Below are 72,089 nucleotides of genomic sequence, written 5' to 3' on the forward strand. Positions count from 1 at the left end.
AGCTAACTGGAATAAAAGCGAAGATCCTTTCCTTTTAGAATAGAAAAATACCTAAGTATATAATTAAATAAAGTTACGTATAGGAACTGTAGTAAAATTATTTGAAAAGTCAAATTGTATTTAAAGTAAGTATAGTTTCATAAACCAGTAAAAGAACATGTGAGGTATTAGAAATAAATAGTTTTTAAGTTGTATAATGAATTTTCAAAGTTTTATATAGATAGGTATATATCAAATCAAAATCGATTTTATAAAAGTTTGAAAATTGGTTATAAATACAGTCAATTAAGAGAAAAACAGAATTACCATTTCTTTTAAAAAGGACTCGGAGTAAGGACATAAAAAGGCACACTGCATCAAGACATGTTCAAAGTCATGTCGAAAAATTACATGGATCAAGAAAAGAGTTCGAACAGAGAAAGACAGATACACCAAGAAATTCAAACCGGCATATGCAATTTAGGATCAAATAAGTATGCATATGAACAGAAAAATAGGATTGGAAATACCAAACTGCTTTCCAAAAGAAAAGGCAACAAGAACATCAAGATAGGTTAAGAAACAATAAGTCACATGACTCCAACAGAATCCAAAGCACACTACTAAGTAACCTCGAGAAACAGTTTCTAACGTTCCCAAAACCCACGAATTGTGTTACCTATTACTCGTATCTTGTCTATGATAACCCATTAGTACATTCATATACATAATCCACTCGTTTTAAGCCGGCCAAACATAACCCAAGGAATTATTAAATGCAAGTCTAACAGCATTAATCAATACACTGTCATGTGCAAAAGCTCTAATTCTCGTTATTCGAAAAAGACTATTACATGACAAACGCTCAGAGTATGCAATTGAAGCATAATCAGTCCATTCCTCAGGCTCTACAGGAAAGACTGCTCTGATACCACAAATGTAACACCCTCACTATCTGAATGTCACGCTTTCGGCTGCGCCACTCTGATAGTTTGGGCATTACAACAACTTTAAACATATATTTAATATTAAAATAGGAGCCTGTTTAAAACTTAAAACCGCATAACCTTCCAAAATCGCTTTTTCTTTGAAAACATAAACATACACGTACATACAAACCAGATACAATACCTCAAGATATATATATATATATATATATATATATATATATATATATATATATATATATATATATATATATATATATATATATATATATAACACTAGCTCACAAACATACATATCATAATTTCCTATCCCTCTTACAAACTTAATAAGGATAAGGTGAGGGAAAAATAATAGCTAAGATAATACAAGAATACCAAATAAACAGAAAATAAACATAACTCTTCTGAAACTCCGTCGTCCATTTCCTAAAAAGGAATAACTTGTTGAGGAGTGAGAACGTCGTCCTCGCTTGTTCTCACTATAGGATTACAGAAATTGCTATTACAAGATACGCAAAATAAAATTATTCTTAGAGTACATTGATCATTGCTCGTCTTATGAGTCTTTCCAAAAACCATGGGTTCACATTCGAAATCCAGAAAAATCCTTTTCGAAGACTTGGTAAATTTCTCAAATATGTTAAAACAAAACCTTTTTCCTTTCTTGTAAAATCTAAAAGGTTTTCCTAGACAGTATGAATGACCAACATGTCCCAAGGATAGGTTCAATTAAGTCTATGATGTAAGAGTTTGATTTTTCATACTTTTCTAGACCACAACCATGAAAGCAGTTACCTACGCGGTATAAATAATCATCCCATTTCAAACATAGGTTCATTAAGTCTATACTGAACCGATCATATACTTTATACAAAACTAGAACTCAACATACTAACCATGGCCTCAAGCCCATCCAATCCAACACGGCCCCCGGCCCAAACAACTCAATCATCAACCAAATCATCACAAACCAACCAATCAAACACTATCACAATTAATGTAGTTTAAATACAATTAATAACAATTACAACAATTATAGCAGTTAGCAGTTAACATAAGTATTCACATAGGCAAACCAATTATAATATGCACACCTAAACAATGTCACATAAATGCACATGATACATGCTTGTCCTACTGACCATGAGCTCACGCGTCGGTTATGTTGCCAAACCCGACTCGGATAAGCGGGATCCAACCACCGTCCTTACCCGTAGGTCCCACAGACAAGCGGGATTAAACCACCGTCCTTGTCCAGAACACGCAAGCGGGATCAAACCACCGTTCATGAGCACCGTAAGCGGGATCAAACCATCGTCCTTACACGGGCGCTGCACCCTCGACAAGCGGGATTAAACCACCGTCCTTGCCAGTTGCCAGTGACTTATCAACAATCTCATCTCAGCATAAGCGGGATGAACCCTGCCCATATGCCTACTGATGAGCGGATATTTTATACGCTTTTTGGGGGTAATTTCATGTATTTTTTAGTATGTTTTAGTTAGTTTTTAGTATATTTTTATTAGTTTTTAGGAAAAATTCATATTTCTGGACTTTACTATGAGTTTGTGTATTTTTCTGTGATTTCAGGTATTTTCTGAATGAAATTGAGGGAGCTGAGCAAAAATCTGATTTAGGCTGAAAAAGGACTACTGATGTTGTTGGATTCTGACCTCCCTGCACTCGGAATGGATTTTTTGGAGCTACAGAAGTCCAATTGGCACGCTCTCAATTGGGTTGGAAAGTAGACATCCAGGGATTTCCAGCAATATATAATAGTCCATACTTTGCTCAACGATAAACGACGTAAACTGGCATTTAACGCCAGCTCCATGTTGCATTCTGGCGTTGAACGCCAGAAACAGGTTGCAAGTTGGAGTTAAACGCCAGAAACAGGTTACAACCTAACGTTTAACTCCAGAAACAGCCCAGGCACGTGAGAAGCTCAAGTCTCAGCCCCAGCACACACCAAGTGGGCCCCATAAGTGGATTTTTGCACTATCTATCTTAGTTTACTCATTTTCTGTAAACCTAGGTTACTAGTTTAGTATTTAAACAACTTTTAGAGACTTATTGTGTACCTTATGACATTTTTAGATCTGAACCTTGTACTTTTTGACGGCATGAGTCTCTAAACTCCATTGTTGGGGTTGAGGAGCTCTGCAGCGTCTTGATGAATTAATGCAATTATTTTTGTTTTCTATTCAAACACGCTTGTTTCTCTTTAAGATATTCATTCGTACTTAACCATGATGAAGGTGATGATCCGTGACACTCATCACCATTCTCAATCTATGAACGCGTGCTTGACAACCACCTCCGTGCTACCTTCGATTGAATGAATATCTCTTGGATTCCTTGATCAGAATCTTCGTGGTATAAGCTAGAATCCATTGGCAGCATTCTTGAGAATCCAGAAAGTCTAAGCCTTGTCTGTGGTATTCCAAGTAGGATTCAGGGATTGAATAACTGTGACGAGCTTCAAACTCGCGAGTGTTGGGCGTAGTGACAGACGCAAAAGGATCAATGGATCCTATTCCGACATGATCGAGAACCGACAGATGATTAGTCGTGCAGTGACAATGCATTTGGACCATTTTCACTGAGAGGACGGATGGTAGCCATTGACAACGGTGATCCACCAACACACAACTTGCCATAGAAGGAACCTTGCGTGCGTGAAGAAGATGACAGTAGGAAAGCAAAGATTCAGAAGACAAAGCATCTCCAAAACTCCAACACATTCTCCATTATTGCGTAACAATTACTCTTTTCATGCTCTTTCACTTTTTACAATTGAAGCTAAAGAACCCTATTGGTATCCTGACTAAGAATAATAGGATAACTATAGCTTGCTTCAAACCAACAATCTCCGTGGGATCGACCCTTACTCACGTAAGGTATTACTTGGACGACCTAGTGCACTTGCTGGTTAGTTGTGCGGAATTACATGGTGTGAGTGTAATTTTCGTGCACCAAGTTTTTGGCGCCGTTGCCGGGGATTGTTTGAGTTTGAACAACTGACGGTAAATCTTGTTGCTTATATTAGGAAGATTTTGTCTTTTGGGTCAGAGTCTTTTATTTTCTTTTCAAAAATTTTTCAAAAATATTATTTTTCTTTATTAATTTTTAGTTTTTATGTGAGTTTAGTGTCATGTTTTAAGTTTGGTGTCAATTGCATGCTTTTCTTTGTCTTTCAATTTTTGAATTGCATGTTCTTTGTTCTTCCTTGATCTTCAAATTGTTCTTATCAATTTTTCTTGTTGATCTTTGGTTTGTCTTGTTTTGTGTCTTTTCTTGTTTTTCTTGTGCATTTTCAAATTTTTAGTTTTCAAAAAAATATTTTTAAATACCTTTTTAAAACACATTAAATTTATAGCTCAGTTGGCTAGAGCGTTGGCTTATGTTCTTGGCAATTGGGTATCTTCCTTTTAAAACTTTTTCAAAAATAATTTTTCTTTGATTAAATCTTGTGCCAAACTTTAAGTTTGGTGTTTTCTTGTTAATTTTCTTTAATTTTCGAAAATTTTATTTTGGTTTTCTAAAAATTTTAAGTTTGGTGTTCTTTCTTTTGTTCTTGTTGTTCTTGTGAGTCTTCAAGGTGTTCTTGAGTCTTCTTTGTGTTTTGATCTTAAAATTTTTAAGTTTGGTATGCCTTGGTGTTTTTCCTCCAAAATTTTTGAAAACAAGGAGCATTGGATTTAAAAATTTTAAGTCTTGTGTCTTTTGTGTGTTTTTCTCTTTCATAATAAAATTCAAAAATAAAAAATATCTTTTCTAACTATTTTTAAACAAATATTTCAAAAAATTTTCATAAAAATTCAGATTTCAATTTCAAAATTTTATCTTATCATATCTTAGTTGTTAAGATTTTAAAATCATATCCTTTTCAAAAATATCCTAACCACTTTCTCTCTCCTCACTTTTTCAAAATTCTTCATAAAATATTTTCAAATATTTTATTTTTTATTTTTATTTTAGTTTTTATTTTATTTTATTTTATTATTTTGAAAATTATTTTCTTATATAATAAAATAAATAAAATAAATCCACATCATCTCCCTTTCTCCATCATGGATCTAAGTGGAAATGAACAGTCCAGAAGGACTCTGGGGTCATATGTTAACCCTACTACTGCTTCATATGGGAGTAGTATCTGTATACCCTCTATCAGAGTTAGTAGTTTTGAGTTGAATCCTTAGCTCATTATTATGGTGCAGCAAAGTTGCCAATATTCTGGTCTTTCACAGGAAGAACCTACAGAGTTTCTGGCACAAATTTTACAAATTGTTGACACAGTACATGATAAGAAAGTAGATCAAGATGTCTACAGATTATTACTGTTTCCATTTGCTGTAAAAGACTAAGCTAAGAGGTGGCTAAATAACCAACCTAAGGCTAGCATAAGGACATGGAAACAGCTGTCAGAAAAATTCCTGAATCCATATTTTCCTCCAAAAAGGATGACACAGCTAAGGCTGAACATCCAAGGCTTTAAACAAGGAGATAATGAATCTCTTTATGATGCCTGGGAGAGATACAGAGAGATGCTAAGAAAATGCCCCTCTGAAATATTTTCAGAGTGGGTGTAGTTAGACATCTTCTATTATGGGCTTACAGAGAAAGCTCAGATTTATCTAGACCACTCAGCTGGTGGATCTATCCACATGAGAAAGATAATTGAAGAAGCTCAAGAGCTCATTGATACAGTTGCCAGAAATCAGCATCTGTACCTAAGTAGTGAACCTTCCAGAAAAGCTGAACTCAGTCCTGCAGAACAAGTTACTGAATTCAATCAACAATTAGATTTTCTAACAAAACAGCTAGCCAAATTCAAGGAGATACTACAAGACACAAGAATGGCCAATATGAATATGGAAGTACAGCTGAAGCAAACAGAACAGCAATTATTAAAACAAATAACAGAAGAGTGCCAAGCAGTTCAATTAAAAGGTGGAAAAATATTAAATACCTCACTTCACGGCAGCAGGAAGCCAAGAAATGAACAAACTGCTACCCAAAATCCCTCTGAGGATAGTAAAAGCCCAGAGAGGAATAATTCTAGTGCTCAAACGACAGAAAAGGGTGGAGAGCTGGCGTTGAACACCCAACCCATGCTCAGTTCTGGCGTTCAAACGCCAGAAACAGGCAAGAAGTTAGCGTTGAACGCCCAAAGGAAGCTCAGTTTTGGCATTCAGACGCCAGAAACAAGTAAGGAATTGGCGTCTAATGCCAATCCAGCTTCCAACCCTGGCATTCAAATGCCAGTGGGGATCAGACACATACAAGTGCTGATAGTAACCTCTCTAAGAAGGCTTTTCCAACCACCTCTGTAGGAAATAAACCTGCAGCAACTAAGGTTGAGGAATACAAAGCCAAGATGCCTTATCCTCAGAAGCTCCACCAAGCGGAACAGGATAAGCAATTTGCCCGCTTTGCAGACTATCTCAGGACTCTTAAAATAAAGATTCCGTTTGCAAAGGCACTTGAGCAAATACCCTCTTATGCTAAGTTCATGAAAGAGATCTTAAGTCATAAGAAGGATTGGAGAGAAACTGAAAAAGTTTACCTCACTGAAGAATGCAGTGCAGTCATTCTGAAAAGCTTACCAGAAAAGCTTAAAGATCCCGAAAGCTTTATGATACCATGCATATTAGAGGGTACTTGTACCAAGCAAGCTCTATGTGATCTTGGGGCAAGTATCAACCTAATACCTGCATCTACTATCAGAAAGCTTGGTTTGACTGAAGAAGTCAAACCAACCCGGATATGTCTCCAACTTGCTGATGGCTCCATTAAATACCCATCAGGCGTGATTGAAGACATGATTGTCAAGGTTGGACCATTTGCCTTTCCCACTGACTTTGGTGGTGCTGGAAATGGAGGAGCACAAGAGTGCAACTCTCATTCTAGGAAGACCTTTCCTAGCAACTGGACGAACCCTCATTGATGTTCAAAAAGGAGAATTAACCCTGAGAGTCAATGAGGACGAGTTTAAGTTGAATGTTGTCAAAGGTATGCAGCATTCAGACACCCCAAACGACTGCATGAGCATTAATATTATTGACTCTCTGGTGAAAGAGGTCAATATGACTGAGAGTCTTGAATTAGAGCTAGAGGATATCTTTAAAGATGCTCAGCCTGATCTGGAAGAACCAGAGAGAATAATAGAACCTCTGAAAATCCCTCAAGAAGAGGAGAAACCTCCTAAACCCGAGCTCAAACTATTACCACCATCCCTGAAATATGCATTTCTGGGAGAAGGTGACACTTTTCCTGTAATCATAAGCTCTACCTTAGAGCCACAGGAAGAGGAAGCACTAATTCAAGTGTTGAGGACACACAAGACAGCTCTTGGGTGGTCTATCAGTGATCTTAAGGGCATTAGCCCAGCCAGATGCATGCACAAGATCCTATTGGAGGATAATGCTAAGCCAGTGGTTCAACCACAAAGGCGGCTAAATCCGGCCATGAAAGAAGTGGTGCAGAAGGAGGTCACTAAATTACTAGAGGCTGGGATCATTTATCCTATTTCTGATAGCCCCTGGGTAAGCCCTGTTCATGTCGTCCCTAAGAAGGGTGGCATGACAGTAGTTCATAATGAAAAGAATGAACTGGTTCCTACAAGAACAGTTACAAGGTGGTGTATGTGTATTGATTACAGAAGGCTCAATACAGCTACCAGAAAGGATCATTTTCCTTTACCATTCATAGACCAAATGCTAGAAAGACTAGCATATCATGAATACTACTGCTTCCTGGATGGATATTCAGGTTATAATCAAATTGCAGTAGATCCCCAGGATCAAGAGAAAACAGCATTCACATGTCCATCCGGAGTATTTGCATACAGAAGGATGCCATTTGGTCTGTGTAATGCACCTGCAACCTTTCAAAGGTGCATGCTCTCTATTTTCTCTGATATGGTGGAAAATTTTCTGGAAGTCTTCATGGATGACTTTTCAGTATTTGGAGACTCATTCAGCTCCTGTCTTGACCATCTAGCACTTGTTCTAAAGAGGTGCCAAGAGACTAACCTGGTTTTAAACTGGGAGAAATGTCACTTTATGGTGACTGAAGGAATTGTCCTTGGGCACAAAATTTCGAACAAGGGAATAGAGGTGGATCAAGCTAAGGTAGAGGTAATTGAAAAATTACCACCACCTGCCAGTGTTAAGGCAATCAGAAGCTTTCTGGGGCATGCAGGATTCTATAGGAGGTTTATAAAAGATTTTTCAAAAATCGCCAAACCTCTGAGTAATCTGCTAGCTGCTGACACGCCATTTGTCTTTGATAAAGAGTGTATGCAGGTGTTTGAGACTCTGAAAGCTAAGCTGGTCACAGCACCAGTCATCTTTGCACCAGACTGGGCATTACCATTTGAACTAATGTGTGATGCCAGTGATCATGCCATTGGTGCAGTGTTGGGACAAAGGCATGACAAGCTTCTGCACGTCATTTATTATGCCAGTCGTATTTTAAATGACGCACAGAAGAACTACACAACCACAGAAAAAGAGTTACTTGCAGTGGTTTACGACATTGACAAGTTTAGATCTTATTTAGTAGGATCAAAAGTGATTATGTACACTGACCATGCTGCTCTTAAATATCTTCTCACAAAGCAGGATTCGAAACCCAAACTCATAAGATGGGTGTTGCTTCTGCAAGAGTTTGATATAGAAATAAGAGACAGAAAAGGGACAGAGAACCAAGTAGCAGATCACCTGTCCCGAATAGAACTAGTAGAAGGGGCGTCCCTCCCTCTTACTGAGATTTCTGAAAACTTTCCGGATGAGCAACTCTTTGCCATCCAGGAAGTACCATGGTTTGCAGACATTGCAAACTACAAGGCTGTGAGATTCATACCCAAAGAGTATAGTAGGCAGCAATCAAAGAAATTGATCACAGATGCAAAGTACTATCTTTGGGATGAACCATATCTCTTCAAGAGATGTGCAAACGGAGTAATCCGTAGATGTGTGCCTAAAGAAGAAGCACAGAAGATCTTATGGCATTGCCATGGATCACAATATGAATGACATTTTGGAAGTGAGTGAACAGCCACAAGAGTCCTCCAATGTGGCTTCTGTTGTTTTTGTTTTGTTGATAGTGATTAATTTAATTGTAGTAATTAACTTAATTCCGCTATCGATCTGTCCTGTTAGCCGTTCTGCTAATCAGATATCTTGTCCCTGGTCTTTGGTATTAATAGTTAGCCTTTTTAAGAATGAGAATTTCTTTACACAGTGCTGCCAATTTGAGATGGAAAGTCATAGAGAAGGAAGTTCTGATTTCTGCGTCTAATGGATTGATGGATGGAGCATGAACTCAACGGATGACGACGAAAGAAGTGTTACACGGTCACTAGAGACAGAGAAAGGGCAATCGGCAGCGGGAGATAGAGAAGATGGTTCAGTATTGTAGTAATATAAAATTATGACAAAAACAAACGACACTTAGGAACTTCCATAACCATAATTAATCTTAATTTTCAAAGTGCAAAAAATACGTTAAATTATTACCTTCTTTTAATTTTCGTTTTTCATCCATATTGGCCTCTCCAAATTACTATATGGTTTGTGTCCAAAGTCCAAAATTCATTCATTTATCTTTTTTTTTTTTGGAGACCAAACATGCTTTTAATTTAATTGGTGTTTGTCCATACAATTATAGGCTCACCTAGAATCACCTAGAATAAACGATATTTACTTATCTAAAAGCCAGTTACATAATGCAACATTGATTCACTACATCCACAGAACTCCTCTTGCCACTTGTCCTTAAATTATTGGTTGGTCAAATCTTGGGCATCTTTAGCCACTACTACCGGTGCTACCACATAACACACATATATATTAATTTTACATTTGAACTATAGAACAATTTCAAAGGAAGTTGTTCAACAATTCAATTAGAAATACTTGTTTTTGCCATATTCGCGTGTCAAAACATGTTTTGGATATAACATTCATCGACATTTGTCTGACACATATTTTCTGTGTCCAAACCATGCCTTGATAAAAAATAAAAAATTCTTTTCCAAACATATTTAAACACATTTAAATATCATCACGTGTCAACGTATCTAATCTTATTCTTAATATGTATTCTTAAAATAAGTTTAAAAATAATATATATTATTAATTATTAAAACAAAAAAAAACTAAATATTTATATAATTACAAAAAGATATTAAAAATTTAATTTATATTTTAATATTAATAAAATACTAAAATATTATTACAATTTATCTAAAAAATGGTTATATTTTATATATATGTCATGTTCCTATGTCTTATAAAAATTTTAAATTCACATGCCCGGTATCCTGTCCATGCATCATAGGTCAAAACACACGATGTAACATTAATAAAGAACAGGATTAGGTAACAAACGCCGTACTTGTTAGGGTGCTTAATGTCAAAACTTATTTATTGAAAGGAAAAAAAAATTAACGAGGACATTAGTTGACAAAATCCACAAAGAATTAACTGCAACACAAGAAAATATGCAGAGCCACAAGTCAATACACAATCAAACAAAAGCTCAAACGAAGTGGTAACAACATTTCTTTTTTCTTAGTGAACCCCAAAGCGCAAATTAATATGTACCACCTTACAAGATAGAACTACAAATTGCAAGTCTTAATCTAAGTACAACCTTTCACTTGTGTATGAAAAACTTAAAACCACCCCTCAGGATACGAAATGTATTTATTACAATGAAAATAACTGGCAACTAAACTAAGCACAAGGGAATGCAAAAAAGTGAATTAATTCCTCCTGACAATTTCTAGCTTCTACAACAGTGCCATGAGAAATATAGATCTATTAAAGAGGGCCTATCTAGTGCTGTAAATTTACCTGAAACGAGATTTGAGAAAAATGTTCCTGGTCATACAGCTCAATCAACGTATCTGGGAAGGCGAACAAAGCAGTCCAGAAGCATCTTCCCCTACCACCGCAAGATCACAAACAGTACACAGCTCCCCCTTCTGGCTTGGCACAAATCGGGAAGTACAATATGGGCAAGAGACATCCTTCTGTCCGCGATAGATTGGCACATAGGTTGCACCGCAAATTACGAATGGGTTTCTGAAATCATAGTTCAACTCTGTTGTATCAGTCATACTTCTTTCTGCAACTGCAATCACTTGCCTTGCTGCCTTTGCTTGGCTTTCAACAGTGGGATTTGTTTCAAGTAGCCTCCTGGCAAAGTTATAAGCTGTTGCAAGGTTCTTTGCCTTGACACAGACGGTCATGGCATTCTGCAAGGCTAACCTCAAGTGAGGTGTCTGAAGGTTGCAGTGAGTGAAATAAGCTGCGAGTTCCTGCTGTCTTGCCGGATTGTCCTTGATTTCCCTCCTCTTCAGTTCCATCTGCAGACCCAAAACATATTCTTTGACTATGATAATCAGTTCCTTCACCTCATCCACTTCCCTCCTTGACTCAACGACCACTAAAGGAATTGTATGAAGAATGTTAACAAATGTCCGAAGAGCCTCGGTGAATTTTCCAGCAGTAGTTAACTTATAACCAGCTCTAAGCTTTTCATCAAGTTGAGAGAATTTGAAAGGCAGTGCTGGTGAGCCCCTCACATTAGCACTGGATGACTCAGTCCAGCCTCTTTCAATAGCAAGTGATATGACTGGAGCAGAAGAAAATGCACGCAGATACGAATGACTGCCACTATGGAGATCAATAAACATAGATCTCAAGGGGGTAAAATTTCTTATTCCAAGCTGCCGGTTCAATAACCTCATTGCAGTCTCAAAATTTCCAGCAGCTGCGTGATCAGCAGCAAGAGATGATTTCTGAATCCATATCTGGCTTACTGGCATACCAGGTGTCGGAGTCACAAAAACTGAAGAAGCGCTATTAGCAGCTCTTGGGGTGTCCTCTTCAGGGCCCAGACCTAAATCTTCCATCTCCCATCCACCTTCTTCATCATTTTCTTCAGCTACTTCTCCATCCTCCAGGATAGCAGCAACATCTCCATTTTGTATGCCATCCACATCAACAATGTCAAGCTCCTCGCCCCAATCTGCATCAGCAGCTTCATACTCTTCTTCATCAGCAACTCCCCTACCTGCATTGTCAAATGCACCATCAAACATGCCTCGCATGACCCTAAGGAGGGGCCAATCACTTCCACACATGACAGGTGATGGCGGCATCAAGAGAGATGGAACTTTTCCCTCCGGCAAAGATGGAACATCATCTCCCAGTTCAGCTTCAAGCCGCTCAGCAACATCATGCAGGCCATGGACTGATGCAGTGATGTAAGCAAGGGGCAAATGGCCTACATTCTCCAAGATCTTAACACGTTCTCGAACATCACCCAAATATAAAGCATTGTGAAACTGGCCCATCACATCATTCTTAACTTCAGCTATTTTCAACATCTTTGAAAGTTTCTCCAAGTTACCAGTGACAAGATACAAGAAAGATAATCGCTCAAAATTTTTTGTCCTCTGGTAAGCATACTCCACTATGCCAGCATTGCCTTGGCGAAGAGCCTCAACCCCCAAACGATACCAGTGATCTTTCTCATCAATTGCTGTAGCTGATGCAACTGCAGTTTGAATGTTCCCACTCTCTAAAGCCAAATTGAAACGAATCCTCTCATCTTTCACAAAATGGAGTGCAACCTCGGGAAAGCCCTTCTGTTGGAGATAAGCAATCACGGCTTGTCCACAGAGCTGTGAGTTCCTTATCATGTTCATGACATGATCATATCTCTTCTTCAAGAGGGAAAGCTTAAAAATATACTCGGTTGCATCAATAATTATTGCTCTGCTTTTTCCATCACGATCCAAGCAAAAGATTGTGTTTCCAGAAACCTTTGTGATATAAATTGGAATGTCCAGTGTTTTTATTATCCCACTATCTCCATTGGGAAGACAGTATTTAATGTGGTTCAGTGTTGTATAAATGAAAACTCCATTATCATCCCAGGCTCCACTTTTTACACGGATTGTCTCGTGGAGAGTACATTGGTGCACAAGTTTCTTGCTGGCAATTATAATGGCATGTTTGCTGAGCAAAGCAACATGTTCCATGTCATTGGACCAGACAACATATTTGATGAAAGGAGTCTGAAGTTCACCAAGAACAATCCTCTGCTGAAGATCAAATATTACAACCCTATCCTCTGATCTACACAGTACGTTCCCAGTTCCTGCATAGAATATTGCATCAGTGGCAATTGGAAGGGCACTTTTTTTAACAGTCTCATTCTTCGAATTTTTTACAAGGACTTGATTGTTGCCCTTCTCAAGCACGGCAAACCGATTCCGGGACACAAAGACTGCTGATCCTCCATGACCTTTTTTAGCATCCTGCAAATCACCCCTACCATAGCTGTCCTTTGTTATGCAATATAACTCATAAGATCCACCATCCACATCTGAACACAGAAGAAATGCATTGTCAGTTGGGCTGTAGGAAAGAGTCTTAGGACTTTGATTCAAGCTTAGGGAGCCTGGTCTTCGAAATGGAAGGATTTGTGTGTCTCTTTGAGTGGAGAATTCATAAGAACACAAGAACCGTTCTTTTGTGTAGAACAACGTATCCCCACTGACTACAAATGCTGGCCTTTCTCTCTCCAGCTTGAAAACAATCATGCCGCTGTCATGACCAGCTGCCAACAGGTTCATTTCAGGATGGGCTGCAAGAATCCAAAACCGATCATGCTCTCGGCGGAATGTTTGAATTCCAGTTCGCTTTGTTGCATCCCATATACGAATACTTTTATCTTCAGAATTTGAGACTATAATATCCTGTTTTGCATGGAACATTACACACGAAACATTATTCATGTGTCCTCTCAAAGTGTCCACTTCCCATGCCTTTGTGTCTGAAAAGAGAGAAATATTTTATAAGTAGCATAAATTTAAATGGTATCAAGTTTCCTTTTCCCTATACAGCATAGTCTACAATATTTCAAGCATCCATCAACCGAGGCTAGACATAACATTTAGCTCAAAATAAATATATCTATGTTCCTCTGCACAATTATTAGAAAACCAATGATACTATAAGGAATTCAGATCAGCTCAATATTTAAAATAAGATATGGAAAGACAGGGATATCCTCAGTGTAACTAGGACCAAGTGGTTTCATATTTTACCATTCATCCTCCAAAGCTTTACTTGCCGATCATCTGCTCCCGAAACAATAAGAGGCAGTGTAGGATGAAATGAAGCCCAATTGACTCCCCGGTCATGACCTTCCAACACATACTTAACAACTGCATCAATACCGCCAAAAAGATCTGTGTTCATCTGACTCAGCCGCAGTAGGTCATCCGCAGGAGACGCATTTTTTCTCTTGAGAGAAGAAATATCCCAAACACGAACAGTCTGATCCAGAGAGGCCGACACAACAAGGTCCTCCTTTGGATGGAACAAGGCACACATAACATAATGATTATGGCCAGTTAAAACAGATATACAGGTACGTGACTGCCAGTTCCAAACGCGAATGGTCTGATCATCACTCGCACTCACAATCCATGGGTTCTCATGATGAAATTGCACCGTACGAATATAATCAAGGTGTCCTAGAAGAGTGAACAAACACCTATGCAGCTTGTAGTTCCAAACCTTAATCTTGTAATCATCACCTGCCCAATGGGGAAATAAAAAAATAAAAAAAAAAACAGACAAAGAAGACTGTCGGAAATAGAATCACACGAAAACCCCAATCATTAGAACAAGATACCATCTATACTATCATAGCGCAATCTATAGTTGAAAGCAAAAAACACATCAACATTGTGACGATACCTTTTCTCTTGTATACCTAACTAAGTTTCATCTTTAAATATTTTTGTACTCTATTTGAATTTTTTGTTGTTTAGAAATGTATACATACATATTTAATTTATATCTCTGTATTTGTGTTCTACACTTAAACAAACTTATATCATTTAATAATCATATTTGTATTGGTGCAACATATTAGTATATTACCAAGTATCAGATCCAAAGAGATAGACTACATAAACTTCTTCCTCTTCATGCCTCGATACACAAAACACAACAACCATCAAACAGTATTAAAAAAAATGGATGAAACTAGTATTCTATCAAAAGCAATCTTTTTCACAACCCTCCCTCTCTTACTCTCCCGACCCATTTAAATGGATCTACGGTAGGACAAAAGAACAAACAATATGGCATTAAACAATCACAGATCCACAAAAACTCAATGGAACACAGATGCAGATGAAAAAGCAGAAAAAACAGAGCATGAAAGTAATCTAGAACAAGGAAATCGTAATGAATCAAGGGTTATGAGTAACCTCCGGAAACGAATAGAGGCTGAGAGTAGTGGAAATGAACCCCTCGAACAGGACCATCGTGCTCGTCGAACTTGTCAATTAGGGTTCCCATGCGGTAATCCCATAGCTGGATAACTCCACTGTGAAGACTGGCGAGGATCCATGGCCTCTTGGGGTGGAAGCTGAGGCCCTTCACTCTGTTACTCTTCGTCTCGAACTTAGTCAGCATCTTCTCCAATGGAAACTAGCGATCTCCTCTGCGAGGAAACACCGTCAAATGAAATCGAAGCGGTGGATCGATCGAGCGAAGTATGCAGTGAAAGTGGAAATTGAAGAATTGAAGAGTTGAGGGGAAGGGAGAGTAGGAGTTAGTTACCTGAGATGAGGTTAGGGCTAATGCATGCGTGGAGAGAAGAGGGAAGAAGAACAAGTTCAGATCCAAAATGGGAAGAGAAATGAAGGAGAAAGGGGTTTGAATAGTGTGGAGCTTAGATCTAAGAACTTGGGTCAGTCACCTTGCTCTTATTTTTACCATCAAAATTTTGGATTACATGAAACTCTTCAACACATGCCAAATTACTTCGTGTTTCTTTGGAATGGTTTTTTACTTTTTTGAGTGAATTTATTCAATTTTAAATATGTTTAAATATATTTTTTTAAAACCAACAATATTTTATTTTTAAATTAAGTAAAAATAAAAAATTTTAATACTTAACAATTCTTTTTTAAAAGTCATTGAAAACTAATTTTTACTATTATTTTTTTCTTAGGATTACCTTTACACTAATTCAATGGATATTTATTTTATCTATATAAAAATCATATTTTTACGCTTAATGATAGAATTGACGTAGCATACTTCTAATAGTGTTTTTTGATTTATTTCTTTTAATTCATTAAATACAATTTATTATAATCAATTAATTGATTTGATTATATATTTAAATATCACATGATTTATTATCATTTATATCAATTTGTTTTTGTAATATTTTCTAATTTATTTCTTTTAATATTTTGATAGTATTATTTAATTTATTTCTTTTAATTTATTAAACCAAATTAATTATACTAATTATGTGTATTAATTAATTAATTTGACTAATTTATTAGTCATTAAAATAATAAATCTATGAATAAAATAAACAACTGAAATATTTTTAACTAATAATTAAATCAAATCAAATTATATGTATTGAGTCAAATTCAAATCATGTAAATTAAGGATAAAATAAGATGATTTTTTTTATTCAAATTGAATGCAATAAATATAAATCAATTTTGTTAGATAACCATAGTTTTCTAGTCTTTTATATATAGATGGCCAAAAATAATGCTAAGAATTGTCATTTTTATCATTCTTGCTATTTCAACTCTTTTTTTATGTGTAATTTCTTTTGTGGATAAATCTACTCAAAATAAAAAAGCATGGATGATTGATTTATTGATGGTGTTGTTTGATGAACACTATAATCTAAAAATGTCTCAATTTAGGCATTTTATTCCTACCAATAAAAGTTAGACCTATAGTAATTTAGGATAACCAATGTATTTTTTACGGTATTAAATAGAAAAATATTTGTTAAAATGAATACACCAATTATAATAAATTTTCTTTGTCAATCTATTATCTTTTATCTAGCAAATAACATCCATATTAAATATATTATTCTCATCCAAAGTCATACGTCTATGATAATCAAACACCATATCATTAACTCGCTAAAATTATTTTTCCTATAATTATATCAATTTATAACACTATCAGATAGAAAATGAATTAGATTACATTTTTTTTTCAGAAATTATATTACATTTGTTTTTAACGAGGTGAATAAGTTTTTGGGCCTACTCACGGTTGAAATTGAGGAAAGATAAAAAAATATTAATAATACAAACACTATTTATTTTTAATATCTAATAATAAAAAATATATAAATTAAAATTAATAATATTTCATACAACATAGTAAAACTTATATATACTCGAAACATACTAAATCCGTATCAACTATCATTATTTATTGGTTATATTGTAATAAATTTGATTATTAAAAAAATTAAAATTAATTTAAATATATACAATATTATTCTATGTCTTTCATTTTTATTTTGTCTTCATAAAAGGTCATATATATTAAAAAAAAATTTTACCAACAGTTCTTCTATTCAGTAATTTTTATAAAAAAAATGATGGATGATTTTGTCGTGTATGGAAAATGCAAAATAATATTGTGATTGATAAGAATATATGAAATTTTAAAATGCTTAAGTATGTATTTGACATTTGGCATATTTATAAATGAAGTGCATAGTAGATAAAAAGATGGCTAATAAAAAAAGTAAATAGTAAAAAGATTTCCTCAATGCTAACGGTCGAAGTGTAAGAAGTGTGAGTGTTATATTTGCTTTGTATGCTTTTAAACTCCATCTCTCTCATGGTATTTTTGACTAAGTAATTATTAAAAAAATTAGTTTAATATCTATTTTATATTTTATTTAAATTATAGGATAAAGTATATTTTTGTCTTTAAAGTTTGACAAAAGTTTTAAAAATATCCCTAAATTTTTTTTTCAATTTTTTCTGAAAAATTTTCGATTTGCATCAAATATACTCATGGCGATTAATTTTTAAAAAAAATTTAAGATCAATTTAACAACAATTTCACAAAAACAACCTCAACACAGAAAAATCAACCATAATTTTTATGCATTATTGTTATATTGATATTAATTTTTTTTTTTAATTTAGTTGTTGGGTGTATATTTAATGCAAATTAAAAATTTTTTGGATAAAATTAAAATAAAATAAAACTTAAGGGTATTTTTAAAATTTTTTACAAATTTTAAGGACAAAAATATATTTTATCCTAAATTATAATAATGAGTAAATATTTTTTTGCCTTTTTTTCTAAAATAAATATTGTGATTTTTTTCATAAAAACAAAGTTTTAGGGTTAAATAATTGCTTGTGAGATTAGATTATTCCACATATAATAATAATATTTTAGTATTAGATCTATTATAATAAAAAACTTATAAAAATATTATGTTGTATTATATAATTTAGTTATATTTTTTATTTTCAATCTAAATTATTTGGATTGGTATACTTCTAAAAATGTCATTTAATTTATTTTTAAATTATTAAATCAAATCAATTATAATTAATTAATTAATTTGATTAGATATCTAAATATCTTACAATTTAATATAATTTAATTTATATAGAATTATAGATACATGACTTTTATTATTTATGTAATAAATTCTAGAGATAGTTGTTATAATTTGATTTTTTTATCTGCATATTTAATTTTTAATAATAAATTTTTTTATTTATGAATAGATTATTTTCTACTTTAATATTTAACTTTATAATTTTAGATGATTGTATAAATATAATTAATATGATTTTATTTTTATTATTTGAACATCAATAATGTCCCTATGAATTTTTATTACGTCATTTACTTTGACAACAAAGAATAAAATTTAATTTATGAAAATCTAAACTTAAAAATTTATTATGATTAAGTTCAAATTTTAATTTATTTATTCATATAAATATTAAATTTTTTTATTAAACACTTATTTGATTATGATGATATTATATATACTTTTTTATATTGGCAATTAAATTTCAGTTGTTACATAAATATTATATTTTATATAATTGTATATTTTTTATTATTTTAAAAATTATTATATATTTTTAGAATTTTTGAATTATGTTTATTTTTAAAAAAGATTGTTATTATTGAAGAATAACTAATCTTTGTGATAACCTAAAATTGAAAAAATAAAAGATACATGATATTAATACTCTAAATTTTTTAAATATAAATCTTAAAGTAAATATATATGATTATGATTAATGATCATAATTAGAGATTTTATTTTATTTCAATTTTTTTAAAACATGTTTGTTTTACTTAAATTTTATTTTTTTTATTGATTGTTATTATTTTTTGGTATACTTAACTGTCATTAATTTATATCAATTAAAATTTATGACTTTAAAAAAATAGATAAATATCTAAAAAATGAACAAAAAATATTTTTTAATAAAAAATTTATGTCGCCTTAGTTTTTTTCTGCATCATATCTTATATTTTTATTATAATTAAAAATTTTTCAAATACAACAAACTAAGTGTTACATTATTAAATATATTATTAGAAGTAAATTATTAAATATAAATTATTAAAAAATATATAATACTTAATTAATTATCATAATCCCATTTAAAGGTATCTAAATTATTTTTATATAATAAAAGTGATATATTTCAAAAAATATTTATATATAATTTGCTAACAAATATATGTGATATTTACCATAATTTTTATTTTTAATGAAAAATATCATTGTACTAAACTATTAAAGTGAATAAATGATGTATTTTAAAGGTGTATAAATGTGATTTTTATTACAAAAATGTTTATAAGATAGCAAATCTTATTTTATTTTAATTTTATTCTTAACATTTAATTTTAATTTTACTCTTAATGTTTTAATATATTTCAGTTATATCACTAGGATAAATTCATTAATTATAAATAATTAATTATATTAATTATTTGATTTGACCAATATAAATATTAAATTATTTAATAAAAAATAAAAAAATAAAATAAACAAATTTAATTTAAATTATTCTCTTATTATTTTCTATATATATGAATGAGAATGTGCTTTTATGTATTTTGATTATTAGTTCTTAAAGAAGTTATTATTTTATTTATTAATATTTATAATTTTTTATAATATTTTCACAAAATTTGATTAATAGGTTTTTTTTCATAATACTTTTCTTTAAAAATTTTAATAAAAATATACCTTGTTTTTTGTTTTTCATATTTTATATTCGTTAATTATACTAAACTTTTTGTATAAGTGTATTTTTTATCAGCTACATGTAGGGATGTACATAGGCCGGGCCACACCGGGTTTGGCTTAACCCAGATCCGACCCGAAATATAGATCGGGCCTAATGTTTGGACTCTAACCCGATCCTAAACCCGATGAAACCTACGCACATTCGGGCCGAGTGAAAACTGGGTCTTTAGCATGTAAAAATCACCTAATGTCCAATCTTTATTTCACAATTCACATAGTAAAATTCACTTAAAAAAATATAACAAGAATCAACCCTTCTCTAAAATTAAAGCATAACCATAATCAATACTAATATTGTCTAACACCAAATATTTAAATCAATACAAATAACACAATATTATGCATTTTAAACATAAAATATTAACTTATAATCTTATAAATGACTAATAACACAAAATATTAAGGTTTACAATATTTAAATTCAACATAAGAATAGCCATCATCCAACATAAAATATTAATTGTGTATGATGACCGGGCCATCGGGTCGAGTTCGGGGCGACCCGAGCCATGGCCCGGACCCGACCCAAAATAATGACCGGATCTATCTTTGAGACCCTTACCCGACCCTAAACCCAATGAAATCACACTAAATTAACCCCTAAAATGTTCGGGGCCGGGCCGGGTCTTCAAGTCGGGCTGGGCCATGTACACCCCTAACTACATGTATTGTCTTTTTTGTCTTCTTCTATATTTTTTAATTATTTTTTACCTTATATTTAATTATTTATTTTACTTTTATTCCTCATATGTTTATTGTATTTCACTTCATCGTAGTCTCAATTTTATGGTTATCTTTTAATTATATACAATTAAATAGTTTTTTTGGAAACATACTTAAATATATTATCTATTATATATAATCATTAGGATAAACAAATAAATATAAATTGAATATATAATTTAATTTTAATTAAACGAAAAACTACATGAATTGTCAAAAAAATATCAACCAATTTTATTTTTAATTTTTCTATAATTTATTTAAAGGTAAAAGTCTCTCTATAGCCACTATCATCGTCGATAAAAAAATTACAAGTCTCTATAAAATAAAAATATATAAGATAAATAACATATATGTCCAAAGCTATTAATTATAGATTATGGATAAATTTCTAAAAAAAAGTCTTATAGATTAATATACAATTTTTAAATTTTTTATTGTTTCTAAATTTTTTTAGAATTATCAACATTTAAGTTATCTATATACATCACTTCTCAAAATATTATGATTTCACAAGTTATAATATATGATATTAGTTATTGTTATATATATGAAAAATGTGACTCATTTTAGTGTTTATCCATTTGTTTTCAATTAATATTGTTATAACAATGATATATGTGACTTTATGAGAATGACATAACTTACACTTTGGTTATCTGAGAATTTACTAAGTGATTGAAATAGCTTCACGTCACGAACCAACAAATGCTAGCAATAGAGATGATGAAAAAACCAATTGAAATGGATATTCGACGGGATTACTCGCGATTTGGGGTTAGATGGGAATCCATGATTCGTGAAATCTTCATAACCCGTTTATGTAAAATGGATGGAGACGGAGACATAGGTACTCACTTCATGGGATCCATTAAATCTACGTGAATATAAGATTACTGATTTATCCTAATTTAGATATACATAAATTCATTTTTTAAATTTAGTAATCCTAATTTCTACCTCTAATTCAAATTCTTTCTTTTTCTTCCCAACTTATTATCAAGCTCAATTTGCTCTTTCTCTTTCTCTAACTTATTTTTTCTGTCTCTCAAGTTTATCACTATATTGTTCAGTATTATCCCAAAAATTATGTTATGTTATTATGTTGGAATATATTTTTATATTTTTCTTTTAAAATATTATTTTTCATAATGAATATGTTATGAATTATGTTAAATTATATTGAATTGATTATTTTATGATTATTATATTATGTATTTTTTTTTGTTAATTGTTCTAAAAAAATTTAAAAAATATTCGTAGATATCCAAAAAAATTTGCGTTTTCTGAAGGGATAATTAAACAGAGACTTGCGAAGACGGAGAGGCGATGGGGACTTTTTTTTTAAAATAGGACTGGACTGAGAGACGAAAAAGGGATGTGCCACGTTCTCCTGAGTATCCATTACCATACCTAACTAGCAACAGAAATTCAATCCAGCCGATTTGAAATGAGATACATGTATTTCATTTGTATTGGGCCTTAAGGTAATGAACCTAAGTCGAATTTGGTAGGTTAACAATGGGTCTAGATTAATCTTACTTGCTTTAAGATCTTACTAAACCCAAATATATCTTGGATTAGTATTTTGAGTCATTGTTATAATAAATATTATATTACTAAATATTATAACATTCAATATATGTAAAGTTAGATATATTTACAAGATATTTTTAATTTAAATTAAAAAAAATCTCTCTTTTGGTTTTAAATATTATTTATTAATATAATAAAAAATAAAAATAACAATAATCACTCACATAAATAAAATAAATAATCCTAATATATACATGCCACTACATATATCAATATTATTATATATGATAAATGGTTTTCTACATTTTTTGTAATGACTATTTATATGATTTATTGCATAATTTTTTATATACTATAAAGTTTATAAAAAATTTGGACAATAAATCGATACTCAATAAATTATATATTAGTCCCGTAAAAAAATAAATAATTAATATATTAGATATTATTAATATACAAAAATTATTTAAGTTGATGTCTATTTTAGTAAATTTTTATCTAAAAATGATTTTGAGTAGTGTAATCCAAACAACATTTATTTTACTATAATCTATTTTGATATAAAGATTGCCAAATATAAATCACCTTAACACAAACAATTATGTGCTTATTGAATGAGCCACATTTATATAGGTCATTAGATCTTATTAGATAAAAATCAAAAGCTAATATAAAAGAAGAGCATTGATAGACTCTAATAAATATAGAATATCCTAATACATAAATAAATGTTTTAAATGGCAATACTTTAATACACAATATTTTAAACGGCAACATAATCTTTTATTCTTAAATAATTAAATATAAAATATATGAGTATTTTTTATTTATTAAAATTAATTATTATGCAAAATTTTTTTATAATATTAAAAATTATATTAAAATAATATTTTTAACTATAACTAACATAAAAATATAAAATAATTAAAATTTTATTTTATATTACTTGACAAATAATTAGATTATTATATTTAAAATAATATTAACTAACTATGTTTATTAAAGATATTATATAATATAATTTTTTATAAAAATATTTTAAAAAATAATTTATTTAAAATATTATATATAATACATAAAAATATTAACTTTTTTATTTTTTTAATTTTTTTTTAGAAAAACAGAATAAATAATATAATTTTAAATACATACCTAAATAAAAAAGTTAATATTTTCATGTATGATATATAACTTTTTAAATAAATTTTATTTTTACAAATATTTTGATAAAAAATTATATAATATAATAATCTATTTAGCAAAGTAATTAGTTAATAAATTTTAAATATAATAATCTAATTATTTGTCAAGTAATATAAAATAAATTTTAATTATTTTATATTTTTATATTATAGTTTAAAATATCATTTTAATATTACAAAAAAATTTGCATAATAATTAATCTTAATGAATAAAAATATTATATTTTTTGTATTTATTTAATTTATACTTGTTAGAACAAAAAGTTTCTACCTTTATATAGTAAAATATGTGATAATCTTCTTAATCTATATATTAGGGGTGGTAAAATGGGTCGAGTCCGTCGGACCGACCTGTCGAACTCGCTAAAAGAGGTGGGTTGGACTAGGATTTGAAACCTGCCAAATTAAAAAATTTTGCCAAACCCACAAAATTTGTATGCAAAATTTTTTATAATATTAACAAATTATATTAAAATGATATTTTAAATAGTTATACTATAACAGATTTAATATGTTTTCTGATTTCAATATTATTATATGATTATAATTATTTAATATATAAAAAAGTTACTAGATAGTATATATTAGGACTGGTAATGCGGGCCGGCCTGCCTCGCCAATTAAAGTGGGTACAAAATACTAGCTATTTGACTTTGTGTTTTTTTAAGTAAAATTAATTAAAATTAACAAAAAATAATAATTAAATAATTAAATAAAATAAAAAATAGTCAAATTATAATATAATTTTTTTACTATCTTTTTTTAAATTTTTAACTTCAATAAAATTGTTCAAAATAATATTTATCAATAGAACTATCTTTATTTTAAAAAATAAATCACATAATTTGAACATATATACAAAATTATAAAATAAAATAAATAAAGTCACATAATTGAAACATATATACATAATTTGGTGAATTTTTTTAATTTAACAAGTCTCAAATTCTAGCCCGATCCACCTTTTTTAGCGGGTTTGGCAGATCGACCCGACGGATTCGACCCGTTTTACCACCCCTAATATATATATATATATATATATATATATATAAAAGAAGATTATCACATATTTTATTATATAAAAATAAAAAAATTATAAAAAATATAAAATAAATAAATACAAAAATATAAGTTTTTTTATTCATTAAGATTAGTTATTATGCAAATTTTTTTTATAATATTAAAAAATTTTTTAAACTACAACATAAAAATATAAAATAAATAAAATTTATTTTATATTACTTGACAAATAATTTGTTTATTATATTTAAAATTTATTAACTAATTATTTTGTTAAATATATTATTATATAATATAAATTTTTTTATCAAAATATTTGTAAAAGTAAAATTTATTTAAAATGTTATATATAATACATAAAATATTAACTTTTTATTTAGGTATGTATTTAAAATTATATTATTTATTCTGTTTTTTTTAATTTAAAAAATGAAAAAATTAAAATTTTCATGTATTATAAATAATATTTTAAATAAATTATTTTTTAAAAATATTTTTATGAAAAATTATATTATATAATAATATTTTTAATAAAAGTAGTTAGTTAATAAATTTTGAACATAATAATTTAATTATTTATCAATTAATATAAAAAAAATTTTAATAATTTTATATTTTTATGTTACAGTTTAAAATATTATTTTAATATAATTTTTTAATATTATAAAAAGTTTTGCATAATAATTAATTTTACTAAATAAAAAATACTCATATATTTTATATTTATATATTTTATATTTAATTATTTAAGAATTGCCGTTTAAAGTATTGTGTATTAAAGTATTGTCATTTAAAGCATTTATTTATGTACTAGGATATTCTATATTTATTAGAGTCTATTAATGCTTTTCTTTTATATTAACCTTTTATTTTTATCTAATAAAATCTAATGGCCTATATAAATGTGACTCATTCAATAAGCACATAATTGTTGAGCTCGTTTTAGACATACCCCTCCAAACACACACTTTATAATCGAATTCACTTCCTATTTTTATTTCATAATAGTAACCTAGATTGAAAAATTATAACATTGCTTAAATGTTAAATATACGTACGTTACATCTTTTTCTTTTTTCTTTTTTAACAAAAAAATCCTCCAAATTATCACTGGTTAAATCGCCTTTTTTTCCATGTTCAAAATAAAAACTATTATCTTCCATGTTCATAATAAAAACGGTGACTTTTCCCACGACTCATAATTTTCCATTACAGTTAAGTAGCTTTTTTTTTTAATCCAATCAATGCTTTCCTTAATAAGAAAGAACAAGACTTTTGAATGGATAAGCTACTAAATCAAAACATTTTCTTATATAGCAATACATGATATGCTTTTACTTTATTGAATGTCTATGTTTTTTCTATATTTTTTATTTTTTATATATACCTATTAAACAAAATCACGATTTTTTATGAATACAAATTGAGAAGTAGCAATTGAAAATGAAATGAGTAGCAAAACTAATAAAAATTGTCAGAATGCAGAATTTTATTAAATTCAATGAATTAAACGTGCTTATTCATACAGTAAGATTTTGCTGATAAATGAAATCTAGTGCAGGGGCTCCCACCGGAACAATAATAGAGCACTAGCAACAGCAATTAACAGTATTTGATGGCAAGAAATTAGGAACACTACTAGCACAACTATACCCTAAAAATTATTAGCAAGTCCTAATTAAGGGTGCACAAAACTGATGTTTGATTGACCCACATTCTTTTTCTCTTACTACTCTCTTGGTAGGTTCCCTGCATAGTGCATATACAAACGAAACAAGGAAGAAGAGTAAATAATAGTAGTAGTAAGCTAATATAATGTAACTAAGATCGTATATAAGAAACAAATACCTGTTGCTGTTGGTTGAGGGCATAGTAGAGTCAGAGTCAGATCTGCATTTGGAATGAACAATGGGCCCTAGTTGATGTCTGTCCATGGTGGCCAATGTTGTTCCCATGGGTGCCTTAAGGTATGTGGCTCCTCTATACATCCACTCATCCATTTCGTGGCTGTAAAACTCATCGAATCCCTCTCCACACAGTGCACATCTACTCTGATCCTCTTCAGCAGGAACGCCTAACTCTTCCTCGTCTTTCTTTTCCTCTGTCTCTTCGGGAGCCACCGACTCTGGAATCGATTCCTTTCCCGAAGCCACTGCACCACTTAGCCACATGCTCCCACTTGCAAACCACTTTTGAGACCCCTTCTGCTTCCGGCTTTTTGATATTCGGTTCCTAGTCACGTGCCAATCCATATGTCTACTGTGCTCATCTTGCCTTTTGAATCGGAGACCGCAGCTCGTGCATTGTCTAGGAAGATCACCGTATAAGGCACTGATTACACCTTCATGACGAACCTTCAAGATATCTGGATCGAACTCCGTCCCAATGGAATCCTAAAACACAAGTTCATTTAAATTACTATCTCAAATCAACAAACTAAAAAGGGAGGGAAACTAATGAAAGTATAGTTACCAGTCCGGTAGGTGGATTGGTTACCGAGATCACCCCATGGTTCACTAGTGAACTAATCAAATCAAGATATGTAGGTGGTGGTTGACTTGTCATCGAATCATGGGCATGGGGATGAGACATCATTTGTGATGGAGCAGTTGGGAGGCTTGGACGTAAAGGTGGCAAGGTTCCCCCATGTAAATGCAAAGAGCTCCCATGACTAATTTGTGTTGAAGATGGAACTTGAGGTGGAAGAAACTGTAGTTGAGGTGCTTGTCCATGATTTTGCATGTTAGAGGAAATTGGTCCAGGTTGATTAGGCAACTGGTCATGTATAAACAGAGTTCTAATTGGACCATGACCCACATTGGTGTTATTATTAATGTTTATTGGTTCAAACAGACTCCTAGGACGTTTTTGCAATGGAAATGCTGGATTCAAGCCGGAAGGACGAGTAGCATGAGCATTGAAAGCAGGGGAAGCAGCCCCCATATTGAACGGGTACTGTGAAGAATTAGATAGATCATTAGATAACTTCCTTTTCCTGGAGAATCTAACACTTGATTGCATAGAACTGCTGTTTCTACTACAGTCTACTAATCCTGGATTCATATCTTTCCAATCAAACTCCTCTTCTTCAGTGTGCTGCCATGATGCCAATGGAAACTTGCTCCCTAAACCATCTCTGCCAGGCTGCTGCTCCAAAAACAAAAGCTTAGTACTAGGAATTTCACGGCCTTTGTCACAACCATATGCCTCAATAAGAGCTCTTGGACTTTGACGTTGTTGTTCATCATTGAGATTATAAGTCTTGGAAGTTTGGAATATGTTCCAACCATCACTAGAAAATCTCTTTTGCTGCCATTCATTCAACCCTCCTTCTCTTGTATTACCTACAGTTCCCGTTGAGTCCAACCGATCACCACCAACCTGTGAGGATGAAAACCAACACTGTCAGAATGCAGCTTATCTGTCTGCAGGATCTCTCTTTCTATTAACAGGTATAATAAACAGACACCTTTCTAATTAAAAAAAAAATTGGAGGCCACATCATTCAGGTTGTGACACAATATATATATATATATTATTTTCATCAATCATGACAAACAGCCTTAATGTATCAACAAAATCACTGATATTTTTGCATACAATACATATTTCACACAAAAGCTTACAATATCCATAATTGAACTAGAGTGTTCCATCTGCTGCAAGGATTGTGGTTTAATAACATGTGCTCCAAGAATCGGTCCATGAAAATTATATTCTCCAAAGTGACTAGCAAAGGGTTGTTGATTATTAATTGCTGATGAAGATTGCAATTGAGCTTCAATATTACTTAGGACAAAGGGAGGAAAGATCTTTGACCAAGTACCAAGGAGACGTTGCAGAACAGAATGTAGATTAGGCTGGACCTGCCTGTATGCCTCACAGTAAACCTTGGCACACAATAGAATTGTTTCAATCTTTCAATAACATAATAAAATAAAAATGAAATATAAGCAGAAATAAGCATGCTCTAATTAACCTACTTGAGGTAGACGTAAAGAGAAGTATTTAACATATTCCTGGCCAAAATTCTTCACAATGCTGTCCAGAAGATAGAGAGAAGGAAGTTTTTTATCAGCAGGCACCTGGCAGAGGATAGAATTAAACAATTGAGGAACCATATAAACAACCGAGATTTAAATAATATTATAGCTTAGCTTTACTAATTTTCTACGGCACAAATATCAGCATTGTTATTTGCTAAATCAGAACTCAGGAGCTTTTTTTTTATGTGGCTGTAGGGGAAGTGATCCCTGAAAATCAACCTTAATAAGATAAACCTTAAACCTTAACACATGTTCTTAATTACTCTGCCCCTGAGATCAATATATGAGATACAGCTAGGGCGTGCCCCAACTTCACATGTATGCTTAGAATTTCGTTCCAGTTCAGTCAAGACCTGAAATGCGTTGTTTTATTCTTAGGTCTTAAAACTCAGTTTCGTCCTTTCTATAGGATTCATGTGCCAATTGCTAGTTATCCGGGAAGTTATGTTATCCTAAAATTCTCTGTTCTTAGTTGAATAATAATAATAATAATAATAATTAATGATTTAGAATCCATTCTCTCTTGCGGAAAACCCACGCAAATAAATCAAAGGCAAGATCAGATGGAACGATAAAGCCTGTTGGAATTGGAAGTAATGACTTTTTCTCGTAATCGCAATCAAATAAGACCGTAAAGCAAATAAAAAATAAAATATAAAATAAGATTGGAAAAGAAAAATAAAACTTAAATGCTGATATATGGGTAACTGCCAAAATTGAAACAACGCCAATAGAGGGACAACTTTCGACCCCAATAAAAGAAGAGTTCTTTCGTTACAAATGGCGCGAAAAGGTGATAACTTTCCGCAGCAATGGAGACAGACCTCAAGAATCCGGTTGCAAATGGCATCGGCGATGCCCTTGGCGTGTTTCCTCTGCTGGCCAGCAATGATAGTGAGATCGGTAATGATGGGATTCACATTGGAGGTAAGTTCTGACAACAATAGCCCATACGTCCGAACAATTTCTTCGGTAGAGAAAGCCTTGAGGTAGCTTTGGCGCTGTGGAAGTAAGGCGTTAAACTGGTCCACGAGCATGGAAGGAGGAGGCTGGTGCGTGATACCATTCGCCATTTGTATTGTAGCTGCTGGGTGCACAATAGAATTTTAGAGAATTTTTAACTTTGACGAAGGAGAACTGGAGTTATATCAAATTGAGAGAAGATGATATTGGATGAGATGTAAACAGGATTGTGGCCTCTAAATAACTATTTATCAAGGTTCTGAAAACCGGACTGGTAATCAAAACATAAATCTTACAATCACTAATTGCACATTTTTTCTTCATAAGAAAAGAACAATGAAAACATAAAGCATATAATAAATCAAAAGATCACCAATTGCAAATTTTTTAATAAGAACAGAAGTTAGAACAGTGAAAAATTAAGATTAACAGCTTTCAACCCAATTTTAACAAAGCTCATCACAATGATTAACAACAAAAAAAAAAGAGCAATGAAGGCACAGTGAATCAATAACATAGGCAGTGCAAATTCAAGAAACTTTAATAAAATTTAACAACAGAAACAGACAGTAAGGCAGTAATAGAGTTATCAATTTAAAATTTATCATCAAATACAATCAGTGAGCAAAACCAATCAACCAAGCACTGACTGGTCATTCGGGAAAAAAAATAAAAAAAAAATCAAAAGAACATTTAAATCACAGCAAAAACACAACAACAGCAATAGGAACATTTAAAAACGAAGCAAACCAAAAAAATATCTAAAAATCACCATTGCTGAAAACAATGATTTGATACGTGTATGCTCAAAGAATTAAAAGCTAAGCTTACAGGAAAGTGAAGAATACCCAAACCAAAGAACCTTCAATCACAGCTTAAACCAAGAAAAAAATTAAAGATAAAAGAAAAACAACAGAACAACAACACAAGAACAATTAGCAAATTAACAGATAAACTAATGCAAATGGAATCATCTTGTTAATATGTTTTCCACAAAGATGCTATTTGTGCACCTAAACTTTCCTAATTACTAAGATCCAATTATTCTTAATTTCACATGCAATCAACTTACTAAGTTTCTAAAAGCTAGAAATTATAAAACCAACCAGAATTATTGTTAAAGCATTTCATCAAACATGTTGAGTGCAGTAAAATTAAAACGAAATAAGAGAATTCAAAACTTAATATCAATGTGATAGAGAAGAGAACGTAACAATTGTATAACCTATGGAAAAAAAATCCAAACCACTACCAAATCAAATAGTTCCTTATTGTAATAGAAATCAGAAGTTGCAGAGTTTGAAGCAGAGTATTGGTGAGGGTTTAGGGAACTCACGGCGGGCGACAAAAGAGAGCAATTTCGACAGCTAGGTGGAGCGCGCGGGTTGGTCGCAGAGTTTGAAGGAGAGCAACGTGGCTTCCAGACGAACGCTAATGCGAACTCGAACAGTGAACGGCGAGTGAACGCGAACGGTGAACGCCGAGCGACCGCGAACGGCGAAGAACGCGAAGGAAGACGACGGCTGAACGAAGAGGCGAACGTGAACGGCAAACAAACGGCGGCGGAAGCGCGTCTGAGCAGACAAAGAGAAGGTCTGGCCGTATGGATTTGGGACAGGGAAAGGAGGAGGCCGCGAAGACGCCGACAACCACGGACGGCGGCGGCGGTTCCGTTGACGAAGCTGGGTTTTAGGTTTGGAACCTTAGGACTTGAGTGTGTCAGTGTGTGTTTCGAAGGAGGGGTGTTTGGTGTTTTTTGGGGGGTAGGGGGTGTTATATATATCCGAGTGATGGACTCGCGTGGGGCGGTGGGCGGTGGGGGACTGTGGGTGGGTTTTTTTTGTTTTTTGTTTTAAATGAAAACGCGCATTTTTTAAGAATCGGTCGGTTTTCGATCCGGTTCAACAATTTTTTAACGGTATTGAGGATGATGGTTTTAGGAGGAGGATCAAACCACTTTTCACTTCGGTTTCATGTTAAATCGATTCGACCGGCTGATTCGATCTAATTTTTAAAACATTGTTATTTATAAAATTCTAAGTCCTGCCACCCAATACCCTATGTTATTGCGGTTCGCGTCAAGTCAACGTGTCCCTGGTGTCTTCCATGAGAGAGCAAGTTCTACTGTAGTAAGTTTTTTTGGTTTGCATTCTTTATTTGTAGTCAGCCGTCTTGTTGTCAACGAGGATACGATGTGCATGAGCCCCTTAATGTTATTGGACTGGGCCTCTTTTTTTACAATGTCAGTGATGTATTCTTTTTAAAGGGAGTGGAACTGTTTTGAACTAGATTAGACGATTTGACTTCTTCTTAGTATTTATACATGTGAATTTAAAGTGGAGGAGTTTTTTTGTTAATAAAGTTAGGTGGAGAAATAAAACCCTAAAGATGAGGGGTTTCCACCAAAAAAGGACAAAAAAAAGGTTTGTAGTAATAAAAGCATATTAGAATTAGGTAGGGATGGCAAAATTCTCCGAGACGCGTGGATTTTTGTAGGGACTACCTCGAATAGAGATCCGACTGTAGGGGATTTTCTCCGCGGGAATGGGGATGAGGAGCAAAACTCCAAAACTCTCCCGAGACAGGCGCGAAAACTCGAACGGGGATCCCCGCCCCGTCCCCGCTAACTCCGAAATTCACAAATTTATTTAATTGTCCTTAATAGTTTATTTCTCATATATGTTTTTTAGTCATTTCACATTCTATATATATAGAGAGAGAGACCCAAAATTCCAAATCCTTATTTGCATAACTCTTCTTCAATTCATAGATTCCTAGCGTCGTCTATACTCCATCCAACCTCCACTCCCTCACCACTCTCCCGTCTCACCACATTGTATGCCCTCACCACGTCGTTCTCTATATTCATGGCATTCATTTCCACAACTCTGTCATCGTATTCATTCTTTTCTCTGCTGTCATACCCCCCACCTCGTTCACTGCTTTGTGCTCTGGCTTGTCATGGCGTCCCCTACTGCATCATTTTGAAAAAAGTTACTATCTTGTCGTTTTGACTTTTTGTACAAAATCTTGGTGTTTTGTATAGGATGTATACTTTCATCTCTATTTCTATAAAAATTAATAATTAGTTAAAATTATCAGAGAGATAGAGAATGGGATCCTTGCGGAGAATAGGACCCTGTGAAGAATGGGAATGGAGAATAATTTTCTTCTATGATAAAAAATGGGAACGAAAATGGAGAGTAAATCTAGAGGCAAAAATGGAGGAATAGGGAGGCATCCCCGCATCCGCCCTGTCCTGTTGACATCCCTAGAATTAGGTTACTTTTATCGCCTTTACTCTTTTAGAATATATTGAAGTGAATTGCAATTTTAAGATAAAATTAGAAGAAAGTAATTTTTTATTTTTCAATTTATGAGTTTTTTAATATTTTTTCTGTTACACAAGTATCAGACAAAAATATTTTTTATATTTATTTAATAATAAAGAAGATCTATTTTCTTTTATAAAAAATATTATATATACGCTTATATATGATTTTTTTTATTTTATTATATATGTAATACAATTGAATTTACATATGTTTTAAGAAAAAAATATCAATAATTTAATTTTTGAATTGAGTTAGAATGGAACTATATACTTTTTTTTGGGAGGAACAAGTCTTTTAATTTGACAATCTTTTATTATATTAATTTTATAATGAAATGAGATGAGACATTGATATTTGATAGAAATAAAATAATATATTTAGTATTGTATTTTTTTAAGATTTTTTTTGTTATAAAGTTTATTTTAATTTTGTTAAGAATTTTTTTAATAACTTTGAAGTAAAAAAATTCTAAATCCATCACAAAGATAACGTGTTTTTAAAAAAAGTTATGTGGATATGAAACATAAAAGATAATTTATCTTAACAAATGATTGAAATTCAAATAAAATTACACATATGTCTTTTATTGGAGTTTGATTACACATCTATCCTATTTGAATTTTTGTAAATTAAATAAGCTAAGTTCAATTTGCACGTATACACATAAATAGAATCATAAAAAAAATTTTTATACTCAAAAGCTTGAATCTATCTAAATCAAATTAAATCAATTTAATTTAATGGTATAGAAGAAATAGTACTTCGCTTTTAAAAATCTAGGATTTTGGTCATAAAAAATTGAAACAGCCTAATTTAATTTATAATAATAAATCGAATTACCCCAATTTAATTTACTAAGATTAATTTACATTATTAACACCCTAATTCGATTTAGTTTTATGTTGCCTATTTAAGATTCGACTTGGAGCATCTAAGAGAAGAATAAAACTGAAGACCATTTCATTAATTATGGAAATTTAAATAAGTTCTTTAAATATTTAAAGGTATTAATCATATTAAATAATTTAATATATTAAAATATTTAATAAATTTTAATTTTTTTATATAAAAATATCTTACATACTATTTACATGTATAAATTAATTTTAATATATAAATTTTAAATATATCAATAATATGATTAAAATAGTTATCATTTAAACTGACTTGAATTATCTCGATTAATTTTTTTTATAAGTTTTAAATTTTGATAAGAATATTGTTTCTTAATTAATAGTTATGCGGTGTAATATATATATGTGTATGTGTGTGCGTACGTGTGTGTGAGCATTTAATCAAGAAAGAAGAAATCATTATTATAACAAAAATAAAAGGTTAATTTTCTAGAAAAAAAAAGATAGAAAAATAAATTTGTTTTTTCTATCATAAATATTATAACAAAAATAAACTTTTTAATTGATGAAAGATATAAAATCATTTTTTTATTTTTTTATATTTTTTAAAGAATTCAGTTATACAAATATTAATATATGATATAATTTTTTTATATTCTTATTTAAAAGTGCTATATTTTGTACAAATTAATTATTTTAAATAAAATATAATTGACAAGACCATAATTTATATGAAATAGTAGTTCAAGCAATTAATAAAAAAATATTATCTTAACATATAAAAAATATGAAATTTTTTTTCAAAAGTTTTAAAACATCATAAAACAAAGCAAAAAAAAAAAAAAGCTTCAATTTAAAAACACTCTATTCTTCACAGCTTTTTCTGTTTCCATTATAGTTAGATGCTTAAATCTCCTGCACCATTGTGCAAAAGAGGCAACACATGTCAAAAAAGAAATGCAATCAAAAAGAGTATTTATAAATCTATATAAAATTTGATCTGTACACTAAATAACTCCTTATAGATTCTATACCAAATAGTTATTTTAGCATCTAAAATATTCGAGGTTTTGACAAAAACAAATTTTTATATTTGTTTTTGATAAAATATTTTAAAAAATATAATTCATTTGATAAAATGATCCAAAGATTTAGTCAATAATTTATTTATTCAATTAATAGTTAAATTTTTAAAAAATACTAATCTATTATTGTCATTTATAATTATCCTTATTCCATTCCATTTTCTTTTTTTCATTTCATTCTTCTATCACCAAGTCATCACTCGCGTTCAATATCTAAATTCACCTACTGGCGACTACATTATCCCATTTAATTTTTTTTAAAAATAAAATAAAAAATAATTCTACAAAAAATTAATCCATTTTTATTTTTTAGGATTCAATTTTTTTTGTTGATTTTAGGAAATGATTATGGAGATTCGAAGGTATGCTGACTTGACGCGCACGGCAACAACATAGAGTATTGAATGGCAGGGATTTAAAATTCTATAAATAGTTATTTAGAGGCCACAATACTATTTACATCTCATCCAATCTCATCTTGTTAAATCCCAAAATAATTCCTGAGATTGACGTCGTGCACTAAAATCGTTCTTGAGATTTCAATTACACTAATTACGTCCATGAGATTGACAAAAGTGCACCATATTAGTCCGTGACCCATTTTCCATTAACGGCGTGATGACATGGCTTGATAACGTGGACTGTAAGTGACACGTGGCATGCTGATGTGGATGGTTGTGCCACGTATCACAATGTTATTTGGCTACGTGTCCGTTTATGCCACGTGCCGCAACAGTATTCGTCCACGTGTCGTCCATTATGCCATCATTGTAGATGCACCAAATGAGTCCCCTACTTTGCATTAAGTAATTCATTTTAGTCCCTAAAATTGAATGCCGTGCAACAAAGTAGTCATTTCACCAGTTTTTTCTCATTTTTTCTATAAATTCAAAATTCTCAATATTTTTAATGCATTAATTTCAATTCTATTTTTTCACATGTTAATAAAATAAAAGTGTTTTTATAAAATATTTTTTCTCTTACGAATACTCTAACCGCCGATTTGGAGTTGACGTGAAGTCGTGAAGGCATTTCAAACACCTTCACTACCATCTCCGACCTCTTTTAGTGCTTTTATAAAATATATTTTCTCTTGCGGATACCCATAACTGCCATTTTGGAGTTAACGTGAAGTCATTTTAAACTTCTCTCCTTATCATCTTCGACCTCTTTCGTCTAGGCTGCGGAGGTCGGAGGTGGTAGTGAAGGTGCTTCAAGTGCCTTCAATCTAACTCATTTACACATAACAAAAACGTGTATTTCATAAGAACAAAAAAAGATGTTTATTTTAATTATTGATTTCTTGTTAAAAACACATATTTTTTTTTGAAAAAAAAATGTGTCTAGTCAATCATATAATTATTTAGGGGTAAGTATGGTTTTGGTCCCTAACGTTTTGGTCCAGAATCGAAATCATCCCTCTTGTAATTTTTGAATTAAAATCGTCATTAACGTTTTTTATTGTATTAAAATCATCCTTTTTAATAAAATTTTTAATTTAATTCCTAAACTACCCCTATTTTAATAAAAAAAATAAATTTTAAAAAAATAAAAAAACACGTTTTGGGGGAGGGGGCAAAGGAAACATATTGGGGGTGGGGGGAGAAAGGCAATGCATTAGGGGTGGGGGGAGAAAGGAAACGCCGCCGCCACCATCGCCGGTCCGCCCACGAGCCGCCGCCGGAACCACGACCGGAGGAAGACGTCGCCGTTCATGCATGCTCCTGCCACCGCGTTGGGGGTGGGGGAAAGGAACCACCCAGCCGCCGCCGCCATTCACCTTCTGCATCTGCTTCTGCTTGAATTTGTTGGATTTGTTGATTTGGCTTTCTGTTTCTGCTTGTGTTAAATTTGTGTTGGATTTGTTGATTTTCTGCTTTCTGTTTCTGCTTCTCTGGTGGTAGTGGAGATGGAGGTGGAGGTGAGGGGTGGGAGGAAGGAAAACGGGGAGGGGTGGGGACGCGGGGTGGGAGTGGGGGTGGGGGGGGAAGGGAAAACGGGGAGGGAGAGGTGACGCGGGGTGGGGGTGGGGGTAGAGGTGCTGGGAAGGGAAGACGGGGAGGGGGGTGACGCGGGGTGGGAGTGGGGGTGGGGGTGCGGGGAAGGGAAAATGGGGAAGGGGTGGGGGTGGGGGGGAGGGGAGGTAGGAAGGGGACAGGGAGGAGGGGAGGCAGGGAGGCAGGGAGGGGGAGGGGGAAGGGGTTTAGGGGAGAAGGGGACGGTGGCGGCGTTGGTGGTGGTGCTGGTAGTGCTGGTGGTGGTGTTGGTGGAGGTTGTGGCGGTGGTGTTGGTGGTGGTGGTGGTGGTGGTGGAGGAAGTAATTATGTTGGTAGTGGTGAGGGTATTTTTGTCCAAAAAAAATAAAAAGGATGATTTTAATATGAAAAAAAACGTTAAAGACGATTTTAAATCCAAAATTACAAGAGGGACGATTTCGATTCTGGCACAAAACTTTAGGGACCAAAATCGTACTTATATAATAACATACTTATATATTACAAAATTTACCAATGTAAAATTATTAAAAAAATTATATAATTAAAACTAAAATCTTAAAACTTTTTTATGAAAGCACTTGTATTTAGACGATATATGAAAAAAATAGAAATGAAATTAGTGTATCCAAGATATTGAAAATTTTAAATTTAAAAAAAAAAAAAGAGAAAAAATTGGTGAAGGAACTAGTTTGGTGCACGACATTCAATTTCAGGGACTAAAATGAGTCACTTAGGTGGCATTTGTTTTGAGGTACTGAGACTGAAACTCAGTATCATGTTTGTTGGTTTAGAGACTAGTACTAAAATTTCTGTCTCTGTCTCTAAAATTTTAGTATTTCAGTACCTAAAAAAAGTGGAGACACAGGAGACTAAAATTTTTAGAGATAGAGACTGAAACTTTAATAACATTTTATACCTAAAATACCCTCATTTCAATTAATTAATTCCAATTTTACTCTTTGTGCAAATTAAATTAGAATTTCATTCTTGTTTCAATTTTTGTCTCCCATTTTGCACCAAACAGAATATTGAGATTTATTTCAATTTCTATCTCTTAGTCTCTGTCTCTCAGTCTCAGTCTTTCCGTTTTTGTCTCTCCACCAAACGCTACCTTAATGCAAAGTGAGGGACTAATTTGGTGCATCTACAATGATGACATAATGGACGACATGTGAACAAATACTGTTGCAACACGTGGCACAACCATCCACATCAGCATGCCATGTGTCACTGGTAACCACATCATCATACCATTACACATGGCCAAATCATGGAGTGACACGTGTCACTTACAATCCACGTCATCGAGCCATGTCATCACGTCGTTAATGGAAAATGAGTCAGGGACTAATATAGTGCACTTTTCTCAATCTCAGGGACGTAATTGGTGCAATTGGAATCTCAGGGACGATTTTAGTGCACGACGCTAATCTCAGGGACCATTTTGGAATTTAACTCAATCCCATCTTCTCTCAATTCGATGTAACTCCAATTCTCCTTCGTCAAAGTTAAAATTTCTCTAAAATTCTATTGCGCACGCATAAGCTACAATACAAATGGCGAATGGTATCATGTACGAGCCGCGCCAAGGTTACCTCAAGACTTTTTTTACCAAAGAAATTGTTCGGACGTATGGGCTATTGTTGTCAGACTCATCTCCAATGTGAACCCCATCATTATCAATCTCACTATCATTGTCGGCCCGTAGAGGAAACACGCCAATAACATCGCCAATGCCATTTGCAACCAATTTCTTGAGGTCTGTCTCCATTGCTGCGGAAAATCATCACCTTTTCGCGTCATTTATAACAAAAAAAATCCTATTTTTATTAGGGTCAAAAGTTGTCCCTCTACGAGCGTTGTTTTAAGTTTGGCAGTTATTCATATATTTATTTTTCTTTTCCAATCTCATTTTATATTTTATTTTCTATTTACTTTGTGATCTTGTTTGATTGCGAATATGAGAAAAAAAATCATTACTTCCAATTCTAATGGACTTCATCATTCCATCTGTTCTTGCCTTTGATGCAAGAGATAATGGAGTCAAATTCATGGATATCAAACTAGATATTTACTTTTTGATAGAAACAAAAATATGAAAAGTTGTGGCCATTGGTTTGACGCGAAAAGGTGAGTTGCTTTGTAAGTATATGTTTGAGTTAATTCAAATGAGTAGGAGAGATTTATGACTCAAGTGAGAGACTAGATTATTAAGATGGATTTTAATTTTTATTATAAAAAGTGATTGAAGACTAGTGGAAATATAAATGTGATGAAAAGAGTATTTTAGAAATTTTACAAAATTCATAATGGAATTAATTTTAAATTTAATGATTGAATATTTTTGTCAAATGGTACTAATTTTTTATGGGTACAATGTCAATTTGTTTTTTTATGGTTATTTTTATTAGTGATTAAATATTTAAATATCAAAAATAGCTATTTACTCAAAATGCTATATATCCACAAATAAAAAATCAATCATATTATATTAGATATATATAATTTTTAATGACAATTTTTTTGATTGAGGTGAGAGATACTAGACGGTGAAATGACGTAAATGACGGAATTAAAATCAGAGGGATGTAGACTGCGACAGCACTAGGAAAGGAGAGACGCAGAACAAAATGCACGACGGCGTTGTGGGCTGGATGGGGGTGCGACTATGATGGAATCCGCGCGCCGGCAAAAAGTGGTGAGCCTCTGGTGGGAGCCGGCAAAAAGTAGTGAGCCTCTGGTAAGAGCGTACGGAGTGTGAAAAACCTGGAGACTGGAGAGTGTGATGTGTGTGTGTCAGGGTTAGGTTTTAGTGTGGGGGGGGGGGGGGGGTAGTTGTAACGACCCAACTTTTGACACGTCATGACTGAAATAAAATGGGTTAGATGTCAATACACTGATCCTTGTTGTCAATTCTTTCCCCAATAGATTTAACTAAAAATTTTCTTGTATTTGTGTATGTGGAGGTAGAAGAAAAAGTTGTGTGTTTTTCTTTTATCACATACATCTATATATATTATGAGATTAATAACTGATTTTAGGATCAAATCTTATGAATCAAATTACAACTTAATTTGAAATAGAATCGGTTAGGATCTTATCCATATTTAAAACTCATCATAGAATAAATAATTAATTATTAAATATTCTCAATTAACATATTATTATATTCATGGTGCTAGCAAATAATATAATAATATTCTATTTGAATTAATATAATTATTTATTTGATCAAATCAAAATAATAATTAAATAATTATTTACCAAAGATTAGAACACTCGTTAGTGTGTGACTCCATAAATTCAATACTAAGCGGGTAGTAAATTAGTTATACTAAATTTACTAATCAAGGTTGGCATCTAGTAACTCTCCTTGACGACCTGATAGTATGAAGTAATAATATTTTTATTAAGAACCCAAGATGAACAAAAAATATAACTCATTCCATCTTTTCAACTTTTGGCTAACTTTTAGACTACAGTTTGATTGTCAAACTCTAACTTGTTATCATTATTATAATGAATTATGAATAACTTAAGAAACTCATTTCTTAATTCATTCAGACCCCTTGGCCAAGGTATTGTTTATTTCATTCATTATATTATAATCGTAGAGTTCAAACTCATTACTATAGTTGATGGATTCCATATTGACTAATCATTAAATCTACAAGTATTTAAATTATACACAATGTCCATTCAACTAGCACCGTAAGATATTAGGTGTCTAGAATCAAAATATAATAAATACATCGTCAATTACTATAATAGTCACAGGTCAAAGAAAAATTATAATATTATGTTCATCATAAGAATATCCTATTGACAAATATATAGTAACTATAACCATTAAGAATTTTTAAAGTGAGTCACTTTAATGGTCATATCTCTATATATACCATATATATATATATATATATATATATATATATATATATATATATATATATGAGATCTATTAATTTTCATCCAATGAAGACTATTATATATATCGAAAATATTTGGTAACAAAAAAAAATCAGCCAAAAACAGCCATAACTTGCCTTATTTAGTATTCCCTAATTGTTGTGACAATTAATGAATGCTAAATAAGGCAAGTTATGGCTTTTTTTTGTCTACCTAACATTACCCATATATACCCGAATCACTAATGTCTCAATTTTAGTGATTTTACGATTAAGAACAATTTAAATTAAAAGTACTCAAAAAATGTATATCTCATTATTACGATCCCTATCGTTATTATTTGTTTCTAATTTTAATTAAGGACACTATCATAAATTATAAAAGTTTATTCTTACAATAATAATAATAATAATAATAATAATAATAATAATAATAATAATAATAATAATATTTTATTAGACATACACACTTGAATTTAGATCCTTTAAAATTTGAATTTTACTTTAAAGAGTAAATTGTGATCTCTCACTATTTATTTCATAGGTGGGACCAAAAATAAATATGAGAGAGAAATAATTTAAGGGTAGAAGATCACACTTTATTCTCTAAAATAAAAATTTAAAATTTAGAGGATCCAAATTCTACACACTTATCTCCAACAATGACTAATATCAAACATTTAGGTGTTACTTGTCGTACGGACCCAATTGACTCTAAACTCAAAATTTCATTATCAAGTATTACTAAAAACCTTTGTCGGATTAGCATGATCAATAAAACTCTTAATATTTGCGATGAGATAAATCATAGAACTAGATTTTTCACAAACGCATAATAAAAGTTATAATAATATCACAAGAAATACATAAAAAGATAGGTCAAATATATAAGTTGAGAGTACATGCCAATATCCAAAATACAGAGTATTTACATCGAGTATATACATAATAAGACATGAAAACAGTCCCGACTCTCACATGGTCCCCTAAACTAGAACCGACATACTAAAAGAATCTATCCCTCAAAACATTATCAAAACAGAGAAAAATGTATTACTAAAGAATAAGGTCGTATAGATTCAAATAAAAAATGCCTGTCATCAAGTCAAAAGTGATTCTCCGAGTATTTCTCAGTAACTCCTTCGGGCACTTCTGAACTCAGGTCATTAGCTGCCAAGTCTGTCTCCATCTGTAGACGTGGGAAGAAGGGGGTGAGAACCTAAGGTTTCTAACAAGGTAAAATGGAAAAAAAGGATCCTAAAATCTTTGTCTCTAATTGTCGTTAAATAAAAACTCGCCACATAGAAATAACAGAATATAAATATATAATAGATAAACAGAATTAGTCATACTTCAGGGGTTCATCTTTACTTCCGATACTTTAATATAATTACTTCAGTAACAACTTACACTCTTATTCATTTCTTTAACTTGTTTTAGCCTAATAACTCCTTAATGACCAATTTTCTATTTAAATAATTAATATAACAAACGGGATCAGATTCGCACAAATTATATATTCACATGTCCGCAACGGGCTGAAGTTTATGTCAATGCCATTTAAGCATGGTTTTAATTCTCGAACTCAAGATTATTCAAAAAAATAACGGTGATTGCTATATACAGATTTTTGATTCAGCAACTATTGACCTTCTAAGGTACATATACGTTGTAAAAAGCTTAAGCACGGAAGCTTTATTTATATAAGGTAATTTTTCAGGTTCAAAGCTTTAATGTAAAACTGATTTTGAGGTATTCTGATGAGAATTGAATTTTATAAGAAATTTTAAAATTCTATTATTACTTTGAGAACATATAAAAAAGAGCAGAAAGCAGTAATTTTAGTAAATTTGTAAAAAATTCATTTATATCCAATTGTCCTTTAAAATTGGTGACCTTAAATAAGACTCGCCTAGCTTTCAAATAAATTAAATTTTGGTTCAATACCATATCACACCAGCTAAGAATATGACCTTATTTTAGAGGAAGCTGTTTGTAAAAGGCTGTGAGCTAGTTGCCTTTCCATGTGTATATTATTTTGTTAAACATGGCATAGATCTGAAATTTAAACTGAATATAATAGACGTACAAAACTTTAAATTTCCACTAGTCTCAACTTAATTATTTATCATAATTAAAAGTTAAGTGGATTGGAAGTTGATGCTTTTGTAACAAGATAATAGAATTTTTTGTAGAATCCAACAATTTTCAAAACTTCATTTCTCTCAACCTACTCAACAATAAATTCTAAAATTTTTATGAGACATTCAAGACACCACCAAGGTTTCATAAAAAAAAGTTTCATCCAAAGTGGTGGTCTAGATTATTCCCGTAATCTATTACAAGTTGCTGCTAAATATGCAGAAATTCTGCATTAAATAATTTAACAACCTTACACCCCAAATTTTGTATCTAAGCTTAGGACTCATCTAAAGTCACAATTCCAGCTAGTACTTAATTAAGAAAAGTTGTTAGAATTAGTAGTACATCCCTAGAAACTTGAAATCAATAATTCACAAATTTATACGTACATATTCATAATATTTCATTAACTTCCAACAAAATTTTCAAACATACCTCGTCATCATCAAATCACATAACTAACAGAAATCAGCATCCTTAAACACAGCCACAAATCAATACCTAACTATTCTAACCCTTATTTTTGTTGTTGATCAAGCACAAGAACTTGTCCTTGTTGCTTCCTTGAACTCGATCCCTAATCACACTAATAACCAGAATTTTTCTGTCGCACGCAAGGCCATTCGGCCGAATCAAGTACAAGTAAGAAAAAATCAATTACCCTTCTTTGCTTGTGGTGGTGGCTATTTATAATTTGAACAAGCTAAAAGAATAGAGCAAGGGATGGGTCAGAAATTTGAATTGGAGAAGAAGAGAAGAAGATGAAGATGTTGTCCTTACCTAGCAGAAAACTTGACGGATTAGCTAGGTGGGTAGGATGCAACTCTTGCCTCAGCTTTGATCGTCCTCTTCCTTGCTCTCTTTTTTGTTCCCGTCGCTGATCCTTCTTTTCTCTTTTTCATTCGGGTATATGTGATGAAAAACAAATGATATTACTCACCTATACATGTAGTGAAGAGAAAAAGGGTTGAGGTATTGAAGAAGGTTTCGTGGCTTTTCTTCTCTTCAACATGGTAGTAACACATTGATGGAAAGGTGGAACCATGGTTTGTGGCTGAGTTCCTAACTATATATGCATATGGAGGAAGTAATCAAGGTTTAGTTTAATTGGGTGGGAAGTGGTTTGGTTAGACCAAAAAAAAAAAACTAATCTAGTTTAAAGTTTGGTTCATCAAAATAATATGGTTCAATGATTCACTTATCAATTCTTTTCAAGAACAATTAAAGAGATGATTAAAATTTTATAGAAATAATTATTCCACAAAATAATTGAGTTAGAAGAGTAACTTTTGAAATTATCGAATTTCGTCGTTAATTAAAATAGTGTAAAATAATATTGAACTTGGCGATATAAGTTGAATTATATTCCTCTATCTTAATATTTCTCAATCACACATACTTATATCAATTTATGAAAATTATTTGTTTTAGAAAACAGATAAATTTTTGAGGTAGAAAAATCAAGTTCTTACAGTAGTGTAGTGGTGCGACTAGGCACGTTCAAGAAATTACTAGAGACAAAAGGATTTTTAATTTTTTATTTGAAGTACTAGAAATGGTGCTTATACGCGTTTTCAATTTTTGGAATTAAATGCTTTTTAAAATGAAAATAACTTATTTTATTTTTTGAGTTATTATTTTTTTTCTTTTGTTTCTGATTTTTTATTTTGATTATTTTGAAAAAAAATTTAAGTTTTAAAAATTTTTTAAGATAGATAATTTTTTTTAAATAAATACAAAAAAATTTATGTAGATATTAATGATCTTATATTAAAATAAATAAATTAAAATAATTTCTATTACTGTTTTAATTTAAGAATATTTTTATATTTTATAATCTATGTTTTTATAACCAAAATATCACAAATCAGTTTAATTTAAATATAAATTATTGGATACTTTGTATACAATAAAATTTATTTAAAGTATAAGTTATATAACGATATATATCATATAAATAAATAGTAAACAAATATTTGGCGTTTGAATCTCATCTTGTATAAGTAACAATTCATTGGTTAATAACAAACTGTTAAATAAAATTTCAATTCGTAAGGAATTAATTCTTGATTTGTCAGATTAAAAATATCATAAAAAATAAAAAATAGTAACGATATATATATGAGATATGTTATGTTGCCAATAAAAGGTGAATTTGTATTATTTATTAAATTTAATTATAAATGTAAATACAATCATTATATATATATATATATATATATATATATATATATATTCCTGAATCTATTGAAAATTCTTTATTTATGGTTTCAATTTTCTAACTATCCCAAACAATTTATAGTCAGAGTCCAACCGAAATTTTGTTTTGTTTTTTATTAAATATTAAAAAGAATTCCAATCTTTTTAGGATAAGCAATTTTTAAAAAAAATAATTTCAGCTACAAAAAAAACCGCCTTAAATTAATCGTGTTACTTTTTTAGGAGTTAGTCTGATTTTAGATCGAGTCCTCAACAAAAAATGTATTAGCTTATTTTGGAAAAGAAAAAAAAGGCATTCGCTTGGTTCGAAAATTGACCTGCTTAATTCGCTATTTTTTCTGGTTAATCGAGCTAAATCGTCTAGATTTGTATTTTTACAAGTTTAATTTTAGAGTCGAATATTTATCTATTTAAGTAAAGTAAACGAGTTAGTCCGACGGATTTAACCCATTTTAACTATTATAATTAATTTAAGAACTAGCTCAGTTTAATTTTTATTGAATGAATTCTTAAATGATTCTAATTAATAATAAAACTTGTATGATCATATGCAAATAAATTCTCATATATAACAATTTAATTATCTTTTCTATTATATATTTTTTATTATATTTTGTGATTGAAAATTATCATTATGCTTCCATTTCTTAAAAATATTGAATTTTTAAATTTATATTTAAATTATATTAATTTTTAACTTTAATTCAAATTAATAGCAAACTTCTTATTAAAAGTAACAACAAATTTGAGATCTAATGGCGGCAACACTACTAGAAAACTAGTTATTACAGACGGATATTTCCGACAGATTTTATCCCACTAAAATACAGAAAAAATTTCAGAGAGATTTTTTGTCGGAAAATAAAAAAAATGGATTAGCATAAATTACAGACGGAAAAGAGAATCCGTCGATAATTCCGTCGGAAAAATTAATTTTTTTCAGTGAAAAATAATTACAGACGAAAAATCTGTCTGTAATTAAATAGACAAAATGCTGTGTTTTATTAAATTATTACAGACGAAAAATTCGTCTGTAATTTAAATTTTCCGTCAAAAATATATTAGAATAAGGAGATGAGTCACTTTACTTCCGAATACTTCTCTCTCTCTCTGTTGAAGCTCCATTGAAGATGTGACGTCCTCCGCTGTTGCCGTCACCGCCGCCACTGCGGCTCGCGTCGCACGAGCTCCTTCCACTGCCGCTCTCAATGCGTTTGCTCCTTTCGTCGTCAGACGAGCTCTCTCAGCCGTGCTCTTGTCTTACGAGCTCCCTCCGCCGCCGCTCTCGCGCTGCTTCTTCTCTCCTCGCCAGAGGTTTGTTATCGTCTTCTCTCATCGCTGTTAGTTCAGGTAGGCCTCCGCCTCCTTCTTGTCCCTAGCCCTAACCCTTCCATTGTGATTCTGTTCCGATTTCATTATCCCTAACCCTAACCCTGTCCCTTCCCTGTTTTTCTTAACCCTAATTCTCGTCCCTTAACCCTGATTTTCCGTTTGTTCTCTCTGGTTTAGAATTATGTTATGTGGATCGATTTTAATCCTAATTTTCCGTTTGCATGATAACTGCTATTACAATAATAAAGAAAGAGTGGAATATATTCTTAGCGTGGTGGATACTTTCCTTGAATCTACAACTTCCACCCGTGATTCCTCAGAAAACCAATTACATTAGAAAAGTATCTCTCTTTTAAAATAAAATGCGAGATTTAAATGCTTTGTTAATTAAGCTCGTCGTTTCTTGTTTGTTTGAATGGTTGAAGAGCAATCGACGAAGATAAGGAAGAAGATCGTACCACAGATTAAGACAACGCTGCTATCACTATCACTGTTAAAACCTACTCTTCTCTAATTTTACTGGTAAGTCAACGAAGACTAGTTAATTTAATTGTCAATGCTCACTACTGTTCGTTATTTCATTACTCACCGTTAAATTGATTTAATTTGCTAATTGCAATTGAAATGATGGTTGATGGAGAATAATGATAATGATAATGCCACTATGAACGAATATGATAGAGAGTAACATTTACAATGTGATCTCTCCTGCGACAGTTATTGGAAGAAGCATGAGTTATGGAAAGGACGACATAGAAGCTCCTCGGAGCTCCGATGACATCGACGACGGAGGCTCCTCCTCCAGTCCCTTTGATATTGCCAGAACAAAAGATGCTTCCGTTCAACGAATTAAGCGTTGGAGGGTATATCTCTATATCCCTTTCTCCTCTTAATAATTTTTATATTTATTCATTTTCTTTTTTCTTTTTAAAATTCAGTGTTTGATATATTATATTCATTTGAAAATAGAGGTACCAGTTAAAAAACAAGAAGCTGAAATATTTTAGGATTATTTAATTCTTAAGTGTTCTGGGATTTGTAGAGCAAGTTTATAGAAACCCCTCTCTCATAAATTTGCCATTGATTCTGAGGTCCACAGTTGTAGTTTTTAAGATATAAACTAGGTTCTTTCATTTATCTTCTTTAACTTCCCCCCCCCCCTTTTCTAACTATAAAATTTGACAAATTGAGAGAACAAGGACCTATCTACACATGAACGTTGCATTTGACTATTTTGAACTTTGAGGCATTGAAAAAAGTGAAGTAATTACATGATATAAGCTCCACTTAGCACAATATTTGGGATCTCTGGTTCTATTTATATCAGCTTGCGATTTGTGAATCTCTTCCAAAACATTGTACACCAGAGGATAGGAACAGGTGAAATTCTTGGGGGCTAACTTTGCTCTAGTGCCTTTGCTTTATCAAAATTGGATCAGCATCGTAGGAAGTGTTACATGGAATACTTTTCTATATTTACAAGGAACAAACATGTAGTTCTGTCAAGAATAACAACAGCACTCCAGGGTTCTTTCTGTACAAATAGAATCGGCAGAACATGTCAAGTTAATAATTTTGTTGCATTCAATGGAGGGGTAAGTGTGCTTACTAGCTTCTAAAACTTGTTATTAGCAATGGAGGTGTATCAAACTCTTGAATTAACTCAACTTTTTGCTAAGTTTAGGTGAACTCAATCTGAGTTTGATTATTTTGTACTTGCTCTTATTATTATTGTACAGGGTAAACCTCCTGATTGGCAAGATTTTGTTGGTATTATCACTTTGCTTGTCATCAATTCAACCATCAGTTTCATAGAGGAGAACAATGCTGGTAATGCTGCTGCAGCTCTCATGGCTCGTCTCGCTCCAAAAGCAAAGGTGTGGGATTCAATATATTGGAATTTATATTATATATATATATATATATATATATATATTGAATTAATGGATATTTGGATTGTTAATGTTAGGTTGCTGATGTGAAGAGAAATATAGAGAAAGAACAAGGTGCTGAAGTTTATCCAGCTGCACAACAAATGCTTATTCATCAGGGGAAAGTGCTTAAGGATGACACAACCCTTGAAGACAATAAAGTTGCTGAGAATAGTTTTGTGGTGATCATGCTATCCAAGGTGATTACTGATTGGTGTTATTCTACTTTTGGATTGAATTGTTGATTTGTTTTCTTTATGTGTTTCCGAAAGGTGGACGAAAGAGTACCCCTTCTTGGAAATCTTGGTTTTAATTATTTGAATTTATTGGGGAGAAAGAATATTAATAGGAAAACAATGGATTTGTTGCAGTGATGTGTGATAGAAAACTTGATGCTTTTGCTTGTGGTTGAGGAAAGGGAACAAGAGAAACCTTTCATGCTTTATTAGTATTTATTTACCTTTAGCTTATAGATTAAATATTTGTAATGATGTCATTGTAGAGTAAGGTATCATCAGGTGAAGCCTCAACTGCATCACCTGCATCCGCAAAACAGGTGAATACGGCTATTACATTTTCAGCTTATGATTTGTCTTTGCAACTACTTTCAGTTTTCTCTAACGCACCTTTTTACCTACTTATATATAAGTGGACTCTTCAAACGTATTGACTCTTGTTAACTATAACACATGGTGAGTTGATGTATATATGTTCATTCATGTTTTGTCTAGTCCTCTCAATGCACGTAGGCGACATGTATAAATGCTTTTGTCGTGCTCTCTGTGGAAGAGTTTATGCTGATATGTTTGGTCAAACAGATACTGAACGTCGATGTCATTTTTTTAATATCACCAGACGTAATAATAATATTCTGCAGTTTGGTTTCTCATTTATATATTATATTTTTATAGTTTCAAAATTTCCATTGTTCTTAGCTTCTTGTGTTGTTTCATTTGGATGTGACTTGCACGTTTAGGCAGCTGAACCGACGAGTTCTTTGCCTCCCACTTCATTGCCATCCTCAACATCTCAACCTCCTGCTTCAACTGTAGGACAGTGAGTTCATATCTGCTCGTCTCCAAGTTTCAATGCAATTGAATATTCTTTTTTCAAGTCTTTATGTAAAATTCTCTATCTCTTGCACTTCTCTTTGCAGGGGAGTATCCAATTCTGAGCAAAATCCTGTTACAACTCCTGCCAGGTGAGTATCTACCATTTTCTCTACCATGAACAGCTGTTTTGTACTTAAAGATAGTTGACTATTTGTGCCAACCTTGAAGCTTATCAGCTATCCTCTTGTAGACAAATATCTTATCTTGGTCTTCTGTGTCTTTGACACTGCATAAGATGAATATTTAGCTTAGTCATCATCAAATGTGGGTACTTAAATAAAGATTTTGTATATTCTGGTTGTTGCAGTGATGTGGCCGGCATTTATGGCCAAGCAGCATCAAACCTCATTTCAGGAAGCAATTTAGAATCGACTATTCAACAGATTCTAGACATGGGGGGAGGTAGTTGGGATCGAGATACTGTTATCTGTGCTCTTCGTGCAACATTTAACAATCCTAAAAGAGCTGTTGAGTATCTCTATTCGGTAAGTATTTCTCGAATTGTGGGTTTTTTTATTTGTTCATGTTAAATATGGATAATTGATACAACATTTATCTGTTAGGGCATTCCTGAACAAGCTGAAGTACCAGCAGTTGCCAGAACCCCCGCTATTGGGCAGGCAGCAAACCCTTCAGGTGAGGCTCAGGGTCAAGCTCAGGTTGCACCTTCTGGTGGGCCCAACACCAACCCACTCAACCTCTTTCCCCAGGTATATAGTAGCCATTGAGTATAACTTAAACAATATGAATATTGGGTGGTAAATTGGCAATATTTTGAACAGGGTATTCCCGATATGGGTGCAAATGAAAATGCGGGCGACTTGGATTTCCTGCGAAACAGTCAACAGGTATTTTTACTTTCATTGTTCAGATATGGGTATTATGTCACATCTTAAATTTATGTATTTATTATTTGTTGTTGTTGATGATGTTTTGACTTCTGAGATTGTTTGGCATTTCAGTTCCATGCCCTGAGAGCGATGGTGCAAGCAAATCCCCAGATTTTGTAGGTAATATTTGTTATTAATGTTTGGCATTTCAGTCTCCGGGTTTATTGCTGGTGGTTGCTTTCGTCGTTGCTCAGCTGGTAAGCCACCTAACCATTTATTATTATGTTGTAATTATCTTTTATCTCATCAGACTTGGTGATCGGTTCTATTATTGACTTGGAGCATAGTGGTAACTGGGATAGGTTCTTAGTCCACGGAGGTCAAAAGTACAAGTAAGTTTCTATTATTGAGTTGTAAAGATTTCAGAATTAAATTATTGTGACTATAATTGGAAGTTTCCTACCAAGTCTCCAGGGAATGCTTTTGTTGAAGGCGATGCTTCTAGTGCCAGCTACTTCCTCGCAGGTGCAGCTGTTACCGGTGGGACTATCAATGTGGAGCTTGATGCTGCTAATGCAACTTAGTTATCTATTAATATTTTAGATTATTCCATCTTTAAGTGCTAAGTGTAATTTGTGACATTCATGTAATATTGGGATGGTCATCTTTTTTTTTTTTGGGTATTTTTTTATTAAGACAATGAGATATTGGCCAATGATGTTGAAAAATAACATCCAATTTTATAGGTATCATGTAATGAATATTATGTTTATTTATGTGATTTTTGGTTTTCTTTTTTCAATTTAGTGTTTGATGGAGTAAATTTAGAAAACAAATATAAAGTATTCATTTTGCAATGGAAAAATCTAAAAAAAAAATTCTATTTTATCTTACTGACAGATTTACAGACGAATTTTCTGTCTGTAATCAGAATGGGATGATTTTCCAAAGTTCAAATTACAGACGGAAAATCTGTCGAAAAATCCGTCTGTAATTACAGACGAAAAATCCGTCGGAAAATCCGTCTGTAATTACAGACGGAAAATCCGTCGGAAAGTTCGTCGCTTTTGGGAAATGGATAGAAAATTTACAGAGGAAAAATCCGTCGGTAACTGCTAAAAATCCGTCTATAATTTTCCGACGGAAAAAAATCCGTCGGTAAATAATTTCCGACGGGGCTTTTACAGAGGGTCAAAATCCGTCGGTAACCAAAAATTTGTCTGTAATAAAGACTAAATCCGTCTGTAAATCTGTCTGTATTAATCCATTTTCTAGTTGTGCAAAAACCTTTTTTAAAGAAAACCCTTTGATTTGAGTTGTTTGTGAGATTTTTGATAATCGACATCTTGTTAGAATATTATAAGTTATTATTTATTAAAAATTTGCTAGCTAATTAGTCACAACTTTGAGACTTTAATCATTCTCTTACTTAACTTTAGATAAGTAATAAAATTGTGACAAATTACATTAGCTTGTTCGCCAAATTTGCTTCAAACTTTTCATGAATTTTTCATGAATTTATATACAGGTTAGCGATTAGTAGCAATATAAAATGAGGACGAAATAAGTACTACTATTTTTTCTCACAAATTATTAGCAACATGAAATAAGCGAGAAAAGTCTACCAGTTGTTAAGCGCTCACTAATTTCTCACTAAATAAGCTTTTGATTAGTGACTCAATTGCAACAAGTTACTTCTAAAATGTTCACGATTAGCTTTGTATTTGTTATAATTCTGCAACAGATTTTCAACGAGATTAGTGAGTAATTTGCTACAAAAATAAGTAGGATATAATTTTTGCTTTGCAAAAAGATTGCAATCGAAAAGTCACTCGCTAAATTAAAATTGCGATAACTTAGCAACAAATGCATTTTGCTCGCTAATTAGTGACTTGAAATTAGCAAACAAAGTGTGTTAGTTGTTAAGGGGTCACAAATTTTTTGCTACTGAGGTCCTAGGCGCTCAATATCCATATTTCCACTTAAGCGAATTAGCAAGGAATACTTCCCTAACTGATTAAGTGATTGGCTTAGTTAGACAAACAGAAAAGAGTGTTTTGGTATCCAAAGAGCATTAAACAGTAAATTAAGAATTTCAGAAAGAAAGCAGCAATGAGTTGGGAATAAAATATGGAGAAAACAGTTAAGGTTTCAGAGTTATCTATTTTCCGGATTGATTTTGTTTACTAACTATTTTAATCATGGAATATTTAATTTATGGCAAACTATATGTGACTAGACACTAATTACTTAGACCTTCCTAGTCTCCTCTAAAATTCATTAACTGCCAATTCCTTGGTCACTTAAATCCAATTAGAAGGTGATGATCGAATTCCAGTTTATATGCCACATGAATCCTAATTATCCAAAAATAAGGGGATTATATATCACGTATCCCGTTAAATACAAATAATTAGAAATTCAAGATAATATATTTTCAAGTTGTTGTTCAAGTAAAGAGCTTTTCTAAGTTTTACAAGAACTCAAATAGAACATGGGTCATACTTCTATTCCACCCAAATTCATAAAATAAAGAACGAAAACAATTATTGAAATATAAATCAAAACATGGATTAAATTAGAAAGATCAAACAAATCAATCCATACAAATAGACAAAGCTCCTAACCTTAACAATGGAGGATTAGTTGCTCATGGTTCAGAGAAGAAAACTAAGATTCTGGTAAAATGTACAGTGTTCCTATCTGATGGCATCTAAATTCCTACTTATAACTAATCCTAATAAATTTAAAATATAATTATCTAAAATTAAAAATAATATCTTTTCCTAAAAAATAAGATTTGAATTTAAATTCAAATTTAATTAACAAGTCTTCAGCTGATGGGTGGGGACCACTTGCTTTGTCCGTTCTGCAGCTTCTAATATGTGTTTTCTGGGCTGGAAACTGGGTAAAAACAGCCCAGAAATCGCCCTCAGCATTTTTCTGCGTTTTTCTGCACGTGGCGCATGTCACGCGTACGCGTCGATGGTCTTTTTCGCAAGTCACGCGGACGCGTCGGTCACGCGGACGCGTCACTGAGCAAATCTTCAATTCACGCGTACGCGTCAGTCATGCGCACGCGTCGCTATGGATACCTCCAAATCACGCGCACGCGTCAGGCGTCAGGCACGCGTGCGCGTCGCTCCTCGCAACCATCTTCTTTGATTCTTGTGCTGCAGAAACTCCATCAAATCCAGTCGAATGCTACCTAAAATAAACAGTATTGCACAAAACTCAAAATAGCATCCATAGTCACTACAAGAAAACCGGGTGTTAGCTGCGCTAAAACAGCAGCCTCTTTTCCAGAGCGCTGCTGTTCGAGGAATCTGCTGCCGTTCTTCATGCGGTTTGAAGTTCCGCATCTTCTAATAACTTTATTGGCGGCCCAAATTGCCGGCCGTTCTCCCCAACCGCTCCAGATTGCTCTATTTTGTTGCGATTCCTGCTGCGTGAATACTCCCCCGCTCCAAATAAACCGAGGCGGTATTGGGCCCTCACCGCAGCAGATGACATTCGGGGGGAAGGGAATTTTGCCTCGCTAAAATACCCAGAGCAAATTGATTTCGCGCCATAACCTTCAAGTATTTAGCGCGAGAACCCTTCGTCAGAGCCAAGGTATAGCAATCAACAAGGCTCCTTCCCCGCCGTCCTTACCCTTCCCTCTGTCAGATCCAACTGAGTCCGCTCCATCGTTGTTCCGGTCACCAGGCTCCTCCTTCAGCCGTGTAGCTCCCGTACACGAAATATAATTAATTCTTGATTAAACTCAACAAAATCCATGCAAATTCACTAGGAAAAGATAGAAAAGATGCTCACGCATCAAGAAACTAGTTGCTCACTAAAAATAAAAACTTCGGTAATAAATTAGTTAGAAAATTGTCTATCACAAAATGCATTTCAGGTCTTTGTGACGAATTAGCTAGGAACATTGTTCCTCACTAATTAGCCTTTTCACACAATGTGTATTTAGCGACGAACTAGAGTGTCTATTGTTTCTCGCTAATTTTATATCAAACTCTTGCGATAGAATAATGACAACATCCCTCGCTACTTTACTTTTATTCGATTGATCGAACCCACTAAGTGACTAATTTGCTAGAACATTGTCACTTGCTAATTAATTTGTGACAAATTAGTTAGAAAATTTTTTTCGCTCTTTTTTTTTAGCTACAAAACTCAATTTACGAGAAACAAACTCGTAAATCTCTCGCTAATCGGTCGCTTTTCTCAAGTTCGGATATTTTTTAACCGTTCATTAATTTTATCGTTATCGCGTCACTAATTCCTTGCTAGTTAGTGATAAAAAATACTTCTTGCAGAAGTTCGTCGCTAAATTATCAAATTCTTGTAGTGAAATATTGCTATCAATAAAAATTATTCTACTTTAAAGACAAATACTATTTTTTTTCTATGATATTTTTTAATTCGGCAAACCGAAGATTAATCCAGCACGTATTGATGCTCCATTTATTAAGGATTTGTCACTAATCAATGAATTGTTACACACAAGGCAAACTTTAAATTCTTAATATATACTTGCTTAAACGAACGAGTAAAACCACTCAACCGACCTAAATTAGTTAAGTCAAATACAATTATTTTTAATATTTTTATATTGTAAAATATTTATAATAATAATTATCATATATATTTTTTGTTTAATTTTTTTAATTAAATATTTCATATAATTTTATATATTATCGCATGCGAATATACATTAGTATTTTATCATTGACTAAAAGGTAAGATAGTTAAAATAGGCGGGGATTGTCTTAAATAGATAAATTTTTAATTTAAAAATTAATTCATAAAATGAGAAATTAAATAAATTTTATTTATCTAACTCGTTAAAAATTAACCTAATTTATTAAAATAATTAGATTTTATTTAAATTGTTTGTTTCTTTAAAAAAAATTCAAATATCCATTTTTAATTATATTTTGAATTATATTTTGCAAGACTACTTAAAATAATTGTGAAGCTACATATGATTCAAATGTATAGTGATAATAGTGGGCATGTTCTTAATTTTAATAAATCAACATTTTTCTTCAACAAAAGCACATCTCATGACTCGAGGATGGACTTGATAAATTTATTAAGAATTTTAAATCTTGTCACAAAAAATAAATATTTAAGATTATTTTTACTGATTTATAAGTCTAAGACGGAAACGCTCTCTTATATCAAGGATAAAGTGGCAAAAAACTTATCCCAATGAAAAAGATCATTACTGTCGATAATTGAGAATGAGCTTTTAGTCAAAACAATTGATATACCTATTTCTGTATACACTCTAGGATGTTTTAAATTTCCTGATACTTTTCTACAAGAGCTACACAGATTAATGATGTAGTTTTGGTGAGATCAAATGCAGAATAAAAAGAAGGACGTTTTTTCGGTAGAGAAAATATTTTATGGTCTTTGATGAACCAGGTGACTAAGTAAATTAATGAGAAATATGGGGTCAGTTCACAAATAGGCAAAAGTAGTGGTTGGGAACGAAATTCGAAAAAAAAGAAAATGGCAAGGAGGAAGCGAGAATCCGTTATTCCATAAAATCTCCAAACTCCATTAATAGGTAGTAGGGCTAAGCTGTGTTGGGATCAGTGTGAAGCTTCGTTCGGACGACGTGGACGGAAACGACGCTTCAAGGCGGAGGAGAACGCGCGATTGAACGGCATGAAAGCATAGATCAAGATCTGGCCGACTTGAGGTTCACCACAAGGGAGGCAATGGACCACACGGGGCAAAGGAAACGACGCTTCAAGGCGGAGGAGAACGCGCGATTGAACGGCATGAAAGCATAGATCAAGATCTGGCCGACTTGAGGTTCACCACAAGGGAAGGCAATGGACCACACGGGGCAAATAGAGTCGCAGGTACACTGTGTCGATGTCACTGAGTTATTTATCGTACGATAATGTCGAGGGAGGTTGGGGGATGTATGCACCAGAAATGGGTTTCAATTGGAGGCCCGTGCCTCCCCCGTGTCCCCAACAGTTATAACTCTTTGATGTTTCGAGGTTGCCGTTTAGAACGGCACATAGCCAAATTAGAGTTGTTACTTTTTAAATTGTGTGCAAAAATCAGGGTTGGTCAGTACAGTTGAATGAGTTTTAGTTGGATCCGGCATACTACGGGATTATTTTAGGATGTTTGGGATTATAGTTGTGTGTTCCTAGTTATGATTGATAATGCCAATGTTCACTCACTGTGATTTTTGAACCGTGTCAACCGAATAGATTTGTGCAGCGAAGCTACGCGTTTCCATATAATTTTGAGCGAGTCCATGTGTCACAGGTGTGTTTGTTTCTCATTTTATGAATTTTTGTTGACCGATTTATGTTGATGTGGCCCACCGCATGTTGTCACACATGCCGCATGTTGTTCATTGCAGGATGCAGATAACGGGTTGAACGGTGAAAACGTTTTGGTAGAGGAAGCAGAAGCGATGGATTCGTCCGCTGCAAATGCGGACATAGATCAAGAAGCAGCAGTGAGCATTGTTGATTGGATAGGGTCATTTGGCGCAATTGAATTTTCTGCCCTGATTGAATACAATCACATCAAGGGATTCTCGGTCAGGAGGTCCAAAGTGGGTCGCAGAACAAAGCAGGGGGCAGAGGACGAAATCATTTGGCATATATTCGTGTACTCGAGAGAAGGAGAGCGAGATGGGAAACACATGCAGCGGGGAGACAGGAAGATGGATCCTCGACCGATCACACGGTGCGGGTGTGAAGTCCAGATTACAGTGCACGTTGACGATACTAGTGGGTGATGGTTTGTTGAACAATTCTGTGATAACCATAATCATCCCATGCTGGATGCGAGGTTTAGGGGTCTGTCACGGTCACACAGAGCAGTCAAGGAAGGTGATTTGCACCAAATCAATTTCATGAGAAAAGCTGGGTTGCGAGTGCCGACGATTTTCCACGCTTTTGCCAATCAGTCAGGGGGATTCGAGACTGTTGGATTCAAGATAAAGGATATATATATAATGCGATAGAGAAGCAAAGGCGGGCTGGAGCGACAGATGCTGAGGCCGCGTTGAAGTTTTTGGGAATTTTAAGGACCACTGATTGTGGAATGTTCTGGAAGTACTCACTGGATGGTGACAAGAGGCTGGAAAATCTCTTCTGGTGGGATGGTACAAGTCGTTATGACTACATCGTGTTCGGGGATGTCCTAGATTTTGATGCAACATATGGTCGTAACAAATACAAGTGCCATTTGGTAATATTCTCAGGGGTGGACCACCATATGAGGACGGTGGTGTTCGGTTGCGCCATCTTGAGCAACGAGAGTGAAGGAAGATATGTGTGATTGTTGTAGTTATTTCTTGAGGCAATGAAAGGAAAACAGCTGAAATCTGTCATGACGGACGAGGATCTCGCCATGAAAAGTGCGGTTAGTACAATTTTTCCCAAAGCACATCACAGGTTGCATAACTGGTATTTGTTAAGGAACGCCACTGCTAGAGTTGGACGGCCGGATTTTCTTAGGAAATTTTGTCTATGCTTGATAGGAGATCTAGAGGTTGACGAATTTGAGAGGATATGGATGAATATCGTGGCAGAGCACGCGTTGGAGGATCACCCGTGGATAGCGGACATGTATGCAAAGAAGCATTTATGGTGTAATGCGCATATTCGGGGGAAATTTTTCACAGGACTGAAGATGACATTGAGGTGCAAGGCTTTAAATGTGCAGCTTGGAAACTTTATATACAACGGGTACAATTTGAGGGAGTTTGTGGAGCACTTCCAACACTACCTGGAAGTAGGGGTGTAATCGGCTCGGTTCGGTTCGGTTTTGGATCGAAAACCAACCGAACCGACCTGATCGGTTCTTCAAAGAGACCAACCGTTCGGTTGGCTGCAATTTGAGCAACCGAACCGAACCGAACCGAACCAACGGCGGTTTGGTTCGGTTGGTTTTTTCGATTTTTTTACACCTACTTATCTAAATTTAAAATGCCATAAAATGAAATTTAAAACCTTCAATAAACTAGAAAAACAAGAGTTTATCACATCCAAATCCAATACAAATTCAACTTAATTAAACATAAAACAAAAACAATTAAAAATGTCTAGCAAAACAACAAGGTTAAAGGGTAAATGTGTAAAAACAAGGTTTCTGAACCAATATTTCGGTTCGGTTTGGTTCGGTTCGGTTTTTACTGAGCCAACCGAAAACCGAACCGAACCGATCGGTTTAATTCGAAAAAAAATAAAAAAAAAAAACTGATTTTTTCGATTTTCTTTTCGATTGTTGTAAATTTTGGTTCGATTTTGCGGTAAAATTCGGTCCGATTCGGTAACTTACACCCCTACCTGGAAGTCATGAGAAGAAGAGAATTGGTGGCAAACTACAAGTCTGCGTATGGCGAACCTGTTGTAAAAATGAAACTCGAAGCCATTGAGCAGTTCGCTGCGATGGTTTATACAAGAGAGGTTTTTGAACGGTTTCAAGAGGTGCTGATGCTAGCCAGCAATGTGAGAGTTGTGTCCACGAAGAGGACGAGCGCTTGTGTTTTGTTCGAGGTTGCAATGTCTGCAAGCAGAGATCATGGGCCGTGTCGTAGGCCAAGGAAGATGGTGCGGAATTTATAACCACAAATTAATCGGCAAGTACACCGGGTCGTACCAAGTAATACCTCAGGTGAATGAGGGTCGATCCCACGAGGATTGATGGATTAAGCAACAATAGTCAAGTGAATTGCTTAGTTAGACAGACAAAAAATGATGTTTGAGAGTTCAATTGCATTAATAAGTAAATTTAGTAAATCAGAAAGCAAACAGTAAACAAGTTGTGAAATATATATGGAGAAACAGTTAAGGCTTCAGAGATATCTATTTTCCGGATTGACTTTTCTTACTAACTATTTTAATCATGCAAGATTTAATTCATGGCAAACTATATGTGACTAAACCCTAATTCCTTAGACCTTTTTAGTCTCCTCTAAAATTCATCAACCGCCAATTCCTTGGTTACTTAATTCCAATTAGAGGGTGAAATTCAATTCTAGTTATATGCCACAAAAATCCTAATTACCCAAATATAAGAGGATTATAAGTCACGTATCCCGTTAAGTCTAGATAATTAGAAATTTAGGAGAATATGTTTTCTAGCTGTTGTTCAAGTAAAGAGCTTTTCCAAGTTATACAAGAACGCAATTAGAACAAGTGTCATACTTCCGTTCCACCCAGATTCATAAGATAAAGAAAAAAAACAATTCTTGAATCATAAAGCAGCACATGAATTAAAATAGAAAAATAATATTATCAATCCATACAATAGACAGAGCTCCTAACTTTAACAATGGAGGTTTAGTTATTCATGGTTCAGAGTGAAAATAAGGATTCTGAAAAACTGTAAAGTGCGGAATGAGGTAGAAGAGAAGAAAGCCCAAAGGGCTAATTCTTTTCCCTTTTGTATCTAATCTTAATTAATGTAAAATATATTTCTAAAAACTAAATAATATCTTTTCCTAATTATAAATAAAATAAAAGTTTAAATCAAAATTAATTTAATCAATTCATGCAGCCTTTGGAGCGTATTGGGGACCACTTGAGCTCATTAAGGTCCATGCTGAACTTGGAAATTCTCAAGTTCAGTGTGGATGAGGCAGTACGTGTTTTTTGTGCTTTTCTTGAGTCCATGCTGAACTTGGGAATTCTCAAGTTCAGCGTGGAGTGATGCGCGTTCCCCCTTTGGAGTTTCTTCAAGCTGGCGCTGAACTTGGAGATCCTCAAGTTCAGCGTAGAGGATGCCGAATCAAATGGAACAAAAGGGTATACTATTATATATCGTTAGAAAGATCTAAAAGTTAGCTTTCCAATGCTACTAGAATCACGTCAATTGGACCTCTGTAGCTCAAGTTATTTCTATTTTAATGCAAGGAAGTCGGGGTTGACAGCATCATTCGCTTTCATCCTTTTTTGCTACAAAACTCCATCAAATCCATTCAAATGCTACCTGAAATAAACAAAAATTTCACACAACTCAAAGTAGCATTCATAGTGGCTAAAATATATTAAATCTTGATTAAACTTAGCAAATCAAGTGCAAATTTACTAGAAAAAGACAGAAAAGATGCTCACGCATCAGAGGACAACGAATTCAGCTGTTCTTGTCAGCAGATGGAGTCGTTCGGGCTTCCTTATGTCCACATGGTTGGGGTTCTGGTTTATTTGAACATGACAGCTATCCCCAGAAGTCTCATACTTGATCGGTGGACAAATAGGGCAATGCAGCCGAGTGTGACCAGTAACGGAGTACGTGTTGGGAAGATCCTAGATGCAGCATACATGAGCATGCACACGGCGATGCTGGATGATTACAGGGAGCTGGTGAACTTTTCTTGCCGATTCTTTGAGGACTACTTGGACGTGAAAATAAGGTTGGCAAAGGAGTGCCAATCCCTGTGGGACAAACATTGCCAAAGACTGGGTGTTCCTGAGGAGGTCAGTAGGGTGTCTGTTTGGGACCCGTGGCAAGCAAGGTACAAAGAATGCAGACGAAGAGTTGTCACCTCCCGGGGTAAGTTCCACCGTGTTCAGAGGTGTCAACTGTGTGAAAAGGCTGGACATAATTCTCGCATGTGTCATCAATATGGTATAGGGGAGAACATCGATAGTTTTGAGGCAGGTGCGGCTTACGAGAGCATGGAAGCAGGAGAGGGGGGTAAGAACTACTACGAATTTGAGTGAGTTGGTTGAACTGTTCTTGTTGGAGGTTACGCATCGTGTGGGAATGAACATAGCAAGCTGCTACGCGTTCCACATGTTAATCTGACATCCGGGCAGACATATGCATATGTTACGATTTGTGAGGTTCACTTTATTTCTGTAGGATTGTTTACGGTTACCATGAGGGAGTATGTAACGCAGCTTGTGAGTGTGTGCCTCCTATCTGTGTTGGTCTGTGTTGTAGCACTAGTTGCTGTTGTGTTGGAATAATTAGAAACGGCATGTTGATGTAAAACGAGTCATGTGATTAGCAGTTGGGACGCAAGGGGTATCCCGAGAGATTGTTGCATTATGAAAGTTAGAAACGTTATGTTGGTGAGCTAAATGGCTTAGGGATGTTGAAGACAAAATGACCTATGTGATGCCATTCATATACGCCGGTACGGTTTGTCCATGTCTTTTGATTATTGTCAGTCCATACGCGTTATACGATTTACTGTACATTATCTAGCGAGTGCGCGTGGCCTCTATATTGTGACACACTACGCGACTGCCGGCTAACCCTTCTTTTGTGTCATACCACGCGACTCAGGTGCACGGCAGGGTAGGTTTTTTGCGGTTAGGAATGTCACTAGCCTTGCCTGTGCATAAGTCTATGGGTTGTTTCCTTGTTGTGCGAGTGTTTTGCGGGGTTGAGGCTTCGTTACACAAAATTCGTGCGTACACTAGTACGGGTACCTATAACTTGAAATCTGTGTTTCGTCGAAAGTCTAAGCTTGCTTGGTTTGAAGAGTATGGCACTCTACGGCTTTCACGACACCATATCTAAGTAAAAAAACAAAAAACAAAGCACAATCAGCTAAATTTAAATTGTGGTGGGAATGATTCGTTAGACAGTGTTATTTATTACAGAATCCATTGGCAGATAGACGGAAAAGAAGATAAAATTAAACCAGTGCTAATTTTAACATTCATTGCACGGTGATTGTATTTTCAAAACACGTCAGTTTATGGCATGCAATGGTGGATACGCATGCAATAAAATACATGATAGTTAATCGTAATGACAGATTTTTAAAATGGCAGGCCGAGTACCTATAACGTCAAAATGGGATTGTGTACAATCATGCGTTGATACAACTTCAAAGTGGCGGCCCACCCTAGACGTCAATTAAAGGGGGGCATGAACATCCTAGCATGATAAAAAAGAAGTTCACATCATAACATGGTCATGGCAGCACGATGGCCATTGTCCTCCGACCATTCCAGTCCACCTCTGCTCGTTGCCTGATCTCATCATGGAGCTCATTGAAATTCTTTTTCAGAATGGTCAATGAAGTGTCTATCCGTATCCTGTCGGATAATTGGTCGATGCTCTGCAACATGAGAAAATAAAGGCATACACGGACGTGTTCAGTAAGAGATCTTCATATAACAGGAATCGTTCTAACGTGCATATAGCGCGACAGATGATCAGTAACTACCTTCCTCTGTGAAATAGGGTTGGTTGTGAACATCTGCTCCATTTGAAGTTACAACATCATCCACAGCTTGTCCTTGTAACTTTTTTTCAGCAACCGTCCCCGAAAACAAAAATAGTGACTCCCTGTCAAAACCCGAAAACAGAGATACAAGCTATGGTTGACGTAAGACAATAATTCGCACTAGTTGTTCTCATTCATGACCCCCATGACGAAGTCCGAATTCCACTTAAACAAGGGCGGATTCCATCCTAAGATGTTGATATCTGGGAACATGGTACTCAAGATCTTGTCCAGAGCCCTGGCCTGTAAAACGTTAGCAGATAACACGGGAGAAAAGTTAAGGTTATTTTTTTCAAAGCGTGGTATGGGTCTTAGGCTAAGGCCAAAAACCTACCAGGTGCCCGACCGAAGGGAGGCCCCATTTTTTTTCTTTTTTTTTTCAGACACAGCCACTAAGACAAGCCAGGTAATCCGTCCTGATTCCCTTGTTCTGCTTCGATTTAGTCTGTCTCTCGGTTGCTTCACAGAATCTCGCTATCTGACTGTGTGAATCTGATATCATCAACCACCGACTCCGTCAGTCATGTTGCATATTTTTTCTACAAAAATAAATAAATAAATAAATAATATTATGTTTCCTTGCATCTTGACTCGTGTTACATGGAGCTTTTGCTTCGACGGTTGGGAAAACCCTAATCAGTCTCATTAGTGGTCTTCCTTCTTGCGGGTGCACAGTTTGTTGAACCCTTACATTGCCTCCACTATCTTGCGCTAGCTACCTTCTCTGCATGTTTCATTTAACTGCAATCTTGACAGTTTTTTTTATCATTCCTTAGTCCCATGACGAGCCTACCTGTTTGCTTTACTTCGCCATTCTTGTGTAGAATTACTGAGTTGCACTCGCAGAAAAAATGACTCAATTCGGAACCCCTTGATTTATGCTTCAAAGCTTTTGCACATGTTTCTGTTGTTTGCTTCCATTTTTCCCCCTTCTCAGATGAAACTCTAAACCCTAACGATGTTTTGAGTTCCTTCAATTTTTTTTCGTAATGAGGCACCACTATTATGTGTTTTTGTTTGATATACTATTTCACCCCAGCTATATTACGACCCTCAAGGTTGTTATTTGTTATGTATTAGGTGAACATGTCTTCATCCAGGAACAAGGGCACGTGACGTGCAACAAACGCTTAACGAAACTAGCAACACTTGTGACTGTGTTTTTCGAAGCCAATAATAAGGCCCGCCTAATAAGGTCCGCTTGTTTCAAACTGGTAAGCCACCTCCCCTGACACGTACATCACAAGACACCTAATGTTATTAATTCCTGAATGATCAATGTGTTGACTACACTTGCTTGTTCTTTCGCAGGCCCTCCCGATCGGTCCAGACAAACTCCCGAACCGGACCTCCTACATCATAGTTATTAAATACGGACCATATCGGCCGGTTCGACCGAAAAACCAGTGAACCGAACCTTAAACCGATCCGGGTGACTCTTCTATCTGTTTCTGTAATTGACCCGCAGAAAATCAATTTGACTCGCTTTAAATCCGTCAACTCGGTTCGAACCGAACATATTTGACCGGCGGGTCAATATCCTACGCACCTCCATGATGGACAAGCGGTGCCATGGATCACGGTAAGAGACACCCTTTTAAATTCAAAAAATAACATAAGTGAGTCTCGAGCATGGGGCGTTTGAAATAAAGGAATGTTGATCTTCCACTGGGCAACCTTTAACATTATTTGGGTAAATAATTATGTATATTATAAAAGCAACGCCAAGCACTTATTAAGTTATTATACTAAAGACTAATAATTATATATATTATACTAAAAGTAATTATATTTAAATTAAATCAATACAACTTAAAAAATATAAAATATTATTTTTATTCTTTCATAATAATATTGTTTTTTTATTTTATAGTTAATTTTAATATATTAACAATATAAGATATTTTACATAATTATCAATCACCACTGTTTTTTTGAATAACCATTTATGCAATTAATATAAAAAATAATTATTTTTGCTGATGTAATGTTACATAATTAAATATAATATATCAAAATTTTAATTTTATTATAATTGTATATATTTATCTAATTATTACCGGGTTAAACGGTTCGACCAGTGACCCGCCGGTTGAACCATAAACCCAGTGACCCAGTAATTTCGCCGGGTCGATTGCTGATTCGATTCTGATAACTATGCCCTACACAAACCTGGTGGTCCATGACAGCAGGGTTATCGGTCATCGGTGCATCTGAAAACAACAGCAAAATGGCAGCATCGCATTGACCCGAGGTTGGCAACAGTTCTACTAGATGTACCGAATAAATCTAGACTCCATGCTTCTTTTCAAACATCAGAAAAACTCTAAATTCGAGGTACGTATCTTCGACTTTGATGACCGCGAAAACACATACCAGCCCCGACCATCCGAAGAACTGCCATACGAAGAGAAAAGTACTTACCGGCATGCCCGCTGTATCAATAATCCTTCCTTATGCAAGACGAAAACAATAGCTGACACGCACAAGACCAAATGGCCATTCTTTGTCATAGACCTCACTAGTCGCGTCTTGTCCTCGCACCTATTGGCAAGGCAACTTAAATACACCATATTCCTTAAATACGATTCTCCCACCCTTGTTTATCTGCTCCAATTCATTTTCTTGTATGTGTCTTCATCAATATGTTTTTCTCTGTTAATTATCTGTTGCTATGCTACAATCAGCCAAATGTCCCTCATCTGAACCATTTCACTGGTCAGAGACACACACTTATCCTATCACACAAACACATTGAGGTCGAGGTTACTTACTCCGGATTTAGTGGCAGGCGAGACGGTAGCTTCGGGGTCATTTCTGGAGGCTGGGCACACTTTGCTAGCCTGTACAAATTCGAGCCCGGAAGTGTGAAGATCTTCGAGGTCATGTCAACTGAGCCAGTCACAGTACTGCAGGTCCGATGGAGCAACAAAGCTGTAAGCTCCTGAATCTTTCTATCTGTATTTTATTAATCAGATTTGTATTTTGTGGATTATCTTTGTGTATCACTTTTTGAGAATTCCATTATCTGATGTACGAATTCCTGCTCAAAGAATAGACTATATTTTTTGATATACTTACTATTAACCATCTACGAGAGGGGTGTTGATTGCGTATAATGTTCATGGCTGCTGCTACGACCTAAATTGCGTCCCAACTTGGTCACCTAAACTGAATTCCATTAGCAACGTTCTGCTTACATTACACTTGCTAGTACTGTTTTACTTCAGTTGGTTTCTCCATTATTAATTCTCTGCATTCTATGTCTTTTAACTTTTGGTGTAATTACATCGACTTAATAAGGACAGACAAATATTTCTCATACACCAACTCCCAAATTAATCTTGAAATCAGTTGCGATTGAATATCACAACATTTGCATCTGCATCAAGAATTTTCGGATACATGTCCAACTGTCCATGTAGAAGTGCTACTTGACCAGTTATACAAAAGGGTTGGGATAATATATTTTTTTTTACATGAGGGTTGGGATAACATTATTAACGTGTGGAATAGTATTCGGCCCTTTTTTTTCGACAAGAGTCCAAGCCCATTACGATGATCCAACCCGAATTCAACAACTTCCCCATCCCTAAACAATTTTCCCTCCTCCACGCGGGTCTTGTATCTTCGTCTACACCTCCATTGCCACTGTCCATTATCGTTGTCTTACGAACTTCTTCTTCAAAACATCATTTCGTGTGATTGCATCTTCATAGTTTTGCTATGTCTTCAAAGCGGCTGTGTCCTGTCTCCCAAGATCTGCAACACTCACTAGGTGCAGTCACCGCTCTGTATTAGACCGTCAAACACCTCCGCCATTCAATCTCCCATCCTCGAACCCTCTCAGCGGCATCGATTTTGGTTGCTGGGCATACGGAGCTCTCCCAAAGTGGCCGACGTTGCGCCGATGCCTCAGCTCACCAAATCTCGTCTCCATTTCATCACCGCCATGTGAATGATGACTATTAGAACGTCGGTGATAATTATGTGTACTTTTTTGGGATTTGGGTCTTGTTTCACACGTTTTTTTAGTGGGGATGACGGTAGCCCACGATCCAAATATCATAATGAACAAAAAAAGTTAACCCATTTCGTCCAAAAAACTAATAAACCGGGTCTTAACACTTAAATCGAACCAGACCAAGCTGAATCGGTTTGCAATTTTATCAAATTTTGGGTCAAATACATAATTTCCAATACGCCAGCCTAGCCATTGAAATGACATCTTTCCATCTGGTCCATCAAGGTCAGAAAATACTTTTCCCACCAGACAAAGCCTAAAAAAAATATATTGAGTTGGTTGGGATACTATTTGCAAAGACAAGAGTAATGATGGATTGGATTTCAAAGACTTAAATGCCTTCAATCTTACCATGCTTGCAAAACAAGGATGAAGACTTTTAACCAAGTCACATTCACTCTTTTACAGGATTTTTAAAAACAAATACTTTCGGCAGACCACTTTTATGGAAGCTAAAGCTATAAATCATCCATCCTAGTCCTGGTAGAATTTTCTAGAGGGGAAGAAAGTGTTGGAGTAAGGTGTCAAATAGGATATTGGTAGACAAGTACAAGAAAAAATTAGAGATGATCCTTGATTCAATGAGTTCCTACCATTTAGGATATTAGTTGAAAAATGTCTAAATGACCCGTTAATCTAGACTAGATAACTATTGAATGAATTAGGTGATTAATATCATCAAATTATTCATGAGAATTTTAGCACAGATATTGTCTAATAAATTTTGCAAATTACAACTGATGAGGGAGATGACCTTCTTACATCAAATTAAAATTGTCCAACATTCTAACAAGGGATTTTTTATTTTAATAAATAAATTAATTATATTAATTATCAAAATAAATAATTTAAAAAATATTTATCGAAATAAATATTCCTCTTTTATCTTATTTACACTGTAAACCAGATAATTTTGCATGTATTTTGTTTACAGTGTAAACGAGATAAGACAAGTGGACGCGAAGGAACAAATAACAATACAAGTTTTAACATACCAACATTCTAAGTATACAACACAAATAGAAAATTAAACTAAATTTTTAATATATATTATGATTTATTTTTAATAATTTCAATTATTTATTCGAATCTCGGGATCCATAAATTAGGTATGCAAATACATATATAAAATTTGATTCTAAATCCTATGTACGTGCAGATAAGTAATATTTGTAAAAATTTGATTCATATTTGGATAAAAATTATGGTGCGGTCTTCGGTGCCTAAATTTTTTTACCGAAATATTGCCAAAAAGATGTAGTAAATTGTAATATTGACAAGTGAACATGGAACTATAAGGGGTAATAGTAAGTTTTGTAGAGTTAAGAAACGGCGTTAACTTGATTTCTTCATTCTTTTTAACTCAGCCACTGTTTACCTAAAAACTTTTATTTGCTCCTCCTTCCTTTGTTTGCTAACAATACTTTAATTTGTGTTACTGCATTTTTTCCATTCACGAGTCATTACCCTTTCTCCACTCCTCCATTGAAAGTAAATCTGAAGACCCACAAACGGAGGTGTGGCATCTTCTTCTATCACTGTTGGTATTACGATTGCCCTCACTGTGCTTCCATTGCTGTTGTGGACAATGACATTGTGGCCCTCCTCTCACACCTCCTCCATACGCCTCTTTCCATTTATTTCTTAGGTAAGATTTGGGGTTTTTTTTTGTATTTTTTACTTTTTTTGGTTCTTGGTATTTTTTTATTGACTTTTGTTATTGTGTTGCTAACTTGCTATTATTATATTCAATATTGTTTCTCCAAATTTTTTAGGGTTTTTTCTCCAATGTTTTTTTCCTCAAGAATTTTTTCTTGCTCTGCCATTTTTACGTTTTCAATAATGAACAACCCAAAAGCTTTATTAAAAAAATAATGAATAAGAACCTTATCACCAAATTTATTCCATGCATGTATTGAGTTAGGAAAATGTTTCCTTGTTCTTATTTTTAATAGCATGAAAATTTTAGTTTGATGTATTTCTATATATGAAGACAAAAAATCCTAATTGTGCTTTAGGGTGATTTGTAAAATCTTTTGTAAAATTTCTTTGGGTGTCCTTTCTTTCTTAGGTGCTGCCTTTTAAGTTGGAGCCTTGAAAATGGATGAATGTAGCAGTGGTGATCATGCTCCTGAGTGGACCAGTAGCAGCATTGACGATAGTTTTTCCTATGAGAATGAAGATTCTCATCAAGGTGTTGAGAACACTGATAATGTTAAATCTAGCATAGAGAAAGATGATGACAAGATTACTGCAACTATGCTATGGAGTTCTGAGTTTGACGAGGAGGTTCATGCCTATAAAGCTTATGTAAAGTATGCAAGAGATATGGGTTTCGCTGTCCATAAAAGAGACTTGTCAAGAGATGAGGATGAGAATTTGAATAGAAGGTAATATGTTTGCAATCGCCAAGGGACAAGGGATCCAAAATACTATCGTCTAGTTGATAGAAAGAGGAATCATAAGCCAGAGACAAGAACTGGTTGCAAGGCACGTTTTTCTGTTTATTTGGATAAGTTGTCCATGAAATGGAGAGTTATGAGACTAGAAGAGGAGCACAACCATCCAATGATCCCAGAACAATTTGTTCATTTAATTTCTAACCATCGAAAGTTGACTGAGGCTGACAAAGCCCGGATTGTTTGTATGAAGGAATCTGGGTTTCAAACTTCTCAAATTGTTGGGTTTTGGCTAAGCTTGCTGGTGGCTATGGTAACCTTAATTTCACGAAGAAGGATGTTTATAACTTCATTAATCGGGATAGGCATGCAAAGATATAGAATGGAGCAATAAGTTATCTTCAGGGTAAGGCAGATGTGGACCCAATGTCCGTTGCTCGATATACACTAGTCAACGGTAACAAATTAGGCAATCTTTTCTGGGTTGATGGACTTATGATCAATGACTTCCAATACTTTAGAGATGTGTTAGCTTTTGACTTCACTTATAAGAAGAATAGATATAATAAACCTGTAGTGATTTTCTCTGGATAAAATAATCATCGCTTGACTTGCATATTTGGGTTTGCTGTGCTTGCCAGTGAAAGTCGAGATACCTACACATGGTTGCTGAAGGAATCTTTGGATGTCATGATGAACAAGGAACCTAGTGTCATAGTGACTGATGGCGATGATCAAATGCGACAAGCAATAAAAGAGGTCTTCCCTAGCACGACACATAGGCATTGTGCATGGCACATTGAGAAAAATGCAAATAGTCATATCAAGGATCGGTCTCTTTTGGATGCTTTTAAGGTATCGATGTATGCTAATATGACGGTACCCCAATTTGAAGCTTATTGGGAAGAAATGATTCAGAAATTTGATATTGGTGAGGAGCACTGGCTTTTAACCAAATATACCAATAAGGAAATGTGGGTCATTACATACCTACGCAGAAAGTTTAGTGCAGGTGTTAGAACAACATCTCGATGTGAAGGTATAAACTCTTTCCTAAAAAGGTTTATTGAGTCGCAAGAAACCTTGCTTGAGATTGTGGAAAATCTAGAGCGCGTGGTTAAAGAGTACCGTAACAATGAACTTGTTGCTCAATTCAAGTCTATGTATAGTAAGCCAGTGCTGACTACTGGGTTGGACTCCATTGAGCAGGCTGCAGCAAGGGTTTACACTGCAGAAGTATTTGCAAAGGTGAAGGATCAACTAGCAAAAGTTGCTGCACTAAAGCATGTTGGCAAAAGTGGTATGGGCAGTAATGTTGTTCATTGTGTTGCAAAATTTAGACGACCAGGTAGACTTTATCATGTTCTTCATGATGTGACTTCCGAAAGGATTGAATGTGAGTGTCACCGTTGGGAACAAAGTGGCATACCATGCAGCCATATATTTTGTGTCATGAGATATGAGAATATTTGTGAATTGCCTGAACATTTGGTTTTAAAGAGATGGCGAAAAGATGCAAAGGCGTACTTAAATAAAGAAGTTGACGATGGGAAAGACTCGAAGAGAGCATTTGCTCTCCGGTACGGTTCCTTGTGGTCGGGGTCAATTTAGATGAACTTTCTTGCCGCAAAAACTAAACCAACTTATCGCCATACAGTTAGATGTGTTAACGGCATTATAAAGGATTTGGAGAAGAGGTTATGCTTGGTCGAAAAGGTGAGTAGGCCAGTCAAAGATATTGAGGACCCTGAGATTGTGAAGACAAGGGATGCGCCAAAACTTAACAAGAAATTCAAGGGATTGAAGACAAGGAATTGCTCCGTTGTGGGCAAACTGGTCACACCCGAAGAACATGTTATAATGTAGAATTTGAGAAGCAATGTTCGACCAGAGACAATGACTCTGAAGGCGAAGGGCATGGCAGTAGGTTTGAGACAGGACGGCATAATAGTCATGATGATGATGTCGCGGTTAATACATGCTTTTTCATGACATCAATTGAAGTAGATGTTGTTTCACTTATAATTTGGCTAATGTCGTTAAGTTGCATATTTTTTTTTCTTTGGGTATTCTCTTTTTAGGCCAAGCAAGGATCACTTTCAAGCAAGTTTGGTTTGTATAGCGCAGGTTGTGATGAAGTTGCATCAGACTCTTTGAAGAATATCTGTAAAAATTCTATTCTAAATTATATTACTGTCCCAAAACAGATTTTTTTAGAAGAGCAACATATTAACCAAGTTCATGCTATGAATGCAATGCCATCTTCATCTACATCACCGATTGCTAAAATAATGCCATTTGCCAATGCCATGTATTCTAATGCTGGAACAAATGTGTTTTTCTTTGTTCCTAGCCATCAATGGCATTTTCAGGTTGTTTAACTGATTGAGAAAATTTTATTGCATGTTTTTGTTACCGTTATTTACTAATATGTGTTTTATTTTTATTCTATTTGCTAATGTGTGCATTCTATATTAGGATATGATGGCATATGCAAGGAACAATCTGTGAGGACTCAAGTGATTCCTTTTGCAAATCTATAGAATACACTTGTTAAGATGCTATGCTATTAAGAATTGAGCAAATTATTATTTTGGCTCGCTCGTAATATAGACATTATATTATCGATCAGTTAATCTCTTATATCCTGAGAGTATCATGTAATTACATGTATTAATTATTATATAACTATTATTATCTTTATTGCTTTTTTCCATTGGAAATGTGGAGCTATATGAGAGGTTGCATTTTCATATTTACTTCTTAGTATAAGTATTTTATTGGAATAATCTGATGATAATGCACTTGTTTATACTAGAAGTTTTTTGAGTTAAATGTCAATTTCAAGTTCTGATTGTATTTCACCTTATTTGAAATACAATGACTTTTAAGTTCTAAACATATTAGTCTTGAGGTTTTAGTTGTGCATAACAAAAATACCCAACAAAATACATGTTGCTATAATCATTTCAATATGAATCAGTGCAAAATTTAAAGGCTCTAAGGTAGGAGTTCTTCCAACATCAAAGGCTCCTAAACTTGGGAGAGTCTCCTCCAATTTTCCATTGCCTTATT

At 33.6% G+C, this 72,089-nt stretch overlaps 4 protein-coding genes across 5 annotated transcripts; 2 read left to right on the forward strand and 2 right to left on the reverse strand.

Moving 5' to 3' along the window:
- Positions 1-10,470: 10,470 nt before the first annotated feature.
- LOC130951506 (coatomer subunit alpha-1-like) lies at positions 10,471-15,790 on the reverse strand. The gene is made up of 4 exons (XM_057880172.1): positions 15,593-15,790; positions 15,238-15,473; positions 14,062-14,556; positions 10,471-13,787 (listed from the first exon to the last, which is right to left on the reverse strand). The coding sequence occupies exons 2-4, from the start codon at positions 15,443-15,445 to the stop codon at positions 10,837-10,839; spliced, it is 3,654 nt and encodes a 1,217-aa protein (XP_057736155.1). The 5' UTR covers positions 15,446-15,473; positions 15,593-15,790; the 3' UTR covers positions 10,471-10,836.
- Positions 15,791-26,077: 10,287 nt separating this feature from the next.
- On the reverse strand, positions 26,078-31,336 carry LOC130947524 (polyadenylation and cleavage factor homolog 4-like). 2 transcript variants are annotated; one of them, XM_057876222.1, is made up of 7 exons: positions 30,944-31,336; positions 29,469-29,728; positions 28,582-28,683; positions 28,225-28,488; positions 27,071-27,979; positions 26,447-26,991; positions 26,078-26,347 (listed from the first exon to the last, which is right to left on the reverse strand). In XM_057876222.1, the coding sequence occupies exons 2-7, from the start codon at positions 29,715-29,717 to the stop codon at positions 26,263-26,265; spliced, it is 2,154 nt and encodes a 717-aa protein (XP_057732205.1). In that variant the 5' UTR covers positions 29,718-29,728; positions 30,944-31,336; the 3' UTR covers positions 26,078-26,262. The 2 variants fall into 2 exon arrangements, with proteins under 2 accessions (XP_057732205.1, XP_057732204.1); XM_057876221.1 differs by having other exon boundaries at positions 29,469-29,731.
- Positions 31,337-46,353: 15,017 nt separating this feature from the next.
- On the forward strand, positions 46,354-50,530 carry LOC130950063 (ubiquitin receptor RAD23d-like). The gene is made up of 13 exons (XM_057878623.1): positions 46,354-46,495; positions 47,159-47,340; positions 47,805-47,857; positions 47,961-48,072; positions 48,217-48,354; positions 48,447-48,608; positions 48,911-48,964; positions 49,385-49,464; positions 49,565-49,609; positions 49,828-50,005; positions 50,084-50,230; positions 50,303-50,368; positions 50,483-50,530. Exons 1-13 carry the CDS (start codon positions 46,354-46,356, stop codon positions 50,528-50,530), a joined length of 1,407 nt encoding a protein of 468 aa, XP_057734606.1.
- Positions 50,531-56,202: 5,672 nt separating this feature from the next.
- Positions 56,203-57,679, forward strand: LOC130950064 (uncharacterized). The gene is made up of 3 exons (XM_057878624.1): positions 56,203-56,232; positions 56,751-57,126; positions 57,363-57,679. The coding sequence occupies exons 1-3, from the start codon at positions 56,203-56,205 to the stop codon at positions 57,677-57,679; spliced, it is 723 nt and encodes a 240-aa protein (XP_057734607.1).
- Positions 57,680-72,089: the final 14,410 nt, after the last annotated feature.

Source organism: Arachis stenosperma, chromosome 9 (assembly GCF_014773155.1).
Source record: "Arachis stenosperma cultivar V10309 chromosome 9, arast.V10309.gnm1.PFL2, whole genome shotgun sequence".
NCBI lineage: Eukaryota > Viridiplantae > Streptophyta > Magnoliopsida > Fabales > Fabaceae > Arachis > Arachis stenosperma.

Bases quoted from the DNA above. Each gene is read 5' to 3' on its own strand.
- LOC130951506 (XM_057880172.1), bottom strand. From the start codon at position 15,445: ATGCTGACTAAGTTCGAGACGAAGAGTAACAGAGTGAAGGGCCTCAGC. The intron at 14,557-15,237 runs GTTACTCATAAC...CCCATTGGGCAG, and splicing joins GCCTCTATTCGTTTCCGGAG to GTGATGATTACAAGATTAAG. The intron at 13,788-14,061 runs GTAAAATATGAA...CTCTCTTTTCAG, and splicing joins AAAGCTTTGGAGGATGAATG to ACACAAAGGCATGGGAAGTG.
- LOC130947524 (XM_057876222.1), bottom strand. From the start codon at position 29,717: ATGGCGAATGGTATCACGCACCAGCCTCCTCCTTCCATGCTCGTGGAC. The intron at 27,980-28,224 runs GTAAGCTTTTGT...TCATCCTCACAG, and splicing joins CTAGTTCAATTATGGATATT to GTTGGTGGTGATCGGTTGGA. The intron at 26,348-26,446 runs GTATTTGTTTCT...TGCACTATGCAG, and splicing joins CCCTCAACCAACAGCAACAG to GGAACCTACCAAGAGAGTAG.
- LOC130950063 (XM_057878623.1), top strand. From the start codon at position 46,354: ATGCGTTTGCTCCTTTCGTCGTCAGACGAGCTCTCTCAGCCGTGCTCT. The intron at 46,496-47,158 runs GTAGGCCTCCGC...CGAATATGATAG, and splicing joins TCTCATCGCTGTTAGTTCAG to AGAGTAACATTTACAATGTG. The intron at 50,231-50,302 runs GTATATAGTAGC...TATTTTGAACAG, and splicing joins CACTCAACCTCTTTCCCCAG to GGTATTCCCGATATGGGTGC.
- LOC130950064 (XM_057878624.1), top strand. From the start codon at position 56,203: ATGGACCACACGGGGCAAATAGAGTCGCAG. The intron at 56,233-56,750 runs GTACACTGTGTC...TGTTCATTGCAG, and splicing joins CGGGGCAAATAGAGTCGCAG to GATGCAGATAACGGGTTGAA. The intron at 57,127-57,362 runs GTGGGTGATGGT...ATAATGCGATAG, and splicing joins AGTGCACGTTGACGATACTA to AGAAGCAAAGGCGGGCTGGA.